The following is a 72,089-nucleotide window of genomic DNA, read 5'->3' on the forward strand; positions in this document are numbered from 1 at the left end:
GAAAATGGCTCCCTTACCATCGGTCTTTAGCGTGACCTTAAACAGGCGTTTGCCTGTCCAGATCCCCAAGTCGTCTCGAATCTCGGTGCCGCTCCCCACCTTATCGAAGTACCTGGTGAGGAAGGTGACCACGTCGGTGACAGGGACGAAGGGGTTGTACACATGCACCATCACCTCACGTTCCCGTTGCAACGGCAGAGAAAAGTGCGGCTCCGCCGTCAGGATCTTCATCTCCGGCAGGTCTCTCTTCTCCTCGAACACCCTCAGGAGCCGGACGCAGTCTGCCACTCGCTTGAACGTCACGTCGAAATAACCACCTTTGCGGGAGTCGTGCAGGGTGAAGATCTCCGTAGCTTGGAAGCCGCACGCCTTCAACAGGATCCTCCTGGTGAAGAAGCCCCGATCCATAGGTGATCCTCCTTCGCTGTGGTTCACCGTGACTCGGACGGTGATAGGTAACCCACGGTATAGATTTGGATTGCGATTGGTTATCGCCCTTCCATCCCGACCTTGCCATGGCAGGACCATGGTGTCGCCCCTGCAACACTTGATCTTAGCCAAAAGGCCGAGAAGCGATGGAAGAGATACCCACCAATCACCTACCTGTTTTCTTTCAACGTCACACTTCGGCTCTGACAGATAGAAACAGTTCCTCCTCTCACACTCTCCTCTAGGTGCTGCTGACTGCCTGTCCATGGTCCTCCTCTCACACTCCCCACTAGGTGCTGCTGACTGACTGCCTATCCCATGGTCCTCCTCTCACACGCCCCGCTAGGTGCTGCTGACTTGCTGTCTATCCCAGGGTCCTCCCCTCGCACTCTCCTCTCTTTTTGAAAGGCATGGAAGTGGGGAAAAAAACACCATTTTCAAAAACACATGAATGTTCTTTGAGGTTGGAGCTAGGCCATATTGCTGGTACAGAGTAGAATAATAAAATCACCCAATATCTGACCTGGGAGTGCTAGGTGCCAACAGCAGTGCCCAAAATAAAAATGACTTAAGATTCACTTACAGAACACAAATAGAGCTGATCATAGCGTTGGGATGGTAAGATTATTGGGAATCAGTTTTTGATATTCCATCCATGATTATTTTGGAATATTCAAGATTTTTTTTTGCACATCAGAAATCCATCACAGAATAGTAATCCAAAAGCAGTTCAGGCATTACGTCTTCAGTACCATAAATGCATTTTTCACAAAATGGAATGTGCCATTGTACAAACAAATACAGATAAACCAATATCACTGTCATGTAATTTTTTTCTTGACATTCTTGCACAACCCAGCACATACTGCAGTATCTCCATTACAGCCAGACTTATGACATCAAAATATCATGCTGCATTGCAGAAATATTCTGGCATACCCTGACAGTTCTGATTTCAGATAATGGATTTACAAAAAAAAACTGCTGGGCAAATGTCAATGTTGATAATCATTGTGAAGACAAAAATATAACATTTAGTAGAGTGACAGAACAACATTTAATCATCAGGTTACATGAACAGATATTATTTTCAAACACATCAGCGTGCAACATAAGTGTACAGCCCTGGGTCATCAATTGCTGCAGTGATTTGGGGCACAGGGCAAGTTAATAGCGGTGAAATCTCCTTTTATGTTCCACATATCCCAAACATTGCATCAGGATGTACAGTGGAGGAGGCGGAGAAGGACAAACATGAGTACATAGAGATATTGATTGCATTGCATTGAACTCACCTTCCTAGGTGAGACCAGTTCTCAGAATCATCAGATGGAACTTGGGGCCTTCCTGGCCTGAACTTCTCAGCCTTTAACATCAGCTAAGCCATTGGAGAAATCTTTATTCCTTTGCTTATTGAAACTAATATTTATCAAATGTAAATATACTAAAGTTGCTGTAAAATACTTAATTTGTTCTGGTGCAAGGCTGGCCACACAGTGCATGTGTTACCAAGTCCATTTGTTCAAATGCAGTCGCCGCTCCATGATTGGTGTCCTGTTATTTGCTCCCAGAAGGCGCACACGCAGCAGGGGCAACTGCTGGTAGCATGCAGATTAGACATATTGTGATGTCTGTAATGCTGATAAATCGTTGATGAAATGCATAAATTGTGCCTCTTCTGTTGCCAGATGGCTCCTATACAGGTTAAATAGATTTTGATGCCAGTAATGCAGCCTACTTACCTATACTTTCTTATTGCATTTCCTCAGTAAAACACAGATCTGGTGTTCATGATTAAAGTAATGAGCTTCAAATATTAGACAACTTTGAAGCTTCATACAATGATGTATGTTAATTACATTGTTAAGATACACAGGTGAAGGGCATTGTTTAATTAAGTACTTTGAACTCATAACAGGGAATAGCTGGGTCACCGGGTGAGAGCGCTGCAAGGCTGAAGAAAGTCAATAAACTCTCTTGATAGAGAAAAGCTCTGTCTTGGTTTTGACTTCACCAACCAGCTTGAATCCTATTAACAAACGATGCTGCAATAATTAACAAATAGGATTGATACTGAGAAAATTAACAATTCTCCTACTGCACCTCAGTGAAGAACATGGTCAGGCTTCTCCACTTCATGTTGTCACTGAAATCTGCCACCTGCCAAAGCCACATCTGTAGCCTCAGAGCAGTATGAGGATGGCACTGCCAATGGTTATGAAGATGACTGACTTTGTAAAGTTTGTCCTGGCCCCTTGGGAATAAGTGACATCGCTCCTCCTCTGGCACCTAGGCTTCAAGTGCAATGTTAGCAAATCCTGAGAGCCTGCTCTCTGCCTTGTTGAGGCATTCTTGTGTCTTCCTCACACCAAAAATCACTTTCGGAAGGGCTTCCAGCAGCTGCTCCAGCCAAAAACAGCACCCTTTTAAAAGTGCAGGCTGGCTTTAAGTAGTGCAGGCTAGCTTGAACTCTCGCTAGCCTTTCATGATTTTGTGGCCCCTGTTCATGCAACAACTCTGCGTGCTTAGCACAGAGTGAAGCTACAATTATTTAAATGAGCAGATAGAACAAAATTTGTGTGCTGTTGCATCAGACGCAACAGGCACAGGTTAATCACACATCGTGATTCCGTGCCCATTTTTGCTATTGGATTACCCAGCAAAAATGTCTTGCCCCATACAAATCTGTATAAAGTACAATTTGGCCATGTATCTCTGGAATTGCCATTGTCATTAGCAATCTGCCTTCAACTGATTAAGCCTCAGCAGAATGAAAAACACTGCTTTGCGAATATTACTTGAGGTCACCCTTAAAGTTCGGGAACTGAGCCTAGTCATGGTCAACTTACCCATCTTAAGACCATGCCAAATACTTAAAGCACCAGGGTAGGGAGAAAAACATTTTCTTATGCTGCTCATTTACAACAAATTCTAATAGACATAATGGAACCATCTCAGCACATGGATCAGTAACTGACAAATAGAAAGAAGCAAGTATGCAGAACAAGTAGCTGACCAATATTTCCAATTTTCTATACCAGGGGAATAATTTGCTGTGCCCACTTTTCCATAATCATAAATGAAAGAATGTGTAATATTCCCACTGGCAGTAGGGTTGATAATCAGAGGACAGATTTAAGGTGACTGGCAAAAGAACCAGGAGATGAGGAGCATTCCACCACTGTTGGCAGGTTTGAAGTTTAAATATTTTAATCTAAGGCACACCATGTTCACAAGCAACTCTGAATTTATAGCCACATAAAGCAGAATTACATTTCTTTTTGTTTGTAATATGATTTAATTATATTTACAAGTACACTAAGTTCTTTACTGTTACACAGGTTCCCAAAGCTCATAAGGATGATGGAGATTGGTTGGGGGGGGGGGGGCGGGGTTGAGGGATGCAGGGAGCAGGCTGAACCTGAACTTGCATAAAATTATGAGTTGTCAAAACAGTTTTGTAGTGAACATGTAAAGGTTTAAACTGAACCTTATTGAATAGTTCTGGAAAATTACAACCTCTACTCAACAATAGATTAAAAAGAAAAACAAAAGTGCTGAAAATACTCAGCAGGTCAGGTGGCATATGTGAAGAGAAGCAACGTTAACATTTCAGGCCGATGACCTTTAAACATTAACTTTGTTTCCATTTACAGATGCTGTCTGGCCTGCTGAGTACTTCCAGCATCTTCTGTTTTTATTTCAGATTTCCAGCATCCCCAGTATTTTATTTTTGTATAGATCAAAAATGCTTTACGGTAATTGCAAACCATTTATGTATTTTACTGAGGAGATCCCAAGCAGTTTGATGACTCCGTCCCCATCCATAAAACCTTTGTGTTTAAGATACATTCAAACATTTTGATTTAGTTAACACAACTGATTAAAATTTTAATTTAATTGTCTCTTTTGCAGTGAGGTTTACCAGGCATTCAATGGCAGGCATAATTAAAAAGCAGTGATAGAGGATAGTATTTCCCCAATTCAGGATCACAGAGATATAAATGGGGAATCCAGAGTGGTATTAAATAACTTACAGTATAGATAATCATTGGAAAACCAAACAAAAGTACACCATTATGAGGTTCCTTAAGTGCTTGCAAGTCAATTTAATTGAAGAAGTAGGTTTTAAAAAATGAACAGATTTAAAGTAAATGCAATGAGGGAAAAACATATCGCAATATAATCCTTTCATTTATCAATTATTTAAAAACTAATCACTAACAAAAATGAGATAAATATTAAAAGTAGTTGTACACTCAGTACACAATGTGGGAAACTTTAAGATGCTACAAGTTTGACTTTCAGTTCATTTGGGTTAGCTGTGAAAAATAGTTACACTGACACCTGATTTTCTATAGTTACAGTTTCAATATCAATGTAATAAACTCAAGTACTTATTAAAAATATTGGACTGTGGAAAGAAGACATTTTATTTTGGACAAAAACATGCACACCACAGTATGCAGTATATAATGGTAAAGAGTTTTATTTATAATTTCCACACAGATTATCAACTGCAGTATTATTTTATCAAACTTTATACAATGCTACTTGCCTCTTGTGACCATATGAGCATGAAAATAGAATATGTGAACTTTTCCCTATATACACACACACTCACACACACACACACACACACATATACACCCACCCCACAACAGGATGAATATAGTAAAACCCATAGCCAGAGCAGAAAGTTCTTTACATTTACAACTCAAGCACATTGAAACTGGAATTTCTCATTTTCAATGTTGGCTACGTTTTAAGATACTAGCCTGCCATGGGGCCAAGCTGGTGAAAACCAGGTTTTCAAACCAAAAAAATATCCAATTTACTGACAATCGCACTATCAAAAATTCCATCTGAATTCTTTTGCTCAACAGGTTAGCATTATTTCCAAGTCATTAGACTATACAGTATGTACAAGTAGGTGACCACAACAGGGACACTGTAGGCTCAGCTTTATTAATGTCTTTGAAATAGTTTATGGCAGTGATGGGAATATGAGTTTAAGATCACCAAAATGTAGAGTGACAAAGTGCTGGGCTTTCCAAGAATGCAAAGTATATAAACACAATTAAAAAATGCACATTTGAAGTACAGGACAAAGGAACTACTTCAGTATCTACTACTATAGATATACATAAAATGTTTAATTTCAACCATGCCCATGTAAACAAACTGGACAATTACTGTAGTATTATTGACTGTACCTACAATTTCCTTTATCGTTTTGAATAGTGGACATGTACAGTTGATTTAACCATTTACCCACTCTGGTAGAACAGAGCTTTTAGTAATGGAAAACAATTAAAAACATGATATATTAATAAATGTAAGATAAGCAACTTAATTTCTCAAACATCCAAATGTTGCTAATATTTTCCTATTTAGGCATTCACTTCCCTTATGTCTATTTGTAAAGGTGTTTCTTTATATGTAAATGCTACTTTCATTTAGCTATAATGAAAATATTTCACAACGAGTGAAGTGTTTACTTTTTTTCTCATTTTTGCACACTTCAGAAATTGACTAATTGGGGTATTGGGTAAAATTATCCTGTTGTCTGATGGCTGCATGCCTCAATTAGAATTGCAAAGAGGATATAGCTTGACTGCTGGAAAACTGGACTGAAAAGCCAATATAAATTCCAATAAAGAATTATTTGTATTTTCAAAGTAAGATAAAATTAAACCATTAGAGATGTTACAATGCTGGCTACTCAGGTTTTACAATGGAAAAATCACTGCAGCATGGCCATCCTTTAGAATTAACATGCGTGTATTTCAAAGATAAACAACATAAGCTGAAGTTTTGATTCACATGGCAAATAGGCCAAAATTTAACCAAACCAGCAAGGTGGTGCTATCTGGAATTACTTAAATCATCTTCGGTTTTGATATTTAAGAATACCAGAGATGTTGATCAAAAACATCTCTGCAACTAATTGAGTTTCTTTTTGGGACGTTGAGCAGTTTGACAGTCATATAAACTACATTCCCAGAATGCAAGTCAACATGACTGAGTGGAATACAGAATCCTTACCACCACATAACTAACCTGCCAAAATTGGATAGTCTAAACATCTTTACACTAAAGGTGTTGAAACACCCAATTTTATGCATGGATCAGTATTACATTTATCCAGACCCTCTTGCATACAAAATTAACATGGTAAGAGGCTTTTCCATCTATGCTTCCAGCATACTTTCAGCTTTTATTTCTCTACAAGGTACTCTGGCTACCCAGACAAGAATCTTTCAGTATTGCTGGTAAGGTTAATATATAACTGAATATATTTATTTGAATAAAGCCCAAACCATCAATGTTATCTGTGCTTTACTCTCAGGAGTGCTACTTCCTAAATATTTTGAATACCAAGACTACAGAAGTTACTAAAAATAAAAAAAATTAAAACACACATGCCTTAATCAATCACAGCATGCCTTCAGATTGTCCAAATATTACATGATCCTATGCACATATTAACAAATGAATCAACAATTGTAATTAACACCTTCAAAAAGGTGAACACTTCACAAAACAGCAAATTGTGTAGATTGTTTAAAAAAAACCTTTAACAGCCGTAGAAATCTAAGTCTGAACATTTAAGCTTAAAACCAGTTATCTGTTAGCACAAAAAACTTCTGTTTTAGAAAAGTTTGCAATAAACCACTGATTCAACAACAGCCAAGGCAAACAAGCTCCCTGAAAATACTCTTCACTAACGTGCCACCAACTGTGGTGTCAATGTTAACGCACATCCACAAGTTACAAGAGACTAAAAAGTAGCTAAACACTTCTGAAGGGAATATGCATTCACCATTACTTCAGGTTAATAGTAAAATATGTACTGGAAAACATCTGAATATATCCAGTTTTAAATCACGTAGATGTAAAAAGGTCACACTTTGGTGGCACCAGGTCACAGCCAAATATGTAATGGCTCTGAAACCAACTTCTAATGGAACCCTTAAGGTTCTTCACCCAGTTGGCCAGGAAACTAATTACACATTAGTTTTACACTCAACAGACATTAATTTTATAACTGTGCTATGCTGAATACCAATCTATTTCTTTCCTGAACTGGAAAAACAGCAATTGGAACACTAATCTTTTCAGCCAGGAATGTAATGGTCAAATGGCTCTTCAAAAAGCCAGATGCCTGGCTGAAAGGTCCTCATGGCTTTCAACAAATCTTCCCTTCCCTTACTCCCATCACTAGGTGGTACTTTGAACAAGTAACCAAAAACCATCTGATTGTACAGAAGGAAATATGGCACAATTTGGAGTGCACGAAAGAAGCAACTATTCAGGAATAGATATCCAGGCTAGCATTTATATTCACAATGCCAATTTCAAATTCTTATTGATAAAAAGGTTTGTATTATTGTACAAATGTATTTTTTGCTGGAAAAAAAATCCACTTTCTGATGGACATTTTGAAATTTCATACCCTGTGAACATCATTTAGTTGTATTAGAATATTCAACATATCTCTCATAAAATCGTTTCAGGCAGATAACATTTATGTAGTATTTAAACATTTGATATGTTTCCAGTGACTTGATGCAGATAAAATCAGAGATGAGTTTTTCTTGTCCACCAATGCAGCATTTCAAACTTTGATCCTAATTTGTGTCCCCAGATGCCGATATGACAGGCAAAGTACTATTGGCAGCTTTATGAAGGTATAATGTAAAACATTTTTAGAAGGTACTGTTTGCTGTATATTGTTCAAAAGCTGTACCATAGCTTCTTCCAAGGTCTATGCCTGCTGTGTGAATTAAGAAATGCGTGGTTAAATGTGCTTCTAAGTAAGTGAAGGCCCATTGACATGTCTGAAGCCTCTGATGGTCAAGTAATGCAATGTTGACCTATTTTAAATCATAGTTCGGAATCTGGAAGAAAAGCTCCAAGAATCATTTGACCCAGGTCCAGGCACTTTCTCCAAAAGAACTGAAATTTAACTACCAGGGATAACTTAATTATAAAGGATATGAGGTCCTTCCTCTGGAGAACCTCTCTTATGTAGATCTTCTCTTGCACCAAGGATTCCATTTACATCTGAGCCATTCGTCTTCTGTTCTTCCATTATTTCATCGTCCTTGTTCATAAGTCCAGCCAAGTGCCCAAGTGGGAATGCAGTGTCGCAGTTCTGTGTGGAGGACACCTGTGAAATAACTGGCATTTGCACTGCTGAGTTGCTATCAAAGCCATTGTCTCCGATATCATACTGACCAAGGGCCTCCTCTTGCTCTTGTTTCAGGTAGTCTGGCACAATGAAGTCACTGAAAAACAAGTAAGTTTAATATTTTATCCAGGATATTGAAGTACAACTCAATCCTAATCTGTCTCTTTACCTTGAAATTTTACACCTGGTGTACTTAGATCAAAATTTATAAAACTACAGATTAAAAACGGCCAATATGCAAATCATTGTAAAATTATCCATTGTTAATCCATGGAAACAGAAACATACATCTTAAATGAAAATTTATTAGACTTTTGAAATAAACTTACTAGCGGATTGCATTTAATGCAGCACCAAAATAAGAACAACCCGTTAACACTTTACACCTAGATCACCAATTCTATACAAGACTGAATGAATGCGAACTGGTGTGGGACACTGCGTGGTACAATCAGATCACATGCAACTCCTAGATGATAATACTTCTTTCTACCTTAGCATCTCTAGACAATTTCCTGATAATGGTTTAATAATAGACAAATGTACAAAATCTGTTTTTAACTATTGATTATCTATATCTTCGAAAATTCTACTTTATTCTACTGTTGACACATTTTAATGACAAGTTGGAATCCCAAAATTTGATAAAATATAACTCTACAATGGTCGGTATTGCAGCGATGTTGTTACTGGACTAATTATTCAGAGAATGTGAGTTAGCAGTTTGAGAATTTGAATTCAGCGTGTAAATAAAAAAAAGGTTAACATTAAACCTGAATTTCAAATAAAAAGAATAAACAACTTACTGAGCAAAAATAAAACAATATCAAAGCAATAATTTGATAATTTTAAAAAGTAATCAATAAAAATGAATATTAGAGTGTGAGAGGAGTGTGTGCGCATGTCCCGCTCACTGCCAATCTCACGGCGCACACTCACTCACCCCCAACCACTGGGTGAGTGGTTGTATATGTTGGTGTGTGGGGGTAAGGGTGAGTGAAAACCCTAAGAGTGCAAGTGAGCCACGTCCCAACATTCCCCCTGCCGCACGCCCGCACACCCTGCCGCGTGCACACACACACACACACAGTCTCGATGCAAGGGGTAAACGGGGCACCTCCTTCTAGATGCTCCTTCCCCTTAAAGTATCAGGCCGAGGCCCTCAGGCACCCGAAGGGAGGTGCAGCAGCAGCTGGACACCCCTGGGTCATCCACTCAGGAATCTCAGAGGCTGTCCTCTCCCTTCGAGTTCCCTTTGCCTGTGACCCCCTCAACATCGTCCTCTGTCACTGCAGAAGGAACAGCTTGTCCACGGGAGAACTGCCAAAGCAAGCAGAGGCCTCCAGAGGACCCACACACTTGTTGTTAGAGGCAACAGGACCAACCATTGCACAGGCTGTCTCCACCCCTGCTGCGGATGTCAGGGTTGCACCAAGAAGTGTTAGGAATGGGTGAACACACTGACACTTCATAATCTGAAAATATATTCCTTTTCATTGAATAATGTGTAATAGTGTCTTTCAGCTTCATTGACAAGCTTCGCGAGTTCTCCCACTGCTTTCCCCCCCACCAACCACTCTCGCCATCCCTTCTACTGATACCATCACAACCTCACCTTCCCACCCTAATGGCTCATTCTACCCTCTCTCATTCTCACCATTCCCTCCAACCACACCCTCATTTTGCTCCCCAAGAGGCAGTCATTGACTCCACATGCCCTTTCCTTGCACGTTCACCTGGACACCACCCCCCACCCTGGAACTCCATCTTCCTCGGAACTCCTTCCTCCCCCCCTTACACCTACCTCCTCAGGTGCCATTTACTCCACCGTTACAGCGTCCTCCCCTCCCAACATCATCTCCTCCCCCTCCTCCCCCCCCCACCGACACCTTTATTCCCCCCAGTCCAGCCTCACCTCCCCCAAGACCTTTGCTCCCCACTCCCAACCTCAACCCCCAACACCCTGCTTGCCCCACAACCTGAACCTCCCCCACCGACACCATCGCCCAAAGCTTCACCACCCCCAACACCTTCATTCCCTCCCTCCCAACCTCACCTCCCCATGACACCTTCATCCTCCCTCCCAACCTCACCTCCCCATGACACCTTCATCCTCCCTCCCAACCTCACCTCCCCATGACACCTTCATCCCCCCCCACTCCCAACCTCACCTCCCCCTGAAATCTTTGTACACCCCTTCCAACCTCACCCTCCCGATACCATTGTTCCCCCACTAAAGCTCACCACTCAACACCTTCGCTGCCCCCCTCCCAACCTCACTTGCCCTTGACACACCTTCCTCTCCCAAACCCACAACTTCCTCTCCACCCCACTTGACGATCATCCATTGCAGACCATGGCCAAGACACTGAGGTACCGAAGCAGACCCTGAATGGTGATCTTCCACCTTCCGTGAGGTGCTTCGCAGCGCAGCCATGTCCATGAGAATCCAGCCAGCTTGCAATGCACCGTTGATCCAGGTTCCCGTTGTTGTTGGGCTCCAGCATCCTCTTCTCCTGAGTTGTCCACTATGTGAGAAGGCCCTAATGCGTTCTTGTCACACTTGCAAGACGTGTTCTGCGCCAGCACATTTTCCTGCCAATGTGGGGGGTAAATTTGACGTTCGGGGATGATTGTAGTGAGCTGGGCTTATAAAGATATGCAGGGGTATTACAATGAAGTTCCCAAAGTGCAGCGGCGTGAAACCCGGTCCACCATTGACAGGCGGAGCGGATGACTGCAAACTGGTTTCACAACGTCATGAAACCAATTTTTGGCAGGAAGCCATATCGTTCGCTCACGCCCGCCATGGCACCCGAAGCCAACAGGCACGGAAAATTCTGTCTCACAGACACATGCCCTCTCTCTCTCTCTCGCTCACACCCAGGCTCCAGACTCTCTGCCCCCACCACCCCCGGGGCCTGGAAGCATCTCTCATCCCACCCCAGCCAGTCTCCCTCTTGCCTCACCTCCGGCCCGGCAGCCAGTCCCCTTCCCTCCCCACCTCCGGCCCGGCAGCCAGTCTCCTTCCCTCCCCACCTCCAGCCCAGCAGCCAACCTCCCTCCCTCCCCACCTCCGGCTCGGGAGCCAGTCTCTCTCCCTCCCCACCTCTGGCTCCTTGAAGAATCTTCAAATTCACTTACCCATCTTGGTAGTATTTTGAACTGTGGCTCTTTGGGCCAGCATAGAGAGGCATTGTGGGCCGCATCTGGCCTGTGTGCCGGGTGTTGGCCAGTCTGTTCTATACAGTCTTTCTGTGGAGCTTTGTGCTGGAATTTGCAGTGATTAGGAATTCATTTCAGCACAGTGACCTGTGTGAACAGAGCAAGCAACTGTGTAGCTCCCTAACCAGATTGAAGAATCCCTACTAAGGTGCACAAGATTTGAACCAGTAGGTGTAATATTTAATTCAAAGCCGAGTCACATATAGAACGCAGAATAAGAGTGGAAAGAAAGGTTTAAAAATTACATTTTAATTCTCCAACAATAATTAATATCCGAAAGAAGAAGACTTCACATTTGAAAAGTTTAATTTTCAAGGCCAGAGGGTTTTTTTTAAACTTAAATTAAAACTTACCATACCTTTACAGGTTTACTTACCCCGGAATGAACAAATCCAACTTTTCTGGCAAGTTTAGTGGGTATCTATTACCCAAATACAGCAATCTCAAGCCATTGCAACTGTTTAAATGCCAAGTCCCTCAGCAAGATACTGGTACAGTGAAGCTTCTGAAGGAGCAAAGTAAATCAGACAACAACTTTGATTTCTCTATTTAATTGTGCATGCGTAGCTGCAGAAGACTGCTGTCTAATTTATTCTTTGATAATAGTGAGTGCTGATAGCCTCACCATTATCTGTACCACAAAATGTGGGTGATTATGTTTCAAAATATTATCACAAACCATCTGATTACAAACATAGACAATAGGTCCACAGACAGTTTAGGTTTAACTACACAGAAAGGCAGTGGAAACTGATTGTGCGGAAAAACATAAGGAAAAATTGGTCACTTGAAAGAATGGACGATTATGATTATGAATATATTGTACCAGCCAGATGAACCACAATCTGCAATTTTACTTTCCAGTGTAACATGCAGCAAATGCAAATGTTTCCACCATTGCCTATCAAACCACTGAGTTTTGGGGGCAGGACAAACCATGATGGCATACATGGTAACTTAGACCATGTGCAAGTTCAACATGCAGCTACAAAACTTAGCAAAGGACCCTCTAAATTTTAAACTTATCTCCAACATAATTACATTGCTGACAGTGATAGTGAAACATTTGGTTCCTCTCAAAAAATCAGTAAGCACTTAATTAGTAACTCTTTCCTCACTGTTCACTTTACTGTATCTGCCGCAGACCATTAAGCTTTCTACACATTAGTCTGCAATGAACATACATAAATCTATACGACTAATCGCTGTCATTATGTTCATTCAAAGCCAACAGTTCTACTGTGAAATGTGTTACGTACACTTTTCTGTATGTCATTTAATCCCAATTGCACAGCAAGTACGGATGTAATAAAGAAATCCATTCATATTGACAATCATCAGATACTACAAATGCAAACACCTGCCATATCAACAGATAAAACAAAGCTTAACAATGAAAGTAAAGCTGGTTTTACATGAACATTTTACATTGCCACACTATAACTGTATAGAATAGTAGCTCATGGTGCTGGAATTTAAAATCACACTCAACAGTTCAGACTGCCTTTATTATAGCTATTTATTCATTATATAATCAGTCTCTCTTACAAAATGGAAGAAATACCATTTTAGTTTGAACACGTTCTATTCTTGGATAGTTAGAAAATTTTCAACAAGATTCTACATCAGCAATTAATGGTTAATGTGGTGTCAGTGACTCCAGGGCACTGAATAAGAAATTGGCTCAAATGCAGATACAGACAGTAGCCATAATTGGAAACTTTTCAGTCTGGAAAGAGATTACATGGGGTACTACAATGGGTAATACTGATTTTTCATATGCAATTACGACATGAACATGGGTATATTGAGCAAAATCTCTACATGTAACAATGATGCCCATTTTGTTAGACTTCTTTCATGAAACCTTCTAAGTTAAACTTGCTGCATGAGTGGATAACAGTGTGGCCATGGCAACAGGGCATCTGGAACCTCACTGAACAGTCGGACCAAAAACGTACCTCCTTAATCAATGAGATTTAATGATTGAGAAAGAAACAGATTTCAGAAGCCATTCGATGAAGTGCCATACAAGAGTCTTTCACACAAGATTACAGCCCAGAGGATTTGGGGCAGTATGTTAGCACAGAAAGAGGATCGGTTAAGGGAAAGAAAAGAGAGAGTAGTAATAAACAAGTCATTTGTCGGATGGCAGGATGTAACTAGTGGAGCTCCGTAAGGATCAATGTTTGGGTCTCAGCAATTTACAATCTATATCAATGATTTAGATGAGGAGACCAAGTGCAATATATCTTAGATAAAAGCAAAATACTGCGGATGCTGGAAATCTGAAACAAAAACAAAAATAGATGGAAAAACTCAGCAGGTCTGGCAGCATCTGTGGAGAGGAATACAGTTAACGTTTCCAGTCTGTATGACTCTTCATCAGAACATCTGATGAAGAGTCATACGGACTCAAAATGTTAACTGTATTCCTCTCCACAGATGCTGTCAGACCTGCTGAGTTTTTCCAGCTATTTTTGTTGCAATATATCTTAGTTTGCTGACAATGTGTAGCTAGGTGAGAATGTAAGCTGTGAGGAGAACACAAAGAAGCTGCAAAGAAATCAGGTAAGTGATTAAGCAAGAAGGTGGTAGATGGATTATAATTGAAGTGTGAAATTATCCAGCTTGGGAGGAAGAATGGAAAGGGAGGTTTTTTTTCTCTTTTAAAAAGGTTAGACACTAGTAAATGTTGGTATTCAGATGATTTTGGGTACATGAATCACTTAGTTAATATGCAGGTACAGCAAGCAATTAGAAAGGCAAATGGTATGTTAGCCTTTATTGTAAAGGGTTGGAGTATATAAGTAAGGGAGTTTTGCTGTAATTATAGAGGGCTTTGGGGAGTATTGCAGGAGAGGGCTGAGAAGATAAAAACAGGGTCTCATCAGCAGAACCCGGAGCATCGTGCGAAAGAATTCAAAATTGGATCAACCAACAAAAATCAAGGAGGGATGTCACAGGGCAGCAGATAGGTGATTGGTTGCTAAGTATTAGAGTTTTATTTTTGCTCTTTAAGCAAGGGAGGTGCATCAAATTCAGAGTTAAGGATCTGTAACTTTTTATTTAGTTAGTAAACTAGACAGATTAACTAATCTACAGAACTGAAATAATCAATTGAAAAATAATTTTAACTACTTTAATAATTAAACATGTAAACAGTTTAGATAGACATGGCAGAGTAGGTGGTGTACCACAACTGCTGCATGTGGGAGTTTCTGGACAGCATTGTGGTTCTGGTCAACCACATGTGCAAGAAGCATCTACAGCTCGAGGAACTTTAGTGTAGATTTGTTGAGTTGAAATTTGAGCTGCAGACATTAGAGGGCATCAGGAAGGGATAGTGTTACCTTTTCTGAGAAGCAATTACACCCCTTAGAAAAAGTAGTATCCTAGAGATGGTCAGTGATCAGGTACAAGAGAGTATGACTGCGGATCAGGCAAGAATGAGGATCCAGGATGTGCTGATAAAGGAGTCTTGGCTACAATGTTTGTTCAACAAGCATGAGGTACTTGCTGCCTGTGGGGATGAGAAGAACGACGGTACATTGGGTGGACAAACTAACAACGGCACTATGGTGCTGGAGGCCATTCAAATAGGAATAGTAAAAAGAAACATGACAGTGACAGCGCAAAACATAGTTGGGGGAATAGATACAGTTCTCTGTGGCCGAGACCGGGATTCCAAAGGTTGCATTGCCTGCCAAAGTTTCCTTCACAGCTGGGGAAGAACTTAAAAGTGGAAGGAAGGGGATCTAGTTATCATGATCAAGTTGGAACAATTGACATCTGTAGAACTAAGAATGAGGTTCTGCAGAGGGAGTTTCAGAAATTGAGTTCTAAATCAATACTGGGCCTCAATGCTAACAATTTCTGGATTATTACCAGAGCCATATGCAAACTGGCATGGGGTTCAGCAGATTAGAGAATTAAGCATGTTGCTCAAAGAGTGGTGTGAGAAAAAGGGGTTTGGATTCAAGGGACACTGACACCAGTACTGGGGAATGAGGGAGCATTTCCATTGGGATGGGCTCCACTTAAGCCAGGCTGGGACCAGTCATGGCGAATTGTATAACTTGAGCAGTGGATTGTGCTTTAAATTAAAAGAGGCAGGGGAGGGGTCAGGTGAAGGAAAATTTAGAAATCTAAAGAGAAAAGTCAAGGCAATAGAGCAGTGTAGAGATTTAGGTAAAGACAAGCAGAGTGGAACAGGAGGACACAGAGAGCTTAACAGCAATAGTGTATCAGTGAAAAAGATCTGTGCAAAGGATAGTGGTAAATATGTAAAATGAGAGGCTCTTTACCTGAATGCACAAAGCATTTCTAACAAGGTGGATGAACTTGTGGTACAAATAGATAAATGGGTTTGACCTAATCGCCAGCACAGAGAGAGCTTACAAAGTAACCAAGGTTGGGAAATATATATTCCAGGGTACACAACGTTTTGAAAAGACAGGCAGAATGGAAAGAGTAGCAGCCCTGATAATAAAGAATGACATAAAGACAGTAGGAAGAAAGGATCTTGGCTTAGAAGGTCAGGAAGTAGAATCAGTGGGTGGAGATTAGGAATAATATGGGTCAGGAACTGTGTTGAGAGTAGTTTATAGACCTAACAGTAATTACTCCATTGGACAGAGCATTAAGCAAGGAATAATTGGGGCTTGTAACAAGCAGTGTAAAGGCAGTGTAATAATCTGGTGGATGGGTGGGGTGGGAGACAGGGAATTTTAATCTTCATATAGATTAAACAAATCAAATTGGCTAAAGTAGTTTGGAAGATAAGCATGTAGATTATTTTCACAACAGTTTCCTAAAACAACACATTGTGGAACGAATTAGGGATAAAGCTTATTTAGATCTAGTATTGTGTAATGAGGTCGGGTTAATTAATAATCATAGTACAAGATCTTTGGGGAAAAAGTGATCATGATACAATTGAAATCCATATTAAGTTTGAAAGTGACAGACAGGAGTCCAAAATAAGCTTCAACTTAATGCCAATTGCATAGGTATCCAGGGGACAGCTGGCTAAGGTTGACTGTGCAAATATACTAAAAATGTGTGGAAGAAAATAAACAGTGGAAAACATTTTTAAAAATGACTCAAAAATTTCAATAAAAATATAGCCCATTAAAAAAACAAAAAATCAGCAAGCAAGATCCATCCATGGCTTACTAGAGAAGTTAAGGATAGTATTATATTAAAGAGGCTTATAACATTGTGAAGAATAGCAGGAAGCCAGAGGATTTGGAAGTTTTAGAAACCAGCAAAGGGCCATCAAAAGGTTGATTTAAAAAAAAGGAAAATACAGAATCAGGGTCAACTAGCCAGGCATATAAAAACAGACTATAAATAAATGTTTTTACAGATATATAAAAAGGAGAGTAGCTAAAGTGAATATTGGTCCCTTACAGGCAGAGAGAGGGAAAATCTTGAGGAAATGGCAGAAACATTGAACAAATATTTTGTGTCTGTCTTGACAATGGAAGATACAAAGGTACATGCCAGAAATAGAGGAAAACCAATAAGCTAATGTGAATGTGGAACATCAAGTAATTAATATCAGCAGAGAAAAGGACTAAAAGCTGACAGATCCCCAAGGGCTGATGGTCTACATCCTATGGTTCGAAAAGAGGAAGATGCAGATAGTGAGTACACGGATTATGATTTTCCAAAATTCCCTAGACACTTGATCTGTACTAGTGGATTGGATGTTAGCAAGTAGAACTCTACTATTCAAGAAAGGAGGGAGAGAGAAAAAAGGTAACTCTACTATTCAATTAGTCTGACATCTAGTCATAGGGAAAATGCTGGAATCTGTTAAGGAAGTCTTCACAACGCACTTAGAAAATCATAGGTCAAAGAGCGTCATCATGGTTTTACAAAAGGGAAATCGTGTTTGCCAAATTAGAGATTTTTGAATATTAGGATGGATAAAGAAGAACCAATTGGTATTCTTGGATTTCCAAATTGTACTTGATAAGGTGCTACACAAAAGGTTCATAGGCGGGATAAAGGCTCATGGAATTGGGGGTAATACGTTAGCAAGGAAGGAAGGTTTGTTAATGGACAGGAAACAGAGAGTAGGGATAAACAAGGCATTTTCAACTTGGCAGTTACAACCAGTGGAGTGCCATAAGAATCAGTGCTGGGGCCTCAACTACTTACAATCTATGTTATAGCTTATGGTGAAGAGACTGAGAGTAGTGCATCCAAGTTTGCTGATGTTATAAATCTGAGTGGGAGTGTAAGCTGTAAAGAGAACACAAAGAGGCTGTAAAGAGATACAGGCAGTTTAGGTGAGTGGGCAACAAGGTGGCAGATGGAGGATAATGTGGGGAGGTGCAAAGTTATTCACTTTGGTAGTAAGAAAAGACAAGCAGAATATTTTCAAAAAGTGTAAACATTTAAATGTAGCTATTCAGAGACACTTGGGTGTACCCATACAAGGAACACAAAGTTAGCAAATCCAACAACCAATTAGAAAGACAAATGGCATGTTGATTGCAGGGAACTGGGGTAAAAGAACAAGCAGTCTTGCTATAATTACATATAGGTCTTTGATGAAGCCACACCTAGAGTACTCTGTGCAGTTTGGTCTCCACATCAAAGAAGGATATACTGGGATAAAAGCAAAAAACTGCGGATGCTGGAAATCCAAAACAAAAATTAAAATACCTGGAAAAACTCAGCACGAATCATACGGACATAAGAGTCATACGGACTCGAAACGTTAACTGTGTTCCTCTCCGCAGATGCTGCAGACCTGCTGAGTTTTTCCAGGTATTTTTATTTTTGTTAAGGATATACTGGCATTTGAAGTGGTACAGCAAAGCTTTGGTACATTGGTTCCCGAGATGAGAGTGTTGTCCTATGAGTGGTTCAGTAAATTGGGCCAATTATCTGAAATTTAGAAGAATGAGAAGTGATCTCATTGAAACATACAAAATTTTGAATGGGCTTGGCAGGGTAGACAGAGATTGTTTCCTCTGGCTGGGGAATCTAGGACATAGTGGATGGTGGGGTAGGGCATAGTCTCAGGATAAGAGGTTGATCATTTAGGATGGAGATGAGGAGAAATTACTTCACTCAGAGGGTTGAGTGTCTTTGGAAGTCTCTACCCCAGATAGTTGTTGATGCCCCACTGTTGAGCATATTCAAGACTAAGACAGGCGGATAGTTGGTCTCTCATGGGTTCGAGAAATATGGAGAGCAGGCAAGAAAATGGAGTTGATGTAGAAGTTCAGCCATGATCATATTGAATGGTGGAGCAGACTAGAAGGGCCATAGAGTCTATTCCTGTTTCTTACGTGTTAAGAGAGAAACAATTGAGGAGGATGAATTAGAGTCAAATCACGTACAGAAAGAGAGATAAAGAGAGGAAAAAAAAGATTGAACTGAGAGCTTGAGAAAAGAGAAAGAAAAGTAAATCTGACATTTAAAAAATCTCCTAGAACAATTTTACCTACCACCTGAACAAATGAGACTCCACGGTTTAAACTGTTCAATTTCTGGGCCAGAGAAGTTGATTGGCACTACGATAACAATTGTGACATGGTTAAAAATGTATTTACTGTCTTAATTATTAGACTTAACTTTCTATGATAGATTTTATGGCCAATTAATTTGCCATCATAGCAAGTTTTTTCAAAATAATGAAGAGGCTAAGGGCAAAATACTGTTTGTACAAAGCTGGCATATGTTGACCACCAAGTTCTGGAGATTCACAAGTCAGAGAGCTAGTCAATTTGCATATTAACAACCTGTGTTGTGAACATGCTGCTATTGTTATAGAAAGATCCATTCCAATAGCATTAAAATAGAATACACGGAAATTAAATAAGTCACAAGCCCAATTACATTTAAGATTTGTCTACATTTTGCCGAATACTATTTTTATGTGCTTCAGGGAAAATTTATTTTTCTTTCTTAAAAATTTTGAAAAGGACAGGCAGTGATGAAGTAACTTTTTGATGTTAAATGAACCCAAAGATCTATGAAACTGCTCCATGCATCATGCCAGTCTAAATTCTCAGGAGGAATAATTTTTTGGCATCTTGAAAACATCAAATGCAGTGAGGAACTTTTCTCTGTATTCTGGCTGACAGACTACATGCATATAGCTTAACTGACGAAAAAGAAATTGTTACAGTTCAGTTTCACCCAACATTCATTCATTTTTCTACAGCAATGAAGCAGGAACCATGGGTGTGCCTGCATCTGATGTGAAGCGAAACATAATACCCCTCTTGGCAGCATGGATATGGCACACCGCAGGATTAACTTTTTTCAGTTACACAATGGAGATTTGTACGGGATGGCCATAGTAGTCACCTGATTGAAAACATTGACTGGTATAGTATTTCAGGCTAAACTATAAAATTGTTGTTGTAAGATATAAACTTATACAGAAAGAAAGCTGAAACAACTGAAAAAAGCAGTATCAAAACCAAATTTCATTTTTGCTTTAAACTTTCTTCTGAAGCCAAAATACAATTATTTCAGAACTCTTCGGGTTTCTTTAACTCAGACATGGTTGATTATAACAAGGGCATCTATAGCGATGGAGCTCTATCTCTCTACTGCAGCATGCAACTAAACAAATGACACTAGCAAACTAAAAATATGGTTAAAATGCCTGCTGTATTTATCGCAATGGATACAGAACTCAAAGACACAATGATAGATGATGCTCACAGTCCTTATTAATTACTGCTCCTAGCCAACATCTGCATTGCCCAGGAAATGCATCATTTGATGCAATATGCTCTTGGACAGCTTTTGTAAAACAAAGTTTCTACTTGATCCTCAGCCCTGAGAGATTATGACAATGGCTACATGTCACATTTTTGAAACCTGTTAAATTGGAAACACAATCACCATTCACCATAATTTGGTTAGCTACTGTTTTGAAGTTACTGGGGTATTAAAAGTTTAACAAATTGAAGCACATTCCTCTTGGAATTTAACACATGGTTCCAGACACAATTCTACAAGGAAAATCGGAAACAGCAGCTTTAGTATTTATTTTAAAATTAAAATTCCATTACTAGCTACAAATTTAATAAAAGAACATTCATTTATATAGGGCTAATCACAACTTCAAGGTGCCCCAAAGCACGTTGTTTTGTACTGTGGCCATTGTTGTAGAGAAATAAGGCAGCCAATTTGCACATAACAAAGACCCATGAGCTTCATCATAAATGACTACATAGTCTGTTTTAGTGGCATGGGTTGGAGGGACAAATGTTGGGCAGAACTTCTTGGGAGTCTTCGAAGAATATCAAAAGATCTTTTATGTCCATCTCATAGGGCAGATGGGACCTGGGTTTAATATCTCATCTGAAAGATTGCACCTCCTAGTGTATTTTTTGCTCAGTACTGGATCAAAATGCCAAACTAGATTGTATGCTACCTGGGTGGGGCTTGAACTTGATTCTGAGAAATCTATCATGAAAGTTGACACTTGAAAACATATGTAAGATTATTTTCTAACCATGCAAGGTGAAGTGTGTATTCAGAGATCAAAAGAGTTAAGCTATTCACCTAAATTTCAGAAAAATTCTAATATTCTTGTAAATAACTATCACATTCTTTTTGTATTTAAATCTCCAAGGTAAGTTTTAACTTTTTCTAAATAGGAATTAACCTACTGGAGACCACAAAAGACTGCTGGCAGAATAATGCACCAAGCAAAGCCGTCTTTCTTCATGTTGAACAGAAATCAACATCCAGGATGGAAAGTCACGCCAATCTTCACTCAATGTTAAAAGATAGATGAAAATGTATCTGCTATAAAGTGAGATGGGGCATATGATTTGGCAAAAAGCGTTTGGAGAGCTTTCACGTGATATAAAGTTAAATCACATCTCTCAGAGATCCTTAATTCTTTTTGAAAGGTGGAGAGAGAAGCATTAGGCAAGTGTCAGTAGTGATTTTCCCACTAACCATGCACAATGCTATACATTTGTAGAAATGGATTTTCGTTATTCTCATGCCAGAGTTGGTCAATAGATAAATGGTACATTCTACAAATAGAACATCGCTTTGCATGGAATAGCATACATATTTATGTTTCTGCTGGATTCAAATAATGCTCGTTGCTTGTGTGACTGAACTGTCCAAGCGTTTTCAGGCCTATTTAAAACAGAGTTAAAATAACAGGCTGCATTATAAAATCAATGCTGATAGACATCGTATTGGCACCTCAGTTAGAAAGATCAATTTGCACTTGGCCTTCACATCTGCAGCTGGCAAAAATAAACACTGGTGTTTACATCGTTAAATCGATGTTGGCATTCTCCTTCACCAGCTTTAATAAAGATTTCGGCTATAGATATAATAAAAGCTTTTCATGTCCTTATCTTCAGTATTACTGCAAAATTGCATTACCCCATAATCATATTTTAAGTTGATGAAGACCAAAACGAGAAAGAAAATAACCTACACTTAGAGCATTCCAAAAATGCACTCAATTTTTAAGATGCAGCTTGTTTAACTCTATTCATTCCTCTCCCAAAACTTTAGTTACACGGTACCACCCAGAGAGAGCACTGCAAAAATCCAAATGAAACCTGTAACTAAAATTTTCCAAACAAAATGGATCTTGGTTCTCCTCTCCTGATGTGAAACACAATAATACTGAGATGAAGTGTGAACAGTGCAGAAAAATAGAACAAGTTACGAAGCTACTGTAATTTTTAAGTTGCTCTGAACTTGGTGAAGATAGAATTACTTACTTTGTCCAGTACTAGATCTACAGTTTTAAGAAGCCCATATAAACCTATACACTTAGAAACAGTGTACCCTCTAATTTTAACGTAGTGCATGACTGATTGAAGAGCATGGGCCCTTTAAATTTTTCAATGCCACCACGCACACATAGTAACTTAAAGGGTCGATCTGTGCATGGCCTGCACAGGAACATCCGGGTTGCTGCGCAGCCATGCAGCTTAGAAGAAACATTGTTTATTAAGTTTTTTTTAAACTACTGAAACTAACTTCAGCATGCACCTTACATCAACATTATATAATATCTATTATAGGTATGAAAACACTAGTGTTTGCAGTGGCAAGAATGGGTATAAATTTAATCCTAAAAACTTAAATAGAAATGTGATACAGTGATGATAGGATGAGGACCTGGATGAATGCAGCTCCGACAACACTCAAGAGGCTCAACACCACCCAGGAAAAGCAGCCCCCATTTGATCCAACACTTTATCCACCAACTTAAATATTCACTCCCTCCACTAGTGATGCACAGTGTCAGTAGTGTGTACTATATACAAAATGCACAGCAGCAACTTGCCAATCTTCTTCAACAACACTTTCCAAACCCGCAACCTCTACCACCTAAGAGGACAAGGGCAGCAGATGCATGGGAACACCACCACCTGTAAATTCCCCTCCAAGCCACACATCATCCCAACTTGGAACTATATCACTGTTCCTTCACTGTTGCTGGGTCAAAATCCTGTAACTGCCTCTGTAACAGTACTGTGGGTGTAGCTGCACCAGATGGACTGTAGCAGTTCAAGGCGGTGGCTCACCACCATCTTCTCAAGGGTAATTAAGAATGGGCAACAAATGGTGGCCTTGTCAGTGACATGCACATTCCAATAAAGAATAAGAATTTTTATTTATTCATTCATGGGTTGTGGGCACTGCTGGCTGAGCCAGCATTTATTGCCAATCCCTAATTGCCCTTGAGAAGGTGGCGGTGAGCTGGCTTCTTGAACCGCTGCAGTCCGTGTGGTGTAGGTACACCCACAGTGCTGTTAGGGAGGGAGTTCCAGGATTTTAACCCAGCAACAGTGAAAGAACAGTGATATAGTTCCAAGTCACAATGGTGAGTGGCTTGGAGGGGAACTTCCAGGTAGTGGCGTTTCCATTTGTCTGCTGCCATTGTCCTTCTAGATGGTAGTGGTTGTGGCTTTTAAAAAGGCAGTTAACTGCAACGAACAATACTCTGAAAGATTCAAACATAAAATTGGAATCCACTGCATGGCGGGAAAGATGTTGTGCTTTAAAAAATACGGCACACATTTTAACACACCTTGAAACAAATTTAAGACATAGAATAATACAGCATATGAGGGGGCCACTCATTCCATTGTATTTGAGCTGGCTCTTTGGTAGAGCAAACCGATTAGTCCCACTCCCCTGCTCTTTCCCTGTAGGCCTGAACTACTTTTTTCTTCAATTATTTACCCAACTTCCTTTTGAAAGTCATTATTGACTCTACTTCCACTACTCTTTCAGAAAGTGCATTCCAGGTCATAACTCAGCATAAAAAATGTTTCTGTCTGCATGTTGCCTCTGGTTCTTCTGCCAGTCACCTTAAATCTGTGTCTCTGGTTACCAACCCTTATGCTACTGGAAATAGTTTGTTGTTTACTCTATCAAAATCGTTCATGACTTTGAACACGTCAATCCAACCTTCTTTTAACTTTCTCTGCTCCAAGAACAACCCCAGCTTCTCCAGTCTCTCCATATAACTGAGTTGCTCATCCCTGCTACCATACCAGTGAATTGCTTCTGCGCCATCTCTAAGGCCTTGTCACCCTTCCTGGCGTGCAGAATTGGCCACAATATTCCAGCTGAGGCATAATCCATGTTTTATAATAGGTTTAGCATAACTTCCCTGCTTTTGTACTCTATGTCTCTAATTAATATGCCAAGAATGTCATAATCCTTTTAAATAGCCTTCTCAACTTGTCCTGTCACCTTCAAAGATAATTACACCCTCAGCTCTCTCTCTGCTCTTGTACCCTCTTTAAAATTGTGCCATCTAATTTACAATGCCTTTTTTCATTCTTCCTACCAAAATGAATTACTTCACATTTTTCTATATTAATCTGCATCTGTTAAGTGTCTATTTCTGAAATCTGATATGTTCCTACTTATTGTTTACTACATTTCTGAGTTTTGTGTCATCTGCAAACTTTGAAATTATGCCCTATATACCCAAGTCCAGGTCATTAAGACAGATCAGATGGACCAGTGGTCTCAATACAGACCCCTCCAGTCTGAAAAGCAACTGTTCACCAATACTCTATGCTTTCAGTCCCTTAATCAAATTCATATCCACTCTGAGTGTACCCTTGAGCTTTAATTTTGCCAACAAATTTTGACATTTTTGCTAGGAAGCCCCAGTTTAGCTTTTGGGGATTGGGGGGTGGGGGAGAAGAAGAATGTGCCCATTTTGGCTAGTAGACAGCTGCTTCTTACTGCATTTTCCTGTGTATTTCAACCAATGCAATGAAGGCACAACTACTTACTGCAACTTTTTGTCTTAATGCTTTGCAAAAAATGCAATAATCTGAAAAATCCTGCATAGATGCTGTGATGAGTTATGTTAGCAGAATTATTAGAAAGCTCATCCTACTGCTGAGTTAAAAAAATAAGTGGATGTCTTTGAGAACTGCGTTCAATTCAGCACACATTCCTAATGGGTGTAGGTCCACACTACAAACTGCTCAACGTTGCACTATAATAAGAACCTGAATCAAGGTTGCTCATCAGGGGAAACGTTAAATTTATTCTAGTGCAGCAAAGGGTACTCTTCTGAAGCTTTTGTTTGGGGAATGAACAAAGTAGGAGGTGAAAGACAGATGGTGGGTAGAATTGAGGGAGTTTTAAATACAGATTACAGGTACTGAAACCATCAAGTAGAAAGAGAGGATTTCACTTAAAAGATAACCCCTATGTATTTATGCATTGAACTGATTTTAAAGTCAAAAATACTACACAAAGAATTGGCCGAACTTTCTGGATGTTAATAACATTTTTTTCAATTTTGACAATCCAATGGAAGGAACAAAGTACTTTATTTCAACTCAAAATAAGCTTTGCTGTTTAATGTTTGAATGGCTTACTAGTGTGTTCATACCTGAATTATGGTGGAGTGGGTAGGAATGGGTTTCCTTTTAATACTGGTTATCATAAATCTTAATTAAACTAGTTTTCAATTACTCAGCTGACCAAGAGAGTGTAGAACAACAGCAACCTGACTGAAAACCCCAAACTATGAGGCTACCAAGCCGGCATCCTCAGTGCACTCCTCTACAGTTGAGAGCTGGGCAACATGTGATAGGCAGGTGAAAAGACTGAATAGTTTCCACCTTCTTTGTCTCAGACCTATCCTCAGCATTTCTTGGCAGGACAAGATCACCTACTCAGAGGTCCTGGAGCATGCTAATTCCATTAGTATACACTCATTGCTAAGCCAACGACGACTGCGCTGGCTTGGCTACTTTCATTGAATGGATGACGGCTGGATGCCGAAAGACCTTCTGTATGATGAACTGACCATTGGGTCACAGCACCTTGGGCGCCCATACCTTCGCTACAAGGATACCTGTAAGCGAGATAAGGGGGTGGCGGACATTGATACTGACAATGGGGAGGTAGTTGCTGATGGCCGTGACCTCTGGAGGCTGACTGTTTGGAAGGGCATTGGAAGAGGCAAGCAGAAACAAAATGCTCTGGCTGAGAAGAGGGCCTAGAGAAAACAGAGGCCAGCAAATTGTGTATCTTCTCAGCCCACTGTCTTCCTCTGTGGCAAATGTGGCGAGACTGGAAGGCTGCCACCAAAAATTAGTTTATGTAATCTTCAACCATTTAATAGATATAAAATTTAGCAACAGAAGTCTGTTAAATGCAACTAAGTTTTTTGTTTAAATTTATATCTATGAAATCTGCTTCCTGATCTGTACCATGATTCTTTTTGATCAAGAAAACTGCAGAAATCCCTATGACATGATACAACTAGACCTCAAAAGCTTTTAACAAAGTTCTACACAAAAGGCTATTAGCCAGTCTCAAAGTAGTAGGGATTGAAGGCAAATCTTGGGAATGGAAAAAAATTTGGTTTATGGCAGGAAACAAATGGTTATGCCAGAGGAGGGGAAAAGGCTGTGCGTGGGTGGGGGGAGCAGTGTGGCATACTATAGGGACAAGTGATGGGACCGCCACTAATTTAAATCAATGAGTTGGATTCAGAACTCAATGCAAATTGGTCACATTTGCCCAAGATACTAAACTAGAAGGGGCAGTAGGAAGGGACTCAAATTTCTTGGCAGAAGAAACTTGATGTGAAGTGTGAAATGTGAAGTTGTTGCACAAGAAGGAAAGAAAAAAATCAGCACAACATACACACTAATGAATGGTGTCAAAATAGCTAAATATGAAGTTGAAAGAAACCCTGAGCCTTAGTAGAGTCAATGCTGAAAATGTCCCACCAACGTAGAACAATTTACAAAGGCAATAGAATGTTAAACCATGTTGTCAAAACAGCAGGTAAATAGGTTGATGCTATGTTATGGTCAAACTTTGAACACTGTGTCCAGTTCTCACCAAAGAAGCAAGGAGAGAGTCAAGGGCTGGGAGACAATGATCTCAGAGACATTATGTTGATCCTTAGCGTCAAAGGTCTGACTTATGAGAAAAGATGGAAGATAAATGGGCTAAGCAGTCTTGAAGGAGATATCCAAGAAGTAATCTTAGAGGTATACAAGGTAGCAAACCGTACAAGAAAGACAAATGAAGAAAATTACTCGAAACTAAACGTGGTGCTACTTAATAAGTGGTCACAAGTTCAAACTAGAAAATGCAAATTTATTAGAGCCCGTAACTTCCACCCTCCCCACCGTCGGATTTGGGGGCTACCCCAAAGATGCGCTGGGAAGTTACTAGGTAAGGGTGTACATGGCAATTATCCAGGAGTGCATACTTCCTCTGGACAATTGCGCTGAACTGAGAACCATCAGAAAATTTGGTTTAAATAGCAAACTTTGGGTGGTTCCACCAGGGTTAAACCAATAGTTACTCAGAAAAAGTTAGGAGAGGTAAAACCTCTTTCAACTTCTGAGTAACTATTGTGAAGCCCCAGATCAGCCCCATTGGACTCTCCACAACCCCCCACTCCAGCCAAAAGACTCCCCGGACCCCCTCCTCTCCCCATGGGTTTCCGAGCCCCCATCACCCTACCTGGACCTTTGAGTGACCCCAAAACATCCACCCACCCACTCCCAACACCCCAAATCCTATCCACTTACCTTAGACTCTCACCTTTCCCCTGGCCTGACAATTTCCCTGGCCCTTTAAACTTACCTGCTTTACGGCAGCAAATGTCGTAAAAGAGGTGTGGCCTCCTTGAATTCGCTGGAGCTAGACTTCGTTGGGGCCTACGAGGAGTCTTTCGATGCAGCCCCGGCAAACGGAAGTGTCAACATAATTTTCAAGACCAGGTAAATGCGCATTTATTTCTTCTAATGCCTGCGGACCAGCCCTTTCCAACGCTCGTCAGAAGTTACTGCCCAATATTACTAGGTTCTTCATTTAAAATGATCAAAATATGGAACACGCTCCAGATAGAAAAGTATTGCTGGAAACACTAGGCTCATTTCAGAAAAAAATAGGAACAAAAGAATTGCTGAACAAAAAAGAAGTTCAGCTAGTTCCCCTTCTACCATCCTGGTAACTGCATGACACAAAACTAGAATTGTTGACTCAACATGATGTACAGGAAGCCCAAATATGACATAAGGAAAATGCCAGTGGTGGGCAGTCACTTTTCCCACCAAGGCATGCTACTCTTAGCTCATTTAATGTCTCAAAATACCTATAAATTGTATCCCAAAAGGCTATTTCATTTTCTATAGATTAGCCATTCACTGAATTAAATATTGTTTCCGCAGATTTGTTTTGAATTTATTCCTCTTCCATTGGAGTCTGTGTCTCCTCCTTCTACTATTCTGGATAAAGACCTACCACGGTCTATGTTATCCACTCTCTTTGGAATCCTAAAAAAGTAACTAGATCACCTCTCTTTTTTTTCTATTCCAGTAAAAACAAGCCCACTTTAGATAATCATTCTTTATAGTCCAATCTTTTCACTCCTGCAACTATTCTGGTTGCTCTCTTCTGTATCTTTTCAATAGTTAGAGTATATATTTTTTTATTGCGCCAACCAGAACTATACACAATATTCCAAGGGCAGTTGTGCTAATCGTTTCTAAAGTGGCAGAATTACCTCAGCATTTTGGCATAATATTTATCTTTTAATAGGTCCCAACATCTGATTTGCTTTAATCACTGCCAGAGGATTGCTATGATAGCTTCTGTTTATTGTCTCAGATCTTTCATTTTCAATGCATTTTATTTTCTTTCAATTCAATAATTAATCCCTCCTTTACATTGAATTTCATCTGCTCACATCTAGCCAATTTCCACATATATTCAGCTTTAAAGTCTACAACCTTTATTGGTTTTGTATTAGTGCAAATTAAGCCACTATGCTGGTGACTCCTGGTTCCAGATTATTTATCGAGGTGTCAGCTGTGGCTCAGTTCATAGCACCCTCGCCTTTGAATCAGAGGGTTGTGGGTTCATGTCCCACTCCCGGAAACCAAGAACTGTGATTGTACTCGAAAGAGTTGCAATCTGTGACTGTTGATAACTCAAAAGAGTTTCCAGATTATTTATAAAGATAGTAAATATCTGGTGGACCCCAGTAACGACTTGATTAAAGGCTGCTGACAATTGCTCCTACCCTCCAGATTCTACTGGTTAACCAATTACATATCCAGTTTTCAAAATCACCGCTGATTAACACTTTACTTTCAATACCAGCCTTTCCAGGAAAACTGCATCAAAGGCTTTGCTGCTCACAATGCCGTTTCCTTTACATTGGGGGAGACCAAACACAGATTGAGTGACCACTTAGTGGAACACCTCTATTCAGTCTGCAAGCATGACCCCAAGCTTGCTATTTTGATTCACCACCTTGCTCTCATGCTCACATTCCTGCCCTCGGCCTGCTGCAGTGTTCCAGTGAAGCCCAACACAAGCTCGAGGAACAGGACCTCATCTTCTGATTAGGCACTTTATACTCTCTGGACTCAACAGTGAGTTCAACAATTTCAGACCATGAACTCTGTCCCCCATTTTGATTCTGTTTTTATGCCATATGCCAGTCTGAATCTTGTTTTCATGCCTTTGCTTTCAGACAGAGTTGTTCATTATACTGCCATTCACACTCACTCTGGACAAATGCTTTTGTTTCTTTACTACAACCATCACCTTTGTCATTTAATCTCTCCTGCCCTCTACCCTGTCCCAACTCTTCCCTTTTGTTCTTCCTTCCCCCTCCCCCCTTTCAATGGCATAAGACCCATCCTTCAGTTTTGCAGTTATATTAGACTTGAAACATTAGCTCTGTTTCTCTCTCCACAGATGCTGCCAGACCTGCTCATTACTTCCAGCACTTTGTTTTTATTCAGATTTCCAACATCCACAGTATTTTGCTTTTATTTTATTGTATCAAAGGCTTTACTGAAATCCAAATATGTAACATGCACTAGCATACTCCAATCCAACTCCTTTGGCATACCATCAAAGAAAAACAAAAGAAATTAGCCGTTTGTGTGTTCTGGCTGGGCTACGATGCCTCTCACGATTGAACAGGCTACACACACTGTCTAGGTTGCACACATGATTAGAACTATAAACTGGGCTGCATTTACTTCAGAGTCCACGAAGTTTCACGCGATCAAAGAAACCCATGAAATTGATAGTCTTCTATAATAAATGCAAAACATTATGAGATTCATTAATACATTTCTCAAGGCATCCAAACATGTGCAACTTTGCATGGAGTTCAGCATGAAGAATAGCTTCATGGGCAAGGTGCCAGAAAGCCTCTGGTATCCACAGAAAATGTATTCCAGCAAAATCACTGGCTTGTGGAGAGAAGGGAGAGAAAAGGAACTATGAGAAAGATATATAACCAACACAGTAGTTCAGCAGCATAGTGGATCAAAACATCAATGAATGTCCATAGAGCTGCAGGTATTGTAACAATATTGCCACTTCTAACAGTAACAGGTTATTCAGTATTGATGTTAATTGCAATAAATATTTGCATGTTATACGCTGGAGTAAAGAATTTCCGTAGATATTGAAATAAGTCGACCTTTGAAGCCTCCAACAATCGTTCCAAAAATGGGGGTCAACTTATATGCTGAGTATAAAATGTAAACCACCATCGTGGGTGTAGGTAGTCACCATTTTGAAATGTGAAAAGGAACATAATACAGGTAATTCATATTAAATTAACATGGCATGGTTTATTGAATAAATTATCTGCACAAAGATACCTTTAACCACAACGAAAGCACTTTAAAACCTTTAATATTTGGAGCCTTTGGTATCTGGCAGAAAGAGTTCAACGAATTCATTCCGAGGCTTTTTGGTTATGGCATTCCAGTAAGGATCTTAACTCTGGATCAGGTTTGGCACTTCTGGTTTCAGAATCATCCCTCCACAGAAATCATCTTCCTCTGCATCCACTGACTTGGATATTCTGCATTTTTTTAGTAAACTGATGATAGTTTGTGCACTAATAGCATCCCACGGTTTGATAGCAAAACAACACAAAACATCAAACAGGGCAGTGGGCATATTTCCACTTGAAAGGTTTTTCTCCATTAACCAGCCATCTATTCCATTTGGCACAAAATGATCTTTGAATGGCTTGTTGAGGCACACATCCAAAGGTTAAACTACAGACATAACCCCTAGTATAACTATAATTTGAGTTTCATTGGCCTCATCGGTTATACTGTATAGGATCTGAATATGTCCCACATTAATAAGCTGCATTCTTCACACAGGCTACCAGGATATCTATTCCACACATTATCAACGCACAACATCACTCCATCCTCATCCATCCAACTGTTGTCATGGATATGTACAAAAACTCCTGCAGGGAGCTTGATTTTCAGCACAGTTTTACGTTTGAAAATTACAACAGGCTTTAACTTTGTTCCTTCAGCCAGACAGGCCAGTACCACTTGTCTTCCCATGTCCTGTGGTTTTCACTACAATTGTTTTCGAACCTTTTCACTCCACAGTTCAGCTGCTGGGAATATCGAAATTCATAAGTGTTCCATCCATGATGCCGATACGGCAACTTATGTTTTTGCTGATGAATCGCTTGAAACTGATAATTTTGGGATCAAAGTCTTTTGGTAGTCTGAGCAATCTTGGTCTTCTGCCACAACACTAGACATTTTTGTTCTATGAAGCAGCAGTTGTACAAAATCTTTGCTGGACTAATTCAGCCCATTGAAGTGCATATACACGCAATGCATTTCTGGTGACGATGTAACCAGTTTGACGATTTATGAGGACCCATTCCGATATATGTTCCTCAAGATCAGGTCAGTGGTCAGACCCTGTTCTCATGGCACATTTGGTCTTGGGCAATTTCTTCCGGGCTGATTCCTTCTTCCATTCTCGCATCAGTTTTTCACTAACACTAAATTCCCTTGCTGCAACACAGTTATTTGAAGAGGTAGCAAATGTCACGACTTTTAGCTTGAATCCAGCTTCAAACTTCATCTGTTTTGCTGGAACAATCATTCCTCTTCACCATTTACCACAGAGGATCTGCTCACCTGCACCACAAGGCCTATATCACCTGCTAGGCCCCTTGCGCCAAGTTATAAGTAAAACATGCATTTGTAGAGCAAAAAATTGAGGTGACTACTAACATGTTGTGGCTGAAAGGGTATTGGCGGGGTGGTGGGTTAACCTATATGCCGAGTATATGCAAAAATACGAGTTTTGTGGACTGAAAATGGGTCATCCTATATGCCAGATCGATGATACATAGATTGTATGGTACAGGAACTAACCCACGCCAATGTTTATGCTCCACACAAGCCCCCTCCCAACCCTTTTCACCGAGCCCTATCAGCATGCTCTTAGATTCCTTTCTACCTCGTGTGTTTATTTAGTTCACCATTAACGGCATCTATGTCATTGATCTCAACTACTCCTTGTGATAGTAAGTTCCACATCCTAACAATCTCAGGGTAAAGGAATTTCTCCTGAATTCTCAATTGGATTTATTAGTGATTATCATATTTATACTCCCATGTTCTCCCCCCACAAGTGGAAATATTTTTACCACGTCTATCTTGTTAAACCCTTTCATAATCTTAAAGATCTATGATTAATAAATATTACTACTGTTTTATTAACTACAGACCATTCTTGCACTAACAGCCACATTGTTCCTTTCTAAGCACAAGTTTTCAACTGTGTTATACCTTACCTGCCCTGGAAGTAGGATGCTAGTTCAGATGCTTCATGGTTCAGGCTCCTTAGGTGTACAATTAAGTTTCCAGAATTGGTAAACATGGCGCCACATGTTTTGCACTCATAGATCCTTGGCTTTCGAATAATGTGCCTCGAAACACGCATATGGTGCTTATATTCCCCAAATGAAGTAAAAGTTGCACTGCATATCTGGCATCGGAAACATCGTTTGCCTTCATGCTTGAGACGATGCATCTTTAAGGAGTATGCTCTCGTGAACTTTTTCCCACATCTGTCACACTGGAAGGGTTTTATACCTAAAAACAAGTAAGGTTTTCAGTCACTAATATTCAACTTAATAATTTGAGAAGAAAGAAAGCTACCCTTCATTCTCTCAATTCCTAAACTGAAGTGTTGTCAGCAAACTTCACAAACAGTTCAACGTACTCTAAGAAAAAGAAAATAAGCTATGACTATTGATTAATGTCCATGTCTGGTGAATGGTAGAATCTCTACAGACTGCAGTGCTATAAGCAATCTGTACGTTGAACGTCAAAAAAAAAAATTATGCTGCCCCCAATTTTCCGTAAAATTTTATCTAGAATCAGAAGGGTAACATATCTGCTGTGAACAGAAATTACTTTCCTATGCTTGCTTACAAACATTCAATGCTCCTGAAATCATACAAATATACCCTCTCCAATCTACACATAAACTACAAATATTGGACAGAAATTATTGCAATCTAAACAGGTTTTTAACAAAATGTAATTTGCACACCCTTTTGTGCTGCCAACTCCTTCCCCTCAAACATTAATCAAATTCCTGACAATAAACTGGGAGGAAAAAATAAACAGCTCAGCTGTTATGTTCACAATGTAATTTACTAATGCACTAAAGACAACATGGAATTATTCTACGATGGTTAGAAAGCACAGTACGCATGACTATGTCACAACTAAATAAGTAAATGTGCATCAGGGTCATTTTCATGTAAAGTTCATTAATCATGTAGATTAAGTCTGCTTCTTTCAATTAATTCTGTTCGCTGTAACCCAATGTACAGTTCCAGAGAAAGAAGAAAGATTACAATCAATATTTCACCATTGATTTATAACATTACAATACACATTCCACTATGTAACACATTGCTAACAACTGTCAATATTATTAAGCAGATGGTTAGAACCACCAATATTTCCAAAAAGAATTCAGCAACCAATTGGTATTTTTTTTTGCCGAAGGTTACTTTAAATTACAAGTAGAGAGGAAAGCTTCAATTCAGCAGTAAACTATTGTACAAAAAAAAGTAAAGATATGGGACAGAAATTCCCCCCCGCCCCCCCCCCGCCGCCCGTTGGGGAGGGTTGTGCAGGGACTGTCAGGGGCGGGCACAAACCCAACCAGTGCCCCCGATCAGGGCCGTGTCACCATTTTATGTGGGCAGGCCAATTAAGGCTCGCCCAGCGTGACGCTCGCCCAGAAGCACTGAGCACTCCCTGTGCGGGCAGGGGGGGGGGGAATTCCGTGAGTCGGGGCCTGCGCTCTTTCGCGCATGCACGCAAAAGAGAGCAGAAATCTCCTTGAGGCATAGAGGTGCCTCAGGGAGATTTGTTTAAGTTTTAAACATCCAAATAAAGAAATTAAAAACTTTTAAAACATGTCCCTTCATGTGACAGTGTCACAGGAGCTGGGACATGTCAATGAATTTTTTTTCAAATTTTATTCAATTTTTAAACATTTCATGAAACCTCATCCCGCCTGTGGATGAAGTTCCATGAAAAATGCGAAGGCCGCCAAGGCTCTTCGCCTGTCCACCAATCTTAAGGTTAGATGGGCAGCTCATTTAATTATTTCAATTAGTTTTTAAACTGGCCTTAATAGGACTTTGACAGTTTGGCTGCATGCCCACCGAACTGAAAATCTAAATGATGCGCAGTGACGTCGGGACATCCGCTCGACATCACCGCGTGTCATTTTGCGTCATTTTACTCGTCAGCGAGTGGGCCCCGCCCCCGCTCGCCGGCCTGAAAATTCTACCCATGATTTCACTCAGCTATCAAAGTTGCTCTCCATCATTCTGCTGGGATGGCAAAAGGACCTAAGCCAAAAGGAAATCAATTTTGCTATTTCTCTTGAAATAAGTGAATAATGCCCTGCAATGGCTCCATGCTAAAAGTGGCAGTAAGTTCACACTTCCTCAACCTGTTCTTAAAAAGATACTCTCACAGCATAATACAATGTCTTCTCTCTTTCCTATTTCTTTCCAGCTGAAATAGTGTTAAAAAGGCAGCTAGAATTAAGATTTTAATTTGCCCCAAAAAGTTGCACAATTAGAAAGATATTTAATAAATCTTACAGGAAAATCAAGTGTTTAAAAGTCAAGTTTTGGAATTTGTCTCTACACTTAACAAGTTAGAGATCAAGGTAGGTCAACTGTCATGGTTATAAAAATGCCATATAGCAGATACTTATTTTGGTTTAGGGGATACATGGCTTATTTGAATTTTGTTATGATCTAACACATTTTTTGATTGATCAGGAAACTATTTTTATTTTTAAGTGTTTAAAACTTCGGTGATGATTTTCATACTTTAAAAATAGGGTGAAAAATATCAAGATCTCTATAATCTTTCTTACTGAAAAGATTTGAACTTTAACTTCCTAGTTTTACAACTGTCAGTACTGACTACTGTATTAGAACAGTTCAATGGTTTAGAGTTACTATGCATTAATTAGTTCACTGTCCTTTGCACTAAACCACATAACAGCAGGCTGCCAGTCATTGGCATTAATGATCTGCCCATTAAGAGCTGTCAAAATAGTCTCAGATGATTCACCCATTTTTTTTCTAACTGTGGGAATATTACTTAGCCTCTGGCAGTCAACTTGCCCTGATGCCACAGTTCAAATTAGGAACTTGGCAATGTCAGTAGGTTGTCAATGCCCACCATGTTCTGAGACAACATAATTTAATACTTTGCAAACTGATGCAGTAAAGTTCAAATGTCAGGAATACTGGAGTTAGATGTATTTGCTGAAACAGTGCTTTGCCTATTGATTGCAAAGATAACTTGTCACCACTTGGTATAAAATATTAAGCATTGAATATTGGAAGGTAGTCACCCACAAAACTTTAGACAACGTGGCACAATACTCTAATAAATCCATAATCGTATTCCTTTGTATTTTTAACTCTACAACTAAACTATGTCACATGTTCCCAGTTAATTAGGTTATAGTTCTTTATTAACAGGTTAAATAAAGATTTCCAGAGTGAGCTATTTTGTCATTAAAAATGGGGAATGTAGTAAAAAAAAACTCAATCGACTAATAAAATAAAATTTCCCCAACACTATTACCCTACAGTAATGGAATCAATACTTTTTCTTAAAAGTGCAAGTACTTTGTGCTGACAAGTATCACAGCTAACATTCAAAACATAACTATTTATATCAATCATGAAAATAAAAAAACCTGTCAGTTGTGTTTCACAAATGAGGAACACCACATGCTGTTCTGACTATCTTGTTTCATCTTAGCCTATGTGCCAGAACAGACCTTCCTTTCTTCAAACTCTGGCTGCCTTTGCATCGCACACTGTATGCTCCACCCTCAGCAATAGAACCTTCATCCGTGGCGGCTTTATGCTCCGGAACTCTGTGAAATCCCATCACTCTTTGCTACTTCTCTCCCTACCTTAAAAAGCTTTCACTTTAACCTGCATTCAGCACTTCTACATTTTTTTGCAATTTCTTGTGCTCAATCATAATTGCTCAAAAATAGAAAATTCTAAAAATTAAACTACAGATAAGATTAAATGGGTGACATTTTAGCACAAGCAATACTTCCAAGAGAACTATTTCAACATTGAAGTAGTAAAAAAAGAGCCTAATTAAGTACTAATTTTTGTGAACTCTCGTATTTGAAACCATTTAATTGAGGAAGATTACTAAGCGTTTGTTGTGAATTCTGAATTAAAACTTAGAGATACACAAATGCAATGATGAATGTTACAAAGGATATTGATAGCAATTAGACTTAATTAAAACTTGTCTGTCTTTAAACAGAACAATTTCATATCCTCAAAAATGAGTAACAGACCATGAGGTAGTCTAAAATTCATTTTATAAAATAAACTGATCAACACTGAAGGAATGCAAACTCACTAATGCAGTTTCAGTATTATTTTCTAGTAAGCTCTGGGGGAATCAGTAGTAGATATTATTTTTCTTTATTCTTTCACGTGATGTGGGCATCACTGACAAAGCCAGCATTTGTTGAACATCCCTAACTGCCCTCTGAAATGTTCAGTTCAAGAGCAGTTAAGAGTCAAGCACATTTTTGTGGGTTTGGAGTCATATGTAGCCTAGAGTAGGAAAGGACTGCAGATTTCCTTCCCTCAAGGACACTAGTGAACTAGATGGTCTTTACGACAATCAATGATAGTTTCATGGTCACTATAACTGAGACTAGAAAAAGATCACAATGACTGATTAAATGACATATGATGCCATTTTCTATTTACAGAAGAATAAAATGACAACTTACATTAAAATAACTTTCATTAATATTATGCAGTCTGTAGGAAGAAAAATAATGTAATTTCCAAAGTGTCTTATCAATTTCTAAGAAGTGTCCTAAAACTTCACATACAATGAACTGCTTTGAAAGACAAATACAGTTGTCAGGTAGGCAAACATAGAGCAGTTATTTTGTGTGCAGCACACAAATAACACAATGAGTGGCCAAAGAGTCTGCTTTTGGTAGTGTTGGCCAAAACAAGTACCATAAGATCTTTAAGACCCATTAAAGCCTTGATTTAATGTGTCACTCAAAGACACAGCCTGTCAGTACTTCACTGAAGCATTAGTTCTGATTTTGTATTTTTTTAATTCTTTCATGGGATGCGAGCCTCATTGGCAAGGCCAGCCTTTTGTTGCCCATCCGCAAAATTACTTGACTCAGAGCTAAGCATGCTACCAAGAGAGTCAAGGTGACATATAACATGAGGCATCCCTAATCATCATACAACCCCACCCCCCCTTAAAGGAGGTGCCTGATAATCATCACATGACAATCTTCCTTCAAGATATACAATTCCATTTACACTCCTACCTAGCAAAAAATATCAATCTCAGTCTTGAAAATTTCAATTGCTCTGACATTCACAGGGAGAATTCCAGATTTTCCGCTACCCTGTGTGGATTAAGATTATGCCCTTTTGTTATAGATGCCCCACCAGAGGAAATATCTTCTTTCTCTCTACTCTATTAAATCCCTTTGAAGAACTAATTGTTTTGATAAGTAGGGTGACACAAATGTTTGTTGCTACATCAACCAGGTTTTGCCACAACATACTCACCAATTTTAATTATGAATTCCTTTGTGGCTACAATCTTAGGAACTTTAGAATCCTCCCAGAAACTTTGGATTTCACTGGATCTCTGACTTGCTCTCTGGTAAGTGTCTATGATATTCCGTCAAATTATTTTGTAATAAATGCACACTTGGTGTGTACTTAATGTAGTAATTGCTTAAATCATGCCTCTTGAATAAGGTGCATTCAGGATAAAAAATTTATTTTCTCATTTCCAATATTTTGGATCTACACACATTAATTTTAACTAGCTGGCATAGTCAAAAAGCAACCAATTCAATTATATTAGTCAACTTTGTATATATTGCTTAACTCCTAAGTACATCAAAGTAGGGAAGACTTGGGAGTTAAAAAGATACTCTTCTTCATAAACCACAAGCATATATCCAAAATGAATAGATGCAGAACTTGGGAGATTAGTCCAGCCATGGAAAATGTTATCCTGCAGCCATAAATAAACACAGATGAAATAAATAATGAAAACTTTTCATCAATGCTTACCTGAGTGAATAAGCATGTGCTGTTTGAGATTCTGGATGCGAGTGAACCTAGCACCACAGGTAGGGCACTGGAAAGGTTTATCAGGACCGTTTGGACTGGGTCTCTCCGTGCCACTTGTGGAAGGGTTGATGTATAGTTGGTAGGAGTACTGTCCACTCTCCAATCTACAAAATAAGAGAACTTTAATTTAAAAGTCGAACTATCCAAAGGAGAGCTGAGTAACCCCTTTGATTTTATTGAAATGCAAAACATCTATCTAGAGTTCCCACCCAGTAGCTACAGTACAACAAAACAACCACTTTCAGCATGTATCTGTGCAATATATGGCAGCTAATGAGTCTTGTAAAAACGTTTACAATGTATAAAATATGTGTTACCAAGCATACTAATTAGTTACAGAATTGGAAATATATTTTGACACTTATCAGATTGCAGCAGGTCTAGTCCTCATTTTCCAAAAACACCACACATTTCTGGCATAATGTCAGAAAAGGGTTATTAAATAAGGTGGAACTGAGTCTCATCAAACAGAAATCAAGTGTTAAATAGTATTGAAGTATTATTTATAACTTACATGCCTGGTCCAACTTCATACCAATAATGTGCTCAAGCAACTATCTTTGATAGTTGCAATTACTAACAAATCCAATACATTAACTAAATTAACTTGTAGACCAAACACTGCCAAACATGTAAAAGAAGCATTTTCCTAACCCAATAATTATTTTGATACATGCTGAAAGTTTTACACTTTAAATGTATTGGTCTAATATGCACATGGATAAAAATTAGCCAACAACTTAATGGAATTGCCCATCTCTCCCCTCATTGTCTATCTGCTAACTAACACTTAGTCAAGTCTTTGTGATATCCAGATGTAATTACTAGAATTGTCTCCTGGCTAGCCTTGCATCCTCTATTTACTTCAGCTCATCCAAAGTTGTGTGTTTCATATCTCACACCAAGCCCTACTTGCTGACTACTCCTGTCCTCACTGACCTGCATTGGTTTCCAATGTACTAATATCTCGGATTTAAAACCTCAGTCCTGTGTTTAAGGTCCTCACATCGATTGCACCTTCCACATCTCCAAGCTTCAGCTCCTAAACTCTGCACTGTTCAGGCTCTGATCACATGTCCCTTTCCCCCATCCTTGCCATATTTGCCTTCAAATGCGTAGGCACTACACTCTGGAATTCCCTCCCTCAACAAAGTGGAGAGATATATTTTATCTTAAGGCCATCACACTTCAAACCCATCAACAGTATTTTTCAAAAAAAAAGCAGAAGAAGGGAAAGGTGCCATTTTATTCTCCTTGATCATCTGGTCTCTCCACAAGGGTTGAATCTAGGGATTTACAAAAGGCTGTCAATCTAGAAATGAACTGCCTTGAGCAATTAGCCTCTAATTTACTTAAGAAATAACCTAATTACCTGTTAGATAACTTATGTACAGCAAGTGAATTTTGTTGTCCTAGAGTGTTAAGTGACCAGGTTCTGAGCATTCCTCGAAATAGTTGCTTGATGTGTAAGGAAAAGGACAGCACAATATATACATTGTGTTTTTTATGGGATAACCCTCTTGCGGTTGTGCAACAGCACAGACTAAACATATCTTAAGTAATGCTGTGGAGGATCAGTTTGTAATAATAAATATTCATGAAGAATAAGAGTAAGTAAATCAGACTTGCAGCTAATTTTTCACCATTCTTGTGAGGGCTGAAGTTAAGATCTGGTACAATTCACAAGAAAATTGGTTGGATTGGGCACTTGATATCTATACAGTGGAAGTGACTGTGAGCAGCCATTGTCCTCTGTCACCATATGTACTGATAGCAGCTATTAAACTTTTCCCATTATGTACATTGTAAAATTGGCTTTTAGACAAGTACCAACTTCTTATTTCAGCTTAGAAGCCTCCAATTCCCATTGCATATCATATTACTCTATAGTCACCATACATTCATTTATTGCAAAACTTTAATGCATGCAGATACTACTTACCTATCGTCATCATCTGGGTGATTGTTGGCATTGGAAGTGCCCTGCAGCGTTGGTAGCCCTTCTGTAACTCCTTCATCTACTGAACCTGTGTAAAGAGAAAGGGAAATGACACTGAGCCTTTAACAAGACAGCAACTTACAATTCAAGGCTCAACTGCTGCACATGCATTCTGCAATGAAATAAACATTTTTAAATACACTTTACTTTGTATTGGCACTTCACACTGTGCCAGTTTAATAACCTCCACATAGCAATTTACATCAAACAAACACATTTTAGTCTTTGCTAACTAAAATAAAAGCAAAAAGAGAAAATAAGAGCACAAAATTTAGAGACCTGCAACTGTATTAGCATTAATACTGGATCTCTATTTTCCACTCTGCCTTCAAGTAAGAGGATGATGATGCAAGGGGAGGATGAAAAAGGAAAGCAAGCCAAAAAAGACTGAAAACATAGCAGAAATGCAGATTTAACAAATATCTAATACTAATAAAGAGATGATGGAAAAATGCAGTTAAAATGAAAAGTGATTGATGTCTCACTTTTAAAGGCTACCTTTTTTGTAAAATTATAAACATGATCTAATGAAGTATTGCTTAATTATTTTTTTTAAATAGTAAAATAATTAAGAATTTTTACAGAAAATATTTAAACTTTCAACTAGCAGCACTCTGTTCCCTCAATAAGCATTATATAAAATGTGGGCAGGATGATCAAACAGCAACTGTAGATCCATAAACACCTGCAGCATGACCCAATTTCTCAAGGCAGCTCATAGCGTTGTGACAAAAACAAAGGGCTCACTTGTCACTCCAGCTGACTTGAAGGAAGACAAGATCAGCTAAACTGGAGATATAGAAGAGAAACTGTAAAAAATAAAATCCTCATACACTACAATCAAAGAATACCATTCAAGATATAAAATATTTTTGTTCCTTACTAAGTAAATGCAACTAAGTATTGTATTTGACAACTACACCAGCATTGCTTTCTGGAATACAAATCAACATCCCAGTTACGTGAACCATGGCAAAAATACAGCATTCAATATACTAAGAAGCTTGATTTCATGGAGATTTTGTGTTACCTTATCATAGGGGCTTGTTAAATATATCAAAAGATAAAAGTTTTGTCATACATACCAATAGAGGAAGATTGGGGGCTGATCAATAAATCCTCCTGAGCCTGTTCACTTCCTGGTACAGTTTGATGGTCACTAAGTGAACTCTGAGAAGCACTAACAGGCTGCGATACCACTTCATGACCTTCGTCATCACTTAACCTTTCAACTTTGATCCGTACATCATCTTCTATTATAGGGGGTGATGTTGCTTTTGTGCTCTCACAAGCAGTGAATTCAGGTAGTCTTCCTGTTACCTCTGTGTTTATGGTCTGTTCCAAGATCCTAGCGCTTTCTGTTTGTTTAGTTTTATCAGTTTGGGTCCGACGATCACCACCCAATGGGTATGTCCACTGAAATGACACAGAAGAGTCCACACACTGCTGGGTCCTGTTGTTGTCTGAAAAAGTCACCGAAGGGTTCACAACTTGTGAACAATTGGGCTGAGCAGCAGATTCAGTGGGACTCTCTGGTGATATCATTATGAAGTTCTTTCGTTTTCGGCGAGACTCCCTGGGCTTACTTTTTTCAACAGAACTACATTCTGATGATACTGGCGATAGGCTGTCATCGTGGGACTGAACGATACAAGCTCCACTATTCTCCTGAGAAAGTGGAGGAACTGGTCCTGGCGGATTACTACTTGTATTCCACAGGATACTTGATTTCATGAACTCTGAACAGGTGTTTGCTACGTGAAACATCTGCATATAGCTTGCAGCAGCCAAGACATCAATAATGTTCTCAGTATTAATGGCAAGTGTAGCAGTGTATGCATACTCTAGCAATGGTGAAAACCCACTAACAGTGACATGATTCAAATCCAAAATACACTCATCTGCATCTGATTGATTTACAAGTTTTGCCCTGAAGAATTCACTGCAAGCAGCAAGGACCACCTTGTGGGCTCTGAAGACCTTGTCTTGGACCCGAATCGTCACATCACAGAAATGTCCTTCATTACGGAGTTTGTTTAACTTTCCCAGAAGCTCTTGACCATGGACTGGAGAATTGTGTGTGAAGGTTTTTAGACCCATTATTTGTCCTCCTTGCTGTGTATCCTGTGTATCCTGCCCTTGTATCCTAAGTACCTGAGGGAAAGACATTTATCTTTTATTTTGAGCTTACAACTCCAATAAAGTATTAACTCCCTACCTTATAATTGCAAACATCAGTTTACTGCCTTTCAGTATAGTAACTCCAATTTGCTGGCAGAACTTACATTAAATAAGTTAATGCTGGCCAGGCGAGTCAGTTTTGCACTTCTACCAACCAGCAACTTTGTTAGTGTATCATATATTCATTTTTCAAGCACCTCATTCAACACAGTTAGCCCTATAATGACAATTTAATCTAATTAAACCTGGATATAAAGGATTGGTCTAAATAAAAAGCCAACAGTACACAATTGAGAGTTTATTGAAAGTTTACTATTTTACTTTGCTATCTCGTACTATTAGTTTTCACTATCAATAACTTCCAACAAAATTTAGCTCAGAATTTCAAGGTGGCGAACTATTTAATGCTCATTAAACCTTGTAGTAGATAGTTTGTGCAACCTACTATATGCTTCCTAATCTCAATACTTAAAAAAATACAGAAACCTTCAAAGTCAGCACCAGTTGCAGTAACTCATGCCATTTGGCAATCACAATCTCACAGCATGAATAATTCCTGTACACTGAAATAATGTGACAGAAGATTTCACAGAGAAGCTGATGGAAATACTAGAAAAGCTAGTTTAGAAACATTTACTGGACTAACACATTATGATTTATTTGATTTGTACACATTTGTGGAACATATACTTTGTGTTTAGGAAGATACAAGAGCTTCATAGCTGAGAAACCCTAACGTAAGTCAGCCAATTCTTGGCCTAGTTGAATTTTAGTTAACAAGTGCATCAAATTTCAAATATAGTCAGCTATACTGTTCAAAGTTCTAAAATACAACACCATGTATGGAACTTTTATCAAGTCATGCTGGGCTTAAGATTGTTTTAATAGTTGTTCACTCCATGTCAAAGCAACAACAGCTCAGACTGACATGATGGTTGCAATAAGATGCAAAGGCATTCTGATGAATGCTTTCCTACAAAAATCTGCAACTTTCATGCTGTTAAACCTGTAATTCCACAATTCCTCCTTAATTTTGCTTTCAGAATGTATTGTCAGTATCTCAGTGAATGCGCCAGTTTTTAAAAAAAATCTCCAACTGTACACAACAATGCAGTTCTTCAGTGTACATCACGATGGTCAATGCCATTTATCACTGTACTAGGAAGCATGGTTCAGTTATAATTTATCACTAAAATTTAATCAACTTTACTTGTCCAACACCAAAGCTTTAAACAGTTGAGTGCTGGTGGATCAACAAGAGGAGAGAGAAGCAGGGCGAGAGTGGAATGGTTTGAAGCATTTGCAGCTTCAAACTTCAGAACAAAGTCTACAATTCGAGTCTTCACTGAGTACCACGCACACTTTGGTTTAGTATTTCAGGTATTTGAGGTGCTATGGTTTACTTGCTAGCGAAGTGGATGGCTAGAGATTTGCACGCCGCTTATTGTATTTAGGGAGAGGCAAATGCAGCTCATTTGTAGAAATACGTTGAGGTATAAGGTGTCTTAAAATGTTACAATTTTGCTGGTATGACTGAACAGTGACTTGCAGACTGAAGCACACATCAGGAATTACCCCGCTTTTTGAAACAGAAACACATTTCAATGGATGAAAAGTGGATGAATCAAGGCGTCAGACGCGGGTCTGCATGTGTGACTGAGAGTGAGACATTGAGCTGAGGCTGAATGAGGCCCTTGCTCAGTGGGGCCGCGTTGGTAATGATCGGCGTGTTAGAGACCGAGGCGATGTGTCTGTCAGCCCAATGGGGCCATTGTTTACGCGGGGCCGCGGTGCTGGACTGGAGGTAGGGGGCGGGGGGGGGGGGGGAGGCACATACCTGTTGGTGCTGGTCCTGGGGCCCGGCCCTCAGCACCGCCTCACACCAGGGGGTGGAGAATCGCAGGGAAAGCCTCCACCGCGGGCTGGCAGACACAGAGACCCGGGCCTAGCGGCGGCCGCCGCCAGAGCGGCGGGGACGGGGGGGGGGGAGAGACTGAGGCCAATCCGGGGCTCGGAGTCCGAAGCGGGTCTGAGGCCTGAAAGAGTAGGAGGACTCCCCGATCTCGCTCCCCCCCCCCCCCCCCCCCCCCAACACACACACACACACACACACACACCGTGTTATACTAGAGGCCCCGGCTGCTTACCGTGTGGCCAGTGTCGCAGCTCCGTCTCTCCGGCCTCCCCGAGCCGCCGCCACCGCCCGCCCGCTCGAGCCGGGGTTTGTTTTGTTCCCAGCCTGCCCCGCGCTCACCCTCGCCGCCAACTGTCAATCAGGCTAGGCCAGGGGGCGGGGTGGGCCGGAACCAACTGTCAATCAGGCTAGGCCAGGGGGCGGGGTCAGCCGGAACCAACTGTCAATCAGGCTAGGCCAGGGGGCGGGGTCAGTCAGAACTCACTCAATCAGACTGGGTTTAGGGGGAGCGGTCAGCCAGAGCCAACTGTCAATCAGGCTAGGCCAGGGGGCGGGGTCAGTCAGAACTCACTCAATCAGACTGGGTTTAGGGGGAGCGGTCAGCTAGAGCCAACTGTCAATCAGGCTAGGCCAGGGGGCGGGGTCAGTCAGAACTCACTCAATCAGACTGGGCTTAGGGGGAGCGGTCAGCTAGAGCCAACTAACTGTCAATCAGAGTAGGCCAAGGGGAAGGGGTGAGGGGGTCATCCAGTACCAACTGGCAGTCAGTCTGTACTCGCTACTGTAAACTGTATTCACTGCTCCCAATGCAGTCTCCTATATATTGGGGAGACCAAACACAGACTGGGTGACCGCTTTGTGGAACACCTTCGCTCAGTCCACAAGCATAACCCAGAATTCCCTGTCGCTTGCCATTTGAACACAACACCCTGCTCTCATGCCCACATGTCCTTCCTTGGCCTGATGCAATGTTCCAGTGAAGCTCAATGCAAACTGGAGGAACAGCACCTCATCTTCCGACTAGGCACTTTACAGCCTTCCGGACTTAACATTGAGCTCGACAACTTCAGACCATGAACTCTCTCCATCTTTACTCCTTTCTTAAAACTATTTTTTTATTTTTTTTAACCTTTTTCCCCAACCCCCACCCACCCACCTGTCACCTGTTTTTATGTTTTGCTCTCACAAAGTGCTGACCCTTGTTCTGCTATTAACACGTTCTGCTATCTTTAACAATACCATTAACACTCCCTATTTCCTGGGTCCATAACACCTTTGTCAAATTTCTCCTTAGCTCCCACCTATCCTTGACCTTCTATTTTGCTCCACCCGCTCCACCCGCTCCACCCGCTCCACCCATAAACAGCATAAAATCCATCACATTTCTACTTTTCTTTAGCTCTGAAGAAGAGTTATCCAGTCTCAAAACATTAACTCTGTTTCTTTCTCCACTGATGCTGCCAGACCAGCTGAGTTTTTTCCAGCATTTTCTGTTTTTATGTCAATCAGACTGGGACGGGGGAGGGGGGGGGGTGGGGTCACCCAGCATCAACTGTCAATCAGACTAGGCCAGGGGGGTGGGGTCACCCAGCACCAACTGTCAATCAGACTAGGCCAGGGGGGGTGGGGTCACCAAGCACTAACTGTCAATCAGACTAGGCTGGGGGAGGCGGGTCCACCCAGCACCAACTGTCAATCAGACTAGGCTGGGGGGAAGCGGGTCCACCCAGTGCCAACTGTCAATCAGGCTAGGCCAGGGGGGGTGGGGTCACCCAGCACCAACTGTCAATCAGGCTAGGCTGGGGGGCACAGGGTCACCCAGCACCGAGTGTCAATCAGACAGTGGGAAGCGGTGATGCCACCCAGCACCAGCCTTCAATTAGACTGGGGGTGAGGGTAAGGCCAGTATCTGGGCAAGCAATTTTACATTTGTAATGCAAATACTATGTGTGTGTGTACTTTCCTCTGCCTAAATAAACATAATTAATGCTGAGAGATTGAAAAGAAATACTTGAATTTATATATTTATTTACAGCCAACGAAGTGTCGTCACTGTTGTAATGTAGGAAACAGGGCAGCCAATTTGTGCACTGCAAACATCAATGTGATAATGACCAGATAATTTGTTTTTCTGGTGATCTTGATTGAGGGATAAATATTGGCCAAGGATAATGCCTCTGCTGTTCTTCATAATAGTGTCATGGGATCTTTTATGCCCACCAAGCAGGCAAATGGGGCCTCCGTTAACATCTCAATTGATAGACCCCACCTCCACCACTGCAGTACTCCTCTAATACTGCACTGGAGTGTCAGCCTTGGTTTTTGTATTCAAGGCTTGGAGTGGGACTGTGACTCAGAGTGCCACCAACTGAGCCACAAGTATATGCATATGTGTGTCTGTGTGTTTATGCTTTCCTCTCTAGCTATATGAACTGCTATATAAATGATGACAACGTTGCTATCTTATGAAAGGTCTCCAACCTGAAGCATTAACTCTGTTTTTGTCTCTGCACCAGTGCTGACAGATCTGCGGAGTATTGCCTTATTTTCTGTTTTTATTACGCTACACTGACTTGTTCATTCCATTTTTATGCTCCTCTGTTGAGGATCTATCTCACATTTCAATTGACTCCAGCATCTCACACCCAACTGGCCATTTTCCCTCAGTACAGTGCATATGACAAGATTCAAATGAAAATTATATTTTTAAATAATGCAAGCAGTTTTGGAATAATATCTATATTGTTAAGTTTTGCATTTAGCACACGCGTCATCCATATCTAGTACTTCTTTATAATGCTTATGTCAACAAGTTTACATTGTAAATGTTTATGTAAACTTTTATAATGAGAATTTTGATGTTAAAAATTGTGAGATGAGACAGTAAACCACAGCTCCATATGTCCCTTCTGATGCATGTGAAATATGGCATGGCACTATACGAAGAAGACCTGGAAAGTTCTTCTGAAATCCCGGCCAATATTATTCAAACAACATCACAAATAAAAGATTATCTAATCAATAATCCCATTGCTGCATAGATTAACTGCTGCATTTCTCTACATTTCAGAATTGACTACAGTTCATTGGATCTGAAATGGTTTGGGATCTCATATGATGCAAGTCCTTTTCTTTGTAACAATGGGCTGCAATGGTTACCTGTCGCAAAACAAACCTCCCACCCTTAGGTGGCGCTGTAAAAGTACCAATTGAATTGTCCAGCTATTGGGGTTTTACTAGCCATAGCTAAAAATTGTCTGATCCTCCTTTTATCATTCGGATTCCTGCAGCCTCTCTAACTTTTAAAAGGAAAACAACTCAAACCCCAATGTCTTCAGTTTCAAATTGATTTAGATATTTCCTCATGTCAGCTTCCTCACACTTTCTTTTCCTCTTGTTCCATTTCTCCAGACTTGCTGATTGAGTCTCACTCCTTTTGCTCCTACTTTCCCATCCATGGGCCCTCAAGCTTAAGTCTGCAGCTCCTTAACTGATAAGTCTCGCGCTGAGGAAAAATTGTAAACCCCTTTTTAAGAAAGAGTTCTTTGAATCAGCATGTTATGAAAGTAGGCATTGAAGATCTATGATCTTCAGTGCATGAAAATGTAGAAAGTCTTGACTCAACCTTGCACAATGTCATGGTCAAAGGGTATTATGAACAGACTTGCAAGATTTTCACAACATAGTGACTTGGACGGCATCCCAGATTTTTGTTTAAGTCTACTGTGCGAGTTAGTTTAAATTAAATCGTTTATAGTCTACTTTCATTCTGAGTTTAATTGACCTAGGCATTAGAATAAAGGCATAAGCCAGTAGAGAAGAATTTCCCCAAAGGGTGGTGCCTTGAAACCCTGTAAGGTAAGAAACCATCAGCATGTGGTCCATCTTGCAATAAGCTGCTACATCATGGGAATACATCAAACAAAGATTTGATTCTCCCCAATGGAGGAAACAAAAGAGAGAATTTCTATTATCTTGTGGAGCAATATTAGCCAAATCCTGGAACGTTTTTCCAGGTCATTCTATTGCCAGTGAAAGGTTTCTACTGTAGAAGAGACTGTAAAAACAAATAAATAATTGTTTTGAAACAGAAACTTGTTCTACTGCAGTTTCTTCAAACATGCACATTCGTCCTCATCATTGCTTGAAAACACAAACAGATCCCAGGTGTGTTCCCCACAATAAAGGTTGGGGAAAAAATCACCATGAGACCACTCTTGTATATTGGCTTTAAAGGAAAAAAAGCAGTGGAAGTCTGGAAACAGCAGATCTGCCTAAAGATCTCACCATCCTGACTTGGAAATATATCGTCATTCCTTTACTCTCGCTGGGTCAAAACCCTTCCTAATAGTGGGCAAACCTTCAACACATGGACTGCAGTGGTTCAAGGAGGCAGCTCATCACCGTCTTCTCATGGGCAATTAGGGATGGGCAATAAATGCTGGCCCAGCCAGCGAAGGCCACATCCATTGAATGATTTTTAAAAAGTAGAAGGTGACTGTTGCTGCTGGTGTTGCTGGTGCTGTTACTCTTCTTCTTCGTCACCTGAGGTCTAAGGTAGAGCTGAATAAGTGGCTCCCATGCTACTAAGAAGGCAGACACCTGGGGAATCTAGATCAAAGGTAAAAAAAACCTAAGGTGGCAGAAATAACCCCCAAAGCATTGACAGTCACCTCCTAAGCAATGAAAGCACACTCTGAGGACAAGTCCTGCGACAGAAAGCCTTTCACTTAGGTAAAGAATAAGTATTTAAAGTTGTTCTAGCCTGTCAATTGCTCAGCCCCATCAATCCCTTTTGTCCTCTCCCCTTGTTCAACCTGATGAGTTCCGTTTATTTCTGGCAGAAACCAACAGTTTCCAAGATCATCCTTGTGATAATTTTATGAGTGTAGTACACATGAGAAACTGACGCATATTTTATAATTTATTTTGTAAAAATAAAACTTCATGAACAATAATCCTAACAGCCAACATTTAATGCCCTAATTAAGGGATTGGACTGATTAAATGGTTGTTTGGTGAAGGTGTTAAGACTTGTGTGTGTTGTCTCCCCATCTCTGGATCTTGCTGTGAGGCTTGATTTGGTAATGGCTTGTTTCTGAATGACGGGCTCTATTGCCTACTTCACCATGTTCCTGATCACTGTGGCCTTGGTGAAGTTGCCTCTGTGAGGCTCAAACTCCAGTCAGGTCTAGGGTCTGATAATTTGTTCAGGGAGCTGCAGCTACTGATGAGTGATAACAGCATTCTTATTTAGCATTATCACATTACACCAGTGATGGCACGAATGTGCCCAAAAAGGAAAGGGAAATAATTTGCATTTATATAGCACCTTTGATGACCCGAGGTCTCATCAAACCACTGCTAAACCACATCCAATTAAGTACATTTGAAGTGCAGTAACTGTTGTAACACAAAGAAACAGAACAATCAGTTTCTGCGCAGCAAAGTCCCACAAACAGCAATAAGATGAATGGCAAGATAATTTGTTTATGGTGGTTTCGGTTGATGGATAAATATTGGCCAGGACATGGGAAGAACTCCTTACATCTTTTTAAAAACTGCCATAGGATCTGTTATAACTGCCTAAGATGGAAGACTAGATCTCACTCAATCTCACTCAGTTGTGTGCTTAAGCATTAGCCCAAATCCCAAGAGTGAGACAGGAACCCATGACCTTCTTACTGTGAGGCAAGAGTGCTACAACTGTGCCACGGCTCAGTCCATAGTTAAAGAAAATAGAGAGAGAATTTTAGGAGACATAAGCAAACAATGGAGCAAGCAAGGGTAATATGGAAAATGATAAACTGATAGAGAGAACGAGGTAGGAATTTTCATGTAGAGAAAGGACGAAAGGTGGAACTGGGAGAAAACATGTCTGATACAGAGAGAGGGCGAGAAATATAGTGGAGGTGTAACATTTTTGGATTTTTTTCAGATATTTCTCTTGAAGAAATTTCAGTTTGAGCCACCAATCCTGTGAGTGAAACTTAGCTCCCTATTAATCGAATATTACAAATTCAAAATTTGACATTGTAGTTAAGCCCAACATGCAAATGATCTCCTTTAAAAGAGCCATAAAATAAACTCCAACAGATTATGACTTAAGTTGTAAACTGCCTACAAAAAAAACCTAGATAAGCATTTGTTGACAAAAGTATCATATTGTTGGGTTATTACAGTAGGTATTTTCTAGGGTTCAGCATCACCAGACATCCCTATAAACAGACCTGTTGTCCCCTATGAATTGAAATGAAATTTTTTTGCCCAATATCTAGGTAAAGGATTGTGAGAACTATTATTCTGTACATTAGCTACAAGAATGTGTACAAGCCAAACAATGTGACATGATTGTCCTTTCTTTGAAAGACAGACTAATCATATATTCAGGAGTTGCTCTCACAAAGCATGGGTACAGAATAGCTCAATAACTTATTTATAAACTAAATCATTTGTCCGTATTCACCAGGCTTACACTCAGGCATGGAACCAACAAATAGTTTTATTTACAGATGCAAACCTTGCACATTCTGTACTTATTTGTTCGATGACAGTTGTTTTTCTCTCCCTTTGGGGAATGAATGGTATAAAACAGTTTGACCAATTTTGTGCTGGAATGAAGTTCAAACAGGTAGTGGGTGATGTGTCCACTCTACCTGCGCAATAACCTTAGAGAGACACACGGTCAAAATTGATGTTCAAACCTTATCTACCTGGCCAGCTGCCAGTGCTAATCCAGTTTTCCTGCAACTTGCCATTTGGAGAGGGAGGGTAATCCAGAAGCTCCTTAAAGGTGAGGCTGGGAGCATTGGGGTGAAAAGGAGCACTCGACTCCAGGGGCAGGGAAATTTTATTAGCACACACAGCATTAAAAAGGTGAATGTATGGAAGTCTTTAAGACTTAAAACTCTGAAGAAATAAATTAATGAAGCTTCTCTGACTGTAGCTAAGAATCCTCTTAGACAGTGATGCAATGGTCACCGGCCAACTTGTACCACCGATGGTTTGTGGGTGGATTGAGGAAGTAGTGACAGTGCTGATTGACATGAAAAATGATGTCGGGATTGAGGCCTGAGAACATCAATTGACCACTGTTTGACTATTTTAGTTAGACCCCTGCCAGTTGTCAATGGGAATGCTGGCTGCCTAAAAATGAGAACTAATGGACCTCCAGCAGTAAAATTGACATTTGCTTTCCTCAATTTCATCTCATTATCATGCTGCTTACAAGCATAATTAGAATGATGGCATAGTGAACAAAATAATAAAAGATGTCACTTTCTAGAAACATAAATTCATTTCATGTGTTGTGGAACCTAGATCCTCAGAACTGTTCTGCTGATAGCCATATAATCTAAAGCTCAAATCTTCCCACAAAAAATCCAATCCTAAATCCTTTGGAATTACAAAACGTGAGGATAATTACAAATTCTACTCCCTCCCCTCCACTGCTATCACTGACAGCTAGGAAACCTCACGTGACCCCCTAGGAATTTCATTCACACATCACCATCCTGAGATTGACTGGCAGTCCAATACAAGCACACAATGCAAAGGTTCAGCTACCTGTTCAATGGTGATGGACACCTCTGTCCCTATCCATGTTAACAGTTTTCCAAATCTTGCAAGACTGCAAAACATCCTCTGTCACTTAGGGTTTGAATTTATTGTCCAGCAGCCACATGCATAAATCTCCTGGAACAACTCCTGGAATTTGGTCAATTGGCACAAACTCATTTGCCTCTTCTGCTGATATTACTCCAACAGTGTTTTTTTTAGGCATTGTGCATCTCAGGAATCAGTTCTTTGTGTTACAGTAAGGTTCTTTGCATGCCACCTTAAACATTCCCCCCAAACCTTCAGAGATTGTAAAAAAATAAAATTTGCACATTTCGCAAAATTACAGTCTGTATGGAATTCGGATTCTACATATCAAAATGCAGTTAAATCTTTCCTACTGAGTGATGGCACCAGTCTGTCTATGCATGCACCACCGTGCATTTGTGCTGTCCTGCTAACAATTCAAATGCCTGCAAAAATGCACCTGTGTTATTCCCATCATTCAATGTTGAAATCAGATTAGATTTATTAAGTCGACCATGTACCATAACATGGATGCAATACCTCGTTCTTTCCTACTTGGGTGAGTTTTATGCAAAATGTCCAGTCATTGTCACCTCCTATTTCTGATGCTTCTGCTTTTTTTAACCTCGCATGTAAACATTCCCCTTAAAATTTCTAATACGTGAATAAGGAAAGTACATGCCGAAGTTGCTTCTCTGTCTCTCTGCCTTGAACATGTGCTGACACTTCTTTTCATCTGACTCCTTGGCTTAGTGGTTTTCTGTTTTCTCAGTCTCAGTCTGAATTTTTATTCAGTCTCCTTCTTCCTTGTTCGTGCCTTCCAATCTAACCACTTCTAATTGGGAAACCCAATCTGTTCCTCTTGTACTCATTCTAACCACTGCTGTTTAAGTATAATTACCCTAAATTGAAGAGTTTTACTTGTTTTTCGTCTGATAGTAACTTTCTAATCATATCAGGTATGGAAAGACGCCCTTGGATGAAATTATGATGAAATGTGTTTATATTGTTACTGGTAAACCACAAATTATTTGTTATTATTTTAGAACTACAACCTTAAAACAATTTTAGAAGCAATTAAATACTTCTTTCTTTCTTTCCATTTCTCAACTCCATCCTATTCCATCTTTATCTCTGCAATAGATAGGAGTTTCATTATATTTTGAATTGTCAGGAAGTATCCATACTTTTATAACTGCTGTTGAGGTCTGGACCACCATTTCGATTTTCTCTTACTGCAAAAGGTCAGCAGCAGCAGAAAAACTAAAGACCCAAAAGTTGCTATGTGAGCCAGGAAGGCATTAAATGTCAACTGTGAATCCACAGTGGCAGCTGATACTCTCCAGGCTATCCCCCAGTACCCTGTAGCAGGATTCATGGGTGAACCACCATCAATGGGTGGTACAGCTGCAACAAGAAATCAGATGGATGAAAAACAACAAAGCCTGCAATGATATTCCAGCTGAAGTCTTCAAAGCTGGTGGGCTTTTGCTCACATCAAGGCTCCATGCACTCATCCTATGAATTTGGGAGGTAAAAGAACTCTCCCCCCGCCCCCCGCCCCCCCACCACCGCCACCCCCGAATTCAGGAATGTGACAATTGTGGCTATCTTCAAGGAGAGAGATAAACCCTTCTGTGGAAACTATCAAGGTATTTCCCTCTTGTCCACTGCAGGGAAGATCCTGACATCAGAGTGAAGCAGTCTGGGAACAGTGTCCTGCAGTCAGCATCACTGTGAAGCAGTCTGGGAAGGGTGTCCTGCAGTCAACATCATGGTGAAGCAGCCTGGGAAGAGTGTCCCGTAGTCAGTTCTTGTTGAAAACATCGCTTCTCGGCCTCTTGATCTGGACAGGCAAACGCCTGTTTAAGGTCACGCTAAAGACCGATGGTAAGGGAGCCATTTTCCACCCTCCTTCCAGTTTCGCTATCGGGGGAAACCGTGGCTACCTGGTCTACGCTGGGCAACCCAAGCATTGTCGCTCATGCGGCAAGGCTGGCCATGTGGCGGCCAACTGCAGCGCCTCCCTCTGCAAGATCTGCAAACAGGAAGGGCACCAGACAAAAGACTGCAAACAGGCCAAGTGCTGCAACCTGTGTGGCGAGGCAAGTCACCTCTACAGGACCTGCCCCAAACGCTGCCGTACTTACGCACAGGCAGCCAAAGCCGACCACGGGGAAGCAGAAGAAATGTTCCGTGTCACTCCAACCACCAAGGCCCCCAGGGAGCTCAACGGGACAAAGGAGGACACAGAGAGAGACAAGGTGGAGAAAGAGATTGAGGCAACAGAGAGCCAATCAACAGCACTACCCCCTGAACCTTCCAGTCCTCAGGACAGCGAATCAATGGAGGAGGAGGCAGCAGTGGAAAAGCAGCAGGGGGAGTGGCGGACGGTGAAGAACAAGAAAAGTAAGAGGGAGCGAAGAAGAAGCAAAGGCGTTTCCCAGAGAAGCGGCAAGAGGCGTCTCCCTTCCGACACGGATGACAAGGGCAGCAGCTCTTCGGATGAGGAAGTGCCAGAGCGGCACCGACAGAAGAGGCGGCAAAGCTCCAGGGCGTTGGAGGACGAGACACCCGAGCTCCAGAAAATTGGAGACAACAAGGAGACCAGCGCACCCCAACTTGGCCTGCAACCTGAGGAAGCCAGTGCACCACAGCCCCTGGAATCTGGGAGCAGTGAGGCAATCATCGCACCCCAGCTCCAGGAAGCCGGGAACAGCAACCCCCCAGAGGGGGTGAGTTTTGGAGAAGCTTCTCCAGCAAAGGTCATCTCAAAATCCGCTCACTACGTGAACCTCCAGATGCCACTGGAGCAGAACACGGCCAAGGAGATCTACCTCAGCCCATCCAAAGTGAAGGAATTTGAGCTCACTACGGGTATGAAGGAGCAGACTAAAGGTCTGGGACTCTCAGAGACAGTGGGTTTGGTAGGAGAATAAATGCTTTAAAATGGGTTTAAAGATTGTATCCATAAATGTGCGTAGCATTAAATCTACTACGCGATGTGTTGCGACCTTGGACTACCTAGCCAAGGTCAAAGCTGACCTGTTGTTTCTGCAGGAGTGTGCGATACCGCACCTCAGCTCCTACAGGCAATGGTCACGATGGTGGTCCCACGGGCCATCGATCTGGTCGGGCGGAAACGACTCTCGTTCCTCCGGCCTGGGTATTCTGCTGCGGGGAGGCAACTTCACCGTCTCCGAGGTCAAGGAGGTGGTGGGCGGGCGACTCCTGGTAGCAGACGTAATGTACAAGAACGCTCCACTCCGGTTAATTAACGTGTACGGCCCGGCACAAGGGGCTGAGCGGCTGGAGGTTTTTCAGCAGCTCCCACTGCTGCTGGCGACCTCCAGGCCGGTCATTCTGGGCGGGGACTTCAACTGCATCATCGATGCGGCTGGACGATCCGGCAGGGCCGGAAGCAGATTGGACGCTACGTCCAGATCCCTGATGGAAACAGTTAAGGATGCCAAGCTGCACGACGTCTTCAGCAACCCTGCAGACGGAGCGCAGCGTAGATACACCTGGTCGCGGCCAGACGGGTCCATTCGTTCCAGGATAGACTTCCTGTTTGTGTCCCGTGCATTCACAGTCAGATCCACCGACGTCAAGCCGGTGTTCTTCTCTGACCACTGCCTCCTACTGGCGGACTGCCACTTGGAGGAAGACCTGAGGGTGGGCAGGGGGGCATGGAAGCTAAATGTGCAACTGCTGACCCCAGAGAACATTGAGGAGCTCAAGAGGGATTACAAAGGTTGGAGAACCGTGAAACCCCTCTTTGAGTCCCTGACACACTGGTGGGAAGTGATCAAGGGAAGCATCAAGAGGTTTTTCATCCTCAAAGGCACCCAGAAAGCTAGAAAGGAACAGAGGGAAATGTCCCGACTCCAGGAAAAGATGCAGAATCTGCTCCGGCTGCAGTCGATGGGGGTCGATGTCAAGGAGGAGCTCCAAGAGGTGAAGGGCCAGCAGGCCTCGCACTTTGCCTCGGAGGCCTCCAAGATCATCTTCCGTTCCAGAGTCCGCTCCGTGGAGCAGGATGAGACGTGCTCACGTTTCTTCTTCCAAAAGGTACACAGAGAGCGCTCTGTGATCAGCAGCCTGAAGGAAGAAGACGGCTCAGTAAAGTCATCACGGTCCGACATTCTGAGGATCAGCAAATCCTTTTATGCCGGACTGTATGACGTGAAGCCCACGGACAGCACGGCCTCCCAGTCCTTCCTGTCCTCTATCACGGAGGTCCTAGACCACAGTACGCGGGAGAGCCTAGACAAACCGCTAACTCCTGACGAACTGACTAAGGCCCTCGAGTCCTTCGAGAAGAGTAAAACCCCCGGAAGCGACGGCCTGCCGGCGGAGTTGTATTCGGCTCTGTGGGACTTGATCGGCCCAGACCTGCTAGAAGTGTACGAGAGTATGCTCCTGGCCGGCAGCATGTCAGAATCCATGAGGAAAGGCATCATCACCCTCATCTACAAGCACAAGGGGGAAAGGGAGGAAATTAGAAATTGGCGACCCATTTCACTGTTGAATATGGACTATAAGATTCTGTCCAAGGTCATCGCCAACCGGGTCAAATCCGCTCTGGAATTGGTGATTCACCCTGACCAGACCTGCTCTGTGCCAGGCAGGAAGATCTCTGACAGCCTGGCGCTGCTCAGGGATACGATTGCCTATGTACAGGACAGGGGTGTGGATACCTGCCTCATCAGCTTGGATCAGGAGAAGGCCTTTGACAGAATATCGCACACCTACATGGGGGATGTGCTCTCCAAAATGGGCTTTGGGGAGGGAATTCGAAATTGGATCCAACTGCTCTACACTAACATCAGTAGCGCAGTCTCAATCAATGGGTGGGAAACAGATAGCTTTCCGATTAAATCTGGAGTCAGGCAGGGCTGCCCTCTCTCGCCTGTCCTTTTTGTGTGCTGCATAGAACCCTTTGCCGAGTCCATCAGGAAGGATCCGGGCATAAGAGGAGTGACGATCCCAGGCAGTGGAGGCACTCAGGTAAAAGCCTCCCTGTACATGGACGACGTCGTCGTCTTCTGCTCGGATCCGCTGTCGGTGCGCAGACTGATGCACGTCTGCGACCAGTTCGAACTGGCCTCGGGAGCCAAGGTAAATCGTGGGAAGAGCGAGGCCATGTTCTTTGGGAAGTGGGCTGACCGATCCTTTGTCCCCTTCACTGTCAGGGCTGACGGCCTGAAGGTGCTGGGGATATGGTTCGGAGGGACCGGGGCATGCGTTAGAAACTGGAAGGAGCGAGTGGCTATGGTGAAAAGGAAACTGGGCATGTGGGAGCGACGCTCCCTCTCCATTGCGGGTAAGAACCTGGTCATCAGGTGTGAGGTACTCTCGCTGTTGCTGTACGTGGCGCAGGTCTGGCCCATTCCACACTCCTGCGCGATGGCGATCACTCGAGCCATCTTCCGCTTTATCTGGAGGTCGAAAATGGATCGTGTCTGCAGGGACGCGATGTACAAGCCTCTAGATAAAGGGGGAAAAAACGTGCCCAACATCGCCCTCATACTGATGGCCACCTTTGTGTGCGGCTGCATCAAGCGGTGCGTAGACCCTCAGTACGCAAACACCAAGTGTCACTACGTGCTGAGGTTCTACCTGTCCCCGGTGTTGCGAAGGATGGGTCTGGCCACGCTGCCGCGGAACGCTCCAAGTAGTTGGACCGTGCCGTACCACCTGTCCCTGGTGGAAAAATTTATGCAGAAAAACACCTTTGACCACAAGTCCATCAGGCAGTGGTCAGCACGTAACGTCCTAGAGGCCCTGAGGGATAAGGAGAGGGTGGACCCTGTGGGATGGTTCCCCGAGCAGACTGTCAAAGTCATTTGGCAGAATGCCTCATCGCCAGAACTTTCCAACAAGCACCAAGACGTAGCTTGGCTGGTGGTGAGAAAGGCCCTCCCCGTCAGATCCTTCCTACACGCCAGGAGTCTCACCCCCTCTGCACGATGCCCTCGAGGTGGCTGTGGTGGGGAAGAGACCGTTGTTCACCTCCTTGTGGATTGTGCCTTTGCAAAGAAAGTCTGGAGAGAGATGCAGTGGTTGCTGTCGAGGTTCATCCCGAGCAGTTCTGTGACACAGGACTCTGTGCTCTACGGGCTGTTCCCAGGGACACACACCGAGACAAACATCAACTGCAGCTGGAGGATCATCAACTCGGTGAAAGAGGCGCTTTGGTCTGCCCGAAACTTGTTGGTCTTCCAGCACAAAGAGTTGTCCCCGACCGATTGTTGCGGACTGGCACAATCCAAAGTCCAGGACTACGTGCTGAGGGACGCACTAAAGCTTGGGGCAGCTGCCGCAAAGGCGCAATGGGGAAGGGTCGCTGTCTAAGACCTTTCTACCACAGCGCACCGAGAGACTGGGAACTGTTTAGAGCCCCTCGGGCTGTACAGATCAAAATGAAAGGCTGTAAATGATTGTAATATTGTTTGTACTGATGCACCTGGTGATACATTTTGTAAAAGTTTAACCTGGATTGTACCCTTGTAATGTTGTTTTTGAAATGGTTTTGAATGTGATTGAAGATTTTTATGAATAAAGTATATTTTTACAAAAAAAAAAAAAAAAAATCGCTTCTCGGCCTCTTGGCTAAGATCAAGTGTAGTGTTGCAGGGGCGACACCATGGTCCTGCCATGGCAAGGTCGGGATGGAAGGGCGAAAACCAATCGCAATCCGAATTCATACCGTGGGTTACCTATCACCGTCCGAGTCACGGTGAACCACAGCGACGAAGGAGGATCACCTATGGATCGGGGCTTCTTCACCAGGAGGATCCTGTTGAAGGCGTGCGGCTTCCAAGCTACGGAGATCTTCACCCTGCACGACTCCCGCAAAGGTGGTTATTTTGACGTCACGTTCAAGCAAGTGGCAGACTGCGTCCGGCTCCTGAGGGTGTTCGAGGAGAAGAGAGACCTGCCGGAGATGAAGATCCTGACGGCGGAGCCGCACTTTTCTCTGCCGTTGCAACGGGAACGTGAGGTGATGGTGCATGTGTACAACCCCTTCGTCCCTGTCGCCGATGTGGTCACCTTCCTCACCAGGTACTTCGATAAGGTGGGGAGCGGCACTGAGATTCGAGACGACTTGGGGATCTGGACAGGCAAACGCCTGTTTAAGGTCACGCTAAAGACCGATGGTAAGGGAGCCATTTTCCACCCTCCTTCCAGTTTCGCTATCGGGGGAAACCGTGGCTACCTGGTCTACGCTGGGCAACCCAAGCATTGTCGCTCATGCGGCAAGGCTGGTCATGTGGCGGCCAACTGCAGCGCCTCCCTCTGCAAGATCTGCAAACAGGAAGGGCACCAGACAAAAGACTGCAAACAGGCCAAGTGCTGCAACCTGTGTGGCGAGGCAAGTCACCTCTACAGGACCTGCCCCAAACGCTGCCGTACTTACGCACAGGCAGCCAAAGCCGACCACGGGGAAGCAGAAGAAATGTTCCGTGTCACTCCAACCACCAAGGCCCCCAGGGAGCTCAACGGGACAAAGGAGGACACAGAGAGAGACAAGGTGGAGAAAGAGATTGAGGCAACAGAGAGCCAATCAACAGCACCACCCCCTGAACCTTCCAGTCCTCAGGACAGCGAATCAATGGAGGAGGAGGCAGCAGTGGAAAAGCAGCAGGGGGAGTGGCGGACGGTGAAGAACAAGAAAAGTAAGAGGGAGCGAAGAAGAAGCAAAGGCGTTTCCCAGAGAAGCGGCAAGAGGCGTCTCCCATCCGACACGGATGACAAGGGCAGCAGCTCTTCGGATGAGGAAGTGCCAGAGCGGCACCGACAGAAGAGGCGGCAAAGCTCCAGGGCGTTGGAGGACGAGACACCCGAGCTCCAGAAAATTGGAGACAACAAGGAGACCAGCGCACCCCAACTTGGCCTGCAACCTGAGGAGGCCAGTGCACCACAGCCCCTGGAATCTGGGAGCAGTGAGGCAATCATCGCACCCCAGCTCCAGGAAGCCGGGAACAGCAACCCCCCAGAGGGGGTGAGTTTTGGAGAAGCTTCTCCAGCAAAGGTCATCTCAAAATCCGCTCACTACGTGAACCTCCAGATGCCACTGGAGCAGAACACGGCCAAGGAGATCTACCTCAGCCCATCCAAAGTGAAGGAATTTGAGCTCACTACGGGTATGAAGGAGCAGACTAAAGGTCTGGGACTCTCAGAGACAGTGGGTTTGGTAGGAGAATAAATGCTTTAATATGGGTTTAAAGATTGTATCCATAAATGTGCGTAGCATTAAATCTACTACGCGATGTGTTGCGACCTTGGACTACCTAGCCAAGGTCAAAGCTGACCTGTTGTTTCTGCAGGAGTGTGCGATACCGCACCTCAGCTCCTACAGGCAATGGTCACGATGGTGGTCCCACGGGCCATCGATCTGGTCGGGCGGAAACGACTCTCGTTCCTCCGGCCTGGGTATTCTGCTGCGGGGAGGCAACTTCACCGTCTCCGAGGTCAAGGAGGTGGTGGGCGGGCGACTCCTGGTAGCAGACGTAATGTACAAGAACGCTCCACTCCGGTTAATTAACGTGTACGGCCCGGCACAAGGGGCTGAGCGGCTGGAGGTTTTTCAGCAGCTCCCACTGCTGCTGGCGACCTCCAGGCCGGTCATTCTGGGCGGGGACTTCAACTGCATCATCGATGCGGCTGGACGATCCAGCAGGGCCGGAAGCAGATTGGACGCTACGTCCAGATCCCTGATGGAAACAGTTAAGGATGCCAAGCTGCACGACGTCTTCAGCAACCCTGCAGACGGAGCGCAGCGTAGATACACCTGGTCGCGGCCAGACGGGTCCATTCGTTCCAGGATAGACTTCCTGTTTGTGTCCCGTGCATTCACAGTCAGATCCACCGAGGTCAAGCCGGTGTTCTTCTCTGACCACTGCCTCCTACTGGCGGACTGCCACTTGGAGGAAGACCTGAGGGTGGGCAGGGGGGCATGGAAGCTAAATGTGCAACTGCTGACCCCAGAGAACATTGAGGAGCTCAAGAGGGATTACAAAGGTTGGAGAACCGTGAAACCCCTCTTTGAGTCCCTGACACACTGGTGGGAAGTGATCAAGGGAAGCATCAAGAGGTTTTTCATCCTCAAAGGCACCCAGAAAGCTAGAAAGGAACAGAGGGAAATGTCCCGACTCCAGGAAAAGATGCAGAATCTGCTCCGGCTGCGGTCGATGGGGGTCGATGTCAAGGAGGAGCTCCAAGAGGTGAAGGGCCAGCAAGCCTCGCACTTTGCCTCGGAGGCCTCCAAGATCATCTTCCGTTCCAGAGTCCGCTCCGTGGAGCAGGATGAGACGTGCTCACGTTTCTTCTTCCAAAAGGTACACAGAGAGCGCTCTGTGATCAGCAGCCTGAAGGAAGAAGACGGCTCAGTAAAGTCATCACGGTCCGACATTCTGAGGATCAGCAAATCCTTTTATGCCGGACTGTATGACGTGAAGCCCACGGACAGCACGGCCTCCCAGTCCTTCCTGTCCTCTATCACGGAGGTCCTAGACCACAGTACGCGGGAGAGCCTAGACAAACCGCTAACTCCTGACGAACTGACTAAGGCCCTCGAGTCCTTCGAGAAGAGTAAAACCCCCGGAAGCGACGGCCTGCCGGCGGAGTTGTATTCGGCTCTGTGGGACTTGATCGGCCCAGACCTGCTAGAAGTGTACGAGAGTATGCTCCTGGCCGGCAGCATGTCAGAATCCATGAGGAAAGGCATCATCACCCTCATCTACAAGCACAAGGGGGAAAGGGAGGAAATTAGAAATTGGCGACCCATTTCACTGTTGAATATGGACTATAAGATTCTGTCCAAGGTCATCGCCAACCGGGTCAAATCCGCTCTGGAATTGGTGATTCACCCTGACCAGACCTGCTCTGTGCCAGGCAGGAAGATCTCTGACAGCCTGGCGCTGCTCAGGGATACGATTGCCTATGTACAGGACAGGGGTGTGGATACCTGCCTCATCAGCTTGGATCAGGAGAAGGCCTTTGACAGAATATCGCACACCTACATGGGGGATGTGCTCTCCAAAATGGGCTTTGGGGAGGGAATTCGAAATTGGATCCAACTGCTCTACACTAACATCAGTAGCGCAGTCTCAATCAATGGGTGGGAAACAGATAGCTTTCCGATTAAATCTGGAGTCAGGCAGGGCTGCCCTCTCTCGCCTGTCCTTTTTGTGTGCTGCATAGAACCCTTTGCCGAGTCCATCAGGAAGGATCCGGGCATAAGAGGAGTGACGATCCCAGGCAGTGGAGGCACTCAGGTAAAAGCCTCCCTGTACATGGACGACGTCGCCGTCTTCTGCTCGGATCCGCTGTCGGTGCGCAGACTGATGCACGTCTGCGACCAGTTCGAACTGGCCTCGGGAGCCAAGGTAAATCGTGGGAAGAGCGAGGCCATGTTCTTTGGGAACTGGGCTGACCGATCCTTTGTCCCCTTCACTGTCAGGGCTGACGGCCTGAAGGTGCTGGGGATATGGTTCGGAGGGACCGGGGCATGCGTTAGAAACTGGAAGGAGCGAGTGGCTATGGTGAAAAGGAAACTGGGCATGTGGGAGCGACGCTCCCTCTCCATTGCGGGTAAGAACCTGGTCATCAGGTGTGAGGTACTCTCGCTGTTGCTGTACGTGGCGCAGGTCTGGCCCATTCCACACTCCTGCGCGATGGCGATCACTCGAGCCATCTTCCGCTTTATCTGGAGGTCGAAAATGGATCGTGTCTGCAGGGACGCGATGTACAAGCCTCTAGATAAAGGGGGAAAAAACGTGCCCAACATCGCCCTCATACTGATGGCCACCTTTGTGTGCGGCTGCATCAAGCGGTGCGTAGACCCTCAGTACGCAAACACCAAGTGTCACTACGTGCTGAGGTTCTACCTGTCCCCGGTGTTGCGAAGGATGGGTCTGGCCACGCTGCCGCGGAACGCTCCAAGTAGTTGGACCGTGCCGTACCACCTGTCCCTGGTGGAAAAATTTATGCAGAAAAACACCTTTGACCACAAGTCCATCAGGCAGTGGTCAGCACGTAACGTCCTAGAGGCCCTGAGGGATAAGGAGAGGGTGGACCCTGTGGGATGGTTCCCCGAGCAGACTGTTAAAGTCATTTGGCAGAATGCCTCATCGCCAGAACTTTCCAACAAGCACCAAGACGTAGCTTGGCTGGTGGTGAGAAAGGCCCTCCCCGTCAGATCCTTCCTACACGCCAGGAGTCTCACCCCCTCTGCACGATGCCCTCGAGGTGGCTGTGGTGGGGAAGAGACCGTTGTTCACCTCCTTGTGGATTGCGCCTTTGCAAAGAAAGTCTGGAGAGAGATGCAGTGGTTGCTGTCGAGGTTCATCCCGAGCAGTTCTGTGACACAGGACTCTGTGCTCTACGGGCTGTTCCCAGGGACACACACCGAGACAAACATCAACTGCAGCTGGAGGATCATCAACTCGGTGAAAGACGCGCTTTGGTCTGCCCGAAACTTGTTGGTCTTCCAGCACAAAGAGTTGTCCCCGACCGATTGTTGCGGACTGGCACAATCCAAAGTCCAGGACTACGTGCTGAGGGACGCACTAAAGCTTGGGGCAGCTGCCGCAAAGGCGCAATGGGGAAGGGTCGCTGTCTAAGACCTTTCTACCACAGCGCACCGAGAGACTGGGAACTGTTTAGAGCCCCTCGGGCTGTACAGATCAAAATGAAAGGCTGTAAATGATTGTAATATTGTTTGTACTGATGCACCTGGTGATACATTTTGTAAAAGTTTAACCTGGATTGTACCCTTGTAATGTTGTTTTTGAAATGGTTTTGAATGTGATTGAAGATTTTTATGAATAAAGTATATTTTTACAAAAAAAAAAAAAAAAAAAAAAAAAAAAAAAAAATCGCTTCTCGGCCTCTTGGCTAAGATCAAGTGTAGTGTTGCAGGGGCGACACCATGGTCCTGCCATGGCAAGGTCGGGATGGAAGGGCGAAAACCAATCGCAATCCGAATTCATACCGTGGGTTACCTATCACCGTCCGAGTCACGGTGAACCACAGCGACGAAGGAGGATCACCTATGGATCGGGGCTTCTTCACCAGGAGGATCCTGTTGAAGGCGTGCGGCTTCCAAGCTACGGAGATCTTCACCCTGCACGACTCCCGCAAAGGTGGTTATTTTGACGTCACGTTCAAGCAAGTGGCAGACTGCGTCCGGCTCCTGAGGGTGTTCGAGGAGAAGAGAGACCTGCCGGAGATGAAGATCCTGACGGCGGAGCCGCACTTTTCTCTGCCGTTGCAACGGGAACGTGAGGTGATGGTGCATGTGTACAACCCCTTCGTCCCTGTCGCCGATGTGGTCACCTTCCTCACCAGGTACTTCGATAAGGTGGGGAGCGGCACTGAGATTCGAGACGACTTGGGGATCTGGACAGGCAAACGCCTGTTTAAGGTCACGCTAAAGACCGATGGTAAGGGAGCCATTTTCCACCCTCCTTCCAGTTTCGCTATCGGGGGAAACCGTGGCTACCTGGTCTACGCTGGGCAACCCAAGCATTGTCGCTCATGCGGCAAGGCTGGTCATGTGGCGGCCAACTGCAGCGCCTCCCTCTGCAAGATCTGCAAACAGGAAGGGCACCAGACAAAAGACTGCAAACAGGCCAAGTGCTGCAACCTGTGTGGCGAGGCAAGTCACCTCTACAGGACCTGCCCCAAACGCTGCCGTACTTACGCACAGGCAGCCAAAGCCGACCACGGGGAAGCAGAAGAAATGTTCCGTGTCACTCCAACCACCAAGGCCCCCAGGGAGCTCAACGGGACAAAGGAGGACACAGAGAGAGACAAGGTGGAGAAAGAGATTGAGGCAACAGAGAGCCAATCAACAGCACCACCCCCTGAACCTTCCAGTCCTCAGGACAGCGAATCAATGGAGGAGGAGGCAGCAGTGGAAAAGCAGCAGGGGGAGTGGCGGACGGTGAAGAACAAGAAAAGTAAGAGGGAGCGAAGAAGAAGCAAAGGCGTTTCCCAGAGAAGCGGCAAGAGGCGTCTCCCATCCGACACGGATGACAAGGGCAGCAGCTCTTCGGATGAGGAAGTGCCAGAGCGGCACCGACAGAAGAGGCGGCAAAGCTCCAGGGCGTTGGAGGACGAGACACCCGAGCTCCAGAAAATTGGAGACAACAAGGAGACCAGCGCACCCCAACTTGGCCTGCAACCTGAGGAGGCCAGTGCACCACAGCCCCTGGAATCTGGGAGCAGTGAGGCAATCATCGCACCCCAGCTCCAGGAAGCCGGGAACAGCAACCCCCCAGAGGGGGTGAGTTTTGGAGAAGCTTCTCCAGCAAAGGTCATCTCAAAATCCGCTCACTACGTGAACCTCCAGATGCCACTGGAGCAGAACACGGCCAAGGAGATCTACCTCAGCCCATCCAAAGTGAAGGAATTTGAGCTCACTACGGGTATGAAGGAGCAGACTAAAGGTCTGGGACTCTCAGAGACAGTGGGTTTGGTAGGAGAATAAATGCTTTAATATGGGTTTAAAGATTGTATCCATAAATGTGCGTAGCATTAAATCTACTACGCGATGTGTTGCGACCTTGGACTACCTAGCCAAGGTCAAAGCTGACCTGTTGTTTCTGCAGGAGTGTGCGATACCGCACCTCAGCTCCTACAGGCAATGGTCACGATGGTGGTCCCACGGGCCATCGATCTGGTCGGGCGGAAACGACTCTCGTTCCTCCGGCCTGGGTATTCTGCTGCGGGGAGGCAACTTCACCGTCTCCGAGGTCAAGGAGGTGGTGGGCGGGCGACTCCTGGTAGCAGACGTAATGTACAAGAACGCTCCACTCCGGTTAATTAACGTGTACGGCCCGGCACAAGGGGCTGAGCGGCTGGAGGTTTTTCAGCAGCTCCCACTGCTGCTGGCGACCTCCAGGCCGGTCATTCTGGGCGGGGACTTCAACTGCATCATCGATGCGGCTGGACGATCCAGCAGGGCCGGAAGCAGATTGGACGCTACGTCCAGATCCCTGATGGAAACAGTTAAGGATGCCAAGCTGCACGACGTCTTCAGCAACCCTGCAGACGGAGCGCAGCGTAGATACACCTGGTCGCGGCCAGACGGGTCCATTCGTTCCAGGATAGACTTCCTGTTTGTGTCCCGTGCATTCACAGTCAGATCCACCGAGGTCAAGCCGGTGTTCTTCTCTGACCACTGCCTCCTACTGGCGGACTGCCACTTGGAGGAAGACCTGAGGGTGGGCAGGGGGGCATGGAAGCTAAATGTGCAACTGCTGACCCCAGAGAACATTGAGGAGCTCAAGAGGGATTACAAAGGTTGGAGAACCGTGAAACCCCTCTTTGAGTCCCTGACACACTGGTGGGAAGTGATCAAGGGAAGCATCAAGAGGTTTTTCATCCTCAAAGGCACCCAGAAAGCTAGAAAGGAACAGAGGGAAATGTCCCGACTCCAGGAAAAGATGCAGAATCTGCTCCGGCTGCGGTCGATGGGGGTCGATGTCAAGGAGGAGCTCCAAGAGGTGAAGGGCCAGCAAGCCTCGCACTTTGCCTCGGAGGCCTCCAAGATCATCTTCCGTTCCAGAGTCCGCTCCGTGGAGCAGGATGAGACGTGCTCACGTTTCTTCTTCCAAAAGGTACACAGAGAGCGCTCTGTGATCAGCAGCCTGAAGGAAGAAGACGGCTCAGTAAAGTCATCACGGTCCGACATTCTGAGGATCAGCAAATCCTTTTATGCCGGACTGTATGACGTGAAGCCCACGGACAGCACGGCCTCCCAGTCCTTCCTGTCCTCTATCACGGAGGTCCTAGACCACAGTACGCGGGAGAGCCTAGACAAACCGCTAACTCCTGACGAACTGACTAAGGCCCTCGAGTCCTTCGAGAAGAGTAAAACCCCCGGAAGCGACGGCCTGCCGGCGGAGTTGTATTCGGCTCTGTGGGACTTGATCGGCCCAGACCTGCTAGAAGTGTACGAGAGTATGCTCCTGGCCGGCAGCATGTCAGAATCCATGAGGAAAGGCATCATCACCCTCATCTACAAGCACAAGGGGGAAAGGGAGGAAATTAGAAATTGGCGACCCATTTCACTGTTGAATATGGACTATAAGATTCTGTCCAAGGTCATCGCCAACCGGGTCAAATCCGCTCTGGAATTGGTGATTCACCCTGACCAGACCTGCTCTGTGCCAGGCAGGAAGATCTCTGACAGCCTGGCGCTGCTCAGGGATACGATTGCCTATGTACAGGACAGGGGTGTGGATACCTGCCTCATCAGCTTGGATCAGGAGAAGGCCTTTGACAGAATATCGCACACCTACATGGGGGATGTGCTCTCCAAAATGGGCTTTGGGGAGGGAATTCGAAATTGGATCCAACTGCTCTACACTAACATCAGTAGCGCAGTCTCAATCAATGGGTGGGAAACAGATAGCTTTCCGATTAAATCTGGAGTCAGGCAGGGCTGCCCTCTCTCGCCTGTCCTTTTTGTGTGCTGCATAGAACCCTTTGCCGAGTCCATCAGGAAGGATCCGGGCATAAGAGGAGTGACGATCCCAGGCAGTGGAGGCACTCAGGTAAAAGCCTCCCTGTACATGGACGACGTCGCCGTCTTCTGCTCGGATCCGCTGTCGGTGCGCAGACTGATGCACGTCTGCGACCAGTTCGAACTGGCCTCGGGAGCCAAGGTAAATCGTGGGAAGAGCGAGGCCATGTTCTTTGGGAACTGGGCTGACCGATCCTTTGTCCCCTTCACTGTCAGGGCTGACGGCCTGAAGGTGCTGGGGATATGGTTCGGAGGGACCGGGGCATGCGTTAGAAACTGGAAGGAGCGAGTGGCTATGGTGAAAAGGAAACTGGGCATGTGGGAGCGACGCTCCCTCTCCATTGCGGGTAAGAACCTGGTCATCAGGTGTGAGGTACTCTCGCTGTTGCTGTACGTGGCGCAGGTCTGGCCCATTCCACACTCCTGCGCGATGGCGATCACTCGAGCCATCTTCCGCTTTATCTGGAGGTCGAAAATGGATCGTGTCTGCAGGGACGCGATGTACAAGCCTCTAGATAAAGGGGGAAAAAACGTGCCCAACATCGCCCTCATACTGATGGCCACCTTTGTGTGCGGCTGCATCAAGCGGTGCGTAGACCCTCAGTACGCAAACACCAAGTGTCACTACGTGCTGAGGTTCTACCTGTCCCCGGTGTTGCGAAGGATGGGTCTGGCCACGCTGCCGCGGAACGCTCCAAGTAGTTGGACCGTGCCGTACCACCTGTCCCTGGTGGAAAAATTTATGCAGAAAAACACCTTTGACCACAAGTCCATCAGGCAGTGGTCAGCACGTAACGTCCTAGAGGCCCTGAGGGATAAGGAGAGGGTGGACCCTGTGGGATGGTTCCCCGAGCAGACTGTCAAAGTCATTTGGCAGAATGCCTCATCGCCAGAACTTTCCAACAAGCACCAAGACGTAGCTTGGCTGGTGGTGAGAAAGGCCCTCCCCGTCAGATCCTTCCTACACGCCAGGAGTCTCACCCCCTCTGCACGATGCCCTCGAGGTGGCTGTGGTGGGGAAGAGACCGTTGTTCACCTCCTTGTGGATTGTGCCTTTGCAAAGAAAGTCTGGAGAGAGATGCAGTGGTTGCTGTCGAGGTTCATCCCGAGCAGTTCTGTGACACAGGACTCTGTGCTCTACGGTCTGTTCCCAGGGACACACACCGAGACAAACATCAACTGCAGCTGGAGGATCATCAACTCGGTGAAAGACGCGCTTTGGTCTGCCCGAAACTTGTTGGTCTTCCAGCACAAAGAGTTGTCCCCGACCGATTGTTGCGGACTGGCACAATCCAAAGTCCAGGACTACGTGCTGAGGGACGCACTAAAGCTTGGGGCAGCTGCCGCAAAGGCGCAATGGGGAAGGGTCGCTGTCTAAGACCTTTCTACCACAGCGCACCGAGAGACTGGGAACTGTTTAGAGCCCCTCGGGCTGTACAGATCAAAATGAAAGGCTGTAAATGACTGTAATATTGTTTGTACTGATGCACCTGGTGATACATTTTGTAAAAGTTTAACCTGGATTGTACCCTTGTAATGTTGTTTTTGAAATGGTTTTGAATGTGATTGAAGATTTTTATGAATAAAGTATATTTTTACAAAAAAAAAAAAAAAAAAAATCGCTTCTCGGCCTCTTGGCTAAGATCAAGTGTTGCAGGAGCGACACCATGGTCCTGCCATGGCAAGGTCGGGATGGAAGGGCGAAAACCAATCGCAATCCGAATTCATACCGTGGGTTACCTATCACCGTCCGAGTCACGGTGAACCACAGCGACGAAGGAGGATCACCTATGGATCGGGGCTTCTTCACCAGGAGGATCCTGTTGAAGGCGTGCGGCTTCCAAGCTACGGAGATCTTCACCCTGCACGACTCCCGCAAAGGCGGTTATTTTGACGTGACGTTCAAGCAAGTGGCAGACTGCGTCCGGCTCCTGAGGGTGTTCGAGGAGAAGAGAGACCTGCCGGAGATGAAGATCCTGACGGCGGAGCCGCACTTTTCTCTGCCGTTGCAACGGGAACGTGAGGTGATGGTGCATGTGTACAACCCCTTCGTCCCTGTCGCCGACGTGGTCACCTTCCTCACCAGGTACTTCGATAAGGTGGGGAGCGGCACTGAGATTCGAGACGACTTGGGGATCTGGACAGGCAAACGCCTGTTTAAGGTCACGCTAAAGACCGATGGTAAGGGAGCCATTTTCCACCCTCCTTCCAGTTTCGCAATCGGGGGAAACCGTGGCTACCTGGTCTACGCTGGGCAACCCAAGCATTGCCGCTCATGCGGCAAGGCTGGTCATGTGGCGGCCAACTGCAGCGCCTCCCTCTGCAAGATCTGCAAACAGGAAGGGCACCAGACAAAAGACTGCAAACAGGCCAAGTGCTGCAACCTGTGTGGCGAGGCAAGTCACCTCTACAGGACCTGCCCCAAACGCTGCCGTACTTACGCACAGGCAGCCAAAGCCGACCAGGGGGAAGCAGAAGAAATGTTCCGTGTCACTCCAACCACCAAGGCCCCCAGGGAGCTCAACGGGACAAAGGAGGACACAGAGAGAGACAAGGTGGAGAAAGAGATTGAGGCAACAGAGAGCCAATCAACAGCACTACCCCCTGAACCTTCCAGTCCTCAGGACAGCGAATCAATGGAGGAGGAGGCAGCAGTGGAAAAGCAGCAGGGGGAGTGGCGGACGGTGAAGAACAAGAAAAGTAAGAGGGAGCGAAGAAGAAGCAAAGGCGTTTCCCAGAGAAGCGGCAAGAGGCGTCTCCCATCCGACACGGATGACAAGGGCAGCAGCTCTTCGGATGAGGAAGTGCCAGAGCGGCACCGACAGAAGAGGCGGCAAAGCTCCAGGGCGTTGGAGGACGAGACACCCGAGCTCCAGAAAATTGGAGACAACAAGGAGACCAGCGCACCCCAACTTGGCCTGCAACCTGAGGAGGCCAGTGCACCACAGCCCCTGGAATCTGGGAGCAGTGAGGCAATCATCGCACCCCAGCTCCAGGAAGCCGGGAACAGCAACCCCCCAGAGGGGGTGAGTTTTGGAGAAGCTTCTCCAGCAAAGGTCATCTCAAAATCCGCTCACTACGTGAACCTCCAGATGCCACCGGAGCAGAACACGGCCAAGGAGATCTACCTCAGCCCATCCAAAGTGAAGGAATTTGAGCTCACTACGGGTATGAAGGAGCAGACTAAAGGTCTGGGACTCTCAGAAACAGTGGGTTTGGTAGGAGAATAAATGCTTTAATATGGGTTTAAAGATTGTATCCATAAATGTGCGTAGCATTAAATCTACTACGCGATGTGTTGCGACCTTGGACTACCTAGCCAAGGTCAAAGCTGACCTGTTGTTTCTGCAGGAGTGTGCGATACCGCACCTCAGCTCCTACAGGCAATGGTCACGATGGTGGTCCCACGGGCCATCGATCTGGTCGGGCGGAAACGACTCTCGTTCCTCCGGCCTGGGTATTCTGCTGCGGGGAGGCAACTTCACCGTCTCCGAGGTCAAGGAGGTGGTGGGAGGGCGACTCCTGGTAGCAGACGTAATGTACAAGAACGCTCCACTCCGGTTAATTAACGTGTACGGCCCGGCACAAGGGGCTGAGCGGCTGGAGGTTTTTCAGCAGCTCCCACTGCTGCTGGCGACCTCCAGGCCGGTCATTCTGGGCGGGGACTTCAACTGCATCATCGATGCGGCTGGACGATCCGGCAGGGCCGGAAGCAGATTGGACGCTACGTCCAGATCCCTGATGGAAACAGTTAAGGATGCCAAGCTGCACGACGTCTTCAGCAACCCTGCAGACGGAGCGCAGCGTAGATACACCTGGTCGCGGCCAGACGGGTCCATTCGTTCCAGGATAGACTTCCTGTTTGTGTCCCGTGCATTCACAGTCAGATCCACCGAGGTCAAGCCGGTGTTCTTCTCTGACCACTGCCTCCTACTGGCGGACTGCCACTTGGAGGAAGAC

General features: G+C 43.7%; 1 protein-coding gene across 2 annotated transcripts; it reads right to left on the reverse strand.

The window, feature by feature from the left end:
• Positions 1–4,895: 4,895 nt before the first annotated feature.
• Positions 4,896–45,339, reverse strand: LOC144669569 (zinc finger and BTB domain-containing protein 44-like). 2 transcript variants are annotated; one of them, XM_078532070.1, is made up of 6 exons: positions 45,237–45,339; positions 41,994–43,062; positions 40,852–40,936; positions 38,850–39,013; positions 32,985–33,285; positions 4,896–8,723 (listed from the first exon to the last, which is right to left on the reverse strand). In XM_078532070.1, the coding sequence occupies exons 2-6, from the start codon at positions 43,006–43,008 to the stop codon at positions 8,417–8,419; spliced, it is 1,872 nt and encodes a 623-aa protein (XP_078388196.1). In that variant the 5' UTR covers positions 43,009–43,062; positions 45,237–45,339; the 3' UTR covers positions 4,896–8,416. The 2 variants fall into 2 exon arrangements, with proteins under 2 accessions (XP_078388196.1, XP_078388204.1); XM_078532078.1 differs by lacking the exon at positions 41,994–43,062.
• Between the last annotated feature and the right edge of the window lie 26,750 nt (positions 45,340–72,089).

This window comes from Cetorhinus maximus, chromosome 2 (assembly GCF_964194155.1).
Source record: "Cetorhinus maximus chromosome 2, sCetMax3.hap1.1, whole genome shotgun sequence".
Classification (NCBI taxonomy): Eukaryota; Metazoa; Chordata; class Chondrichthyes; order Lamniformes; family Cetorhinidae; genus Cetorhinus; species Cetorhinus maximus.

Coding starts and splice junctions, on each gene's coding strand:
- LOC144669569 (XM_078532070.1), bottom strand. CDS start 43,008: ATGGGTCTAAAAACCTTCACACACAATTCTCCAGTCCATGGTCAAGAG. Junction 40,937..41,993: donor CCCCCAATCTTCCTCTATTG/GTATGTATGACA, acceptor CTCTTTACACAG/GTTCAGTAGATGAAGGAGTT. Junction 39,014..40,851: donor CACCCAGATGATGACGATAG/GTAAGTAGTATC, acceptor CTTATTTTGTAG/ATTGGAGAGTGGACAGTACT.